The following is a 72,089-nucleotide window of genomic DNA, read 5'->3' on the forward strand; positions in this document are numbered from 1 at the left end:
TAGGCAGAGTAAACATACAACCCACAGAGTGAGAGAAAATCTTCACAATCTATACATTCAACAAAGGACTAATATCCAGAATCTACAAGGAAGTCAAAAAAAAATCCCATCAAAAAGTGGACTATGGACACGAATAGACAATTCTCAAAAGAAAATATACAAATGACCAACAAACATGAAAACAATATACAACATCACCAATAATCAGGGAAATGCAAATCAAAACCACAAGGTGATGATATTACCTTACTCCTGCAAAAATGGCCATGATCAAAAAAATCAAGAAAGTAATAGATGTTGGTAGGGATATGGTAGAAAGAGAACACTTTTATGCTGCTGGTGGGAATGTAAACTAGTACAGCCACTTTGGTAAACAATGTGGAGATTCCTTAAAGAACTAAAAGTAGAACTACCATTTGATCCAGCAATCCCACTACTGGGTAGCTACCCAGAGAAAAAGAAGTCATTATACAAAAAAGATACTTGCACACGCATTTTCGTATTAGGGCAGAACAATTCACAATTGTAAAAATATGGAACCAGCCCAAATGGCCATCAATCAATGAGTAGATAAAGAAACTGTGGCATATAAAAAAAATATATATATATATACACACACACACACATATATGGCATATATATAAATATATATATACACACACATATATATATACACATATATATACACATATACCATGGAATACTACTCACCTATAAGAAGGAATGAAAGAATGGCATTTGCAGCAACCTGGATGAAATTGGAGACCATTATTCTAAGTGAAGTAACTCAGAAACGGAAAACCAAACATCATACGTTCTCTCACTCATAGGTAGGAACTGAGGTGTGAGGATGCAAAGGCATAAGAATGACGCAATGGACTTTGGGGACTCCAGAGAAAGGGTGGGAGGGGAGTGAAGGATAAAAGACTACATGTTGGGTACAGTGTACACTGCTCAGGTGATGGGTGCACAAAAACCTCAGAAATCACCGCTAAAAAACTTATTCATGCAACCAAACACCACTTGTTCCCAAAAAACTATTGAAATTTTAAAAAATATATTTAGAAAAGGAAGAAACAAGCTGTCGAACCATGACAAGGCATGGAGAACACTTAAATGCATACTACAAAGTAAAAAAAGACAATCTGAAAAAGCTACACACTCTGTGAATCCAACTATATGACATTATGAAAAAAGCAAAAATATGGAGACAGAAAAAATCAATAGTTGCCAGGAGACAGGGAAGAGGGAGAGATAAATGGGTGGAGCATAGAGGACTTTAAGCACAGTGAAACTATTCTGTGCCATAATATAATGGTTAAATGGTGGATACATATTATTATATGTTTGTCCAAACCCATAGAATGTACACTATGAAGAGTGAACCTAATGCCAACAGTGGACTTTGTGTGATAACAATGTGTGGGTTCATCTGTTGTAACAAATAGATGCTTTGATGGGAGATGTTGATAACTGGAGAGGCTATTTATGTATGGGGTGAAGGAATACTCAGGAAATCTCTGTGCCTTCCTCTCAATTTTGTTGTCAACCTAAAACTGCTTTTAAATTCTTAATTTAAAAAACAATAAAAAGAAGTAAGCCATTCAAGTGAGTGGCAAACTTGTAAGTGGCAGCCTCAGTTTTTTCTGACTTAAAAGTCATCGTACTTTATTCTCAACATTTTTTATAAAGTGATATTACTGTAACTTTTTTCCTAGTTTAAGCAAGTTTTTGAGAACCTAATAAACGATGATTAAATTCTTACAGAGCCTGAGTTACAGAAAGAACAGACCCCAAAACACCAAACTTATTGTAATTTTCAAATATCAACAATATATTTTTAAAAGGTTGAATATGTTTAAATAAATGAAATATGCAACCAAAAGTATACCATGGAATACTATGCAGCCATGAAAAGGAATGAGATCATGTCCTTTGCAGGGACATGAATGGAGCTGGAATCCATTATCCTCAGCAAACTAATGCAGAAATAGAAAATCAAACACCGCATGTTCTTACATGTGGGAACTGAACAATGAGAACACATGGACACAGGAACGGGAACAACACACAGTGGAACCTGTTAGGGGGGTAGGGCGGGGGAAGGGAGAGCATTAGAAAAAATAGCTAATGCATGCTGGGTTTAATACCTAGGTGATGGGTTGATAGGTGCAGCAAACCACCATGGGACACATTTACAAATGCAACAAACCTGAACATCCTGCACATGTACCCTGGAACACAAAAATAAAATTTTTTTAAAAATACAAACCAGTAATAGAAAGCTAAAAGTATAAAAACTTATGTTTGTTTTTTATTTTTCCACTCTGGTCTACAGTGGTTTTATTTTTATCTCTGTTGAAAGCCTGACAGCAAGAAAAACTATTTTCCCCTTCTCGGCTTCACTTTATTAAAAATAAAAATCTTCGAATATATGAGTAAAAGATAAATATATAATAAATATATATATATTTCATTTACCAATCAACAACATTCAGCAGTGGTCAACTTATAGCTACTCTTGCTTATCAATATCCACTCTTCCCACTTCTTCACTTTCCCTACAGGATGACTTTTATGTAAATTACAGACATCATTTTAGTTCATCTGCAAATATTTCTGAATTTACCTCTAAAAGACATTCTTTAACAATGTATAACCACAATACCATTACCACACTAGCAAACTATTTCTATTTTCTTCAAATGTCTCATACTTTACAATTTGTTTTCATAAGGATCCAAATATGATCCATACATTAAAGTTGTTTTTATGTCCCTTAAGTCTGTTTGTTTTTTATGTTTATTACTTTTTTATGTATACTTTAAGTTCTGGGGTACATGTGCAGATCATGTAGGATTGTTACACAGGAATATACATGTCATGGTGGTTTGCTGCATCCATCCCCCTGTCACCTACATTAGGTATTTCTCCTAATTTTATCCCTCCCTGATCCCCCTACCCCCAGTTTTCCCTCCCGTAGCCCCCCACTTCCAATGGGCCCCAGTGTGTGATATTACCCTCCCTGTGTCCATGTGTTCTTATTGTTCAACACCCACTTATGAGTGAGAACATGCAGTGTTTGATTTTCTGTTCTTGTGTGAGTTTGCTGAGAATGATGGTTTTCAGCTTTATTCATGTCCCTGCAAAGGACATGAACTCATCTTTTTTATGGCTGCATAGTATTCCATGGTGTATATGTGCCACATTTTCTTTATCCAGTCTATCACTGATGGGCATTTGGGTTGGTTCCAAGTCTTTGCTATTGTAAACAGTGCCACAATGAACATACTTGTGCATGTGTCTTTATAATAGAACAATTTATAATTCTTTGTGTATATACTCAATAATGGGATTGCTGGGTCAAATGGTATTTCTATTTCTTAGATCCTTGAGGAATTGCCACACTGTCTTCCACAATGGTTGAACTAATTTACACTCCCACCAACAGTGTAAAAGCATTTCTGTTTCTCCACATCCTCTCCAGATTTTTTAATGATCGCCATTGTAACTGGCGTGAGATGGTATCTCATTGTAGTTTTGATTTGCATTTCTCTAACGACCAGTGATGAGCATTTTTTCATATGTTTCTTGGCCGCATAAATTTCTTCTTTTGAAAAGTGTCTGTGCATATCCTTTGCCCACTTTTTGATATGGTTGGTTGGTTGGTTGGTTGTCTTTTTGTAAATTTGTTTTAGTTCTTTGTAGATTGTGGATATTCGCCCTTTGTCAGATGGGTGGATTGCAAAAATGTTTTCCAATTCTGTTGGTTGCCAGTTCACTCTAATGATTGTTTCTTTTGCTGTGCAGAAGCTTTAAGTTTAATTAGATCTCATTTGTCTATTTTAGCTTTTGTTGCCATTGCTTTTGGCGTAATCTATAGATTTCTCCTTGATCTCCCATCTGCCCCTCACCTGCAACACACACCTTTTATAATCTATTTATTGAAGCAACTGGACCATTTATCCTACATAGTTTACAATAAACTAAATTTTACTGATTGCCTTTTTGTGGTGTCATTTAACATGCTCCTGTATTTCCTGTAAATATTGCAAATTGGTGGTTAGATCTAAAGGTTGATCTAATTGGTAGTTAGATCCAAAGTTTGATTTTCTTTTCTGGCAGTAATATTTTATGAGTGGTATCATATACTTCCATGAAGAGGGGTGTCTGTCTCTCATTTTTTACATTAGCAACAATGACTCCCTAGATTCACTATTTCATTAGGGGTTGCAAAATGGTAACTTTTCAATTCTATCATTCTTTCTTCATTCTTTGGCTAAAGATATCTCTAAAAAGAGTTTTATCTCATCAACATTTGGTAATCTTTAGACATAATCCATAGAGGAAAAACAGGATAAATGCTTAGTTCTTCTCTTTAATTCAAAACAGTATATTGGATCCCTAACATTTTTCAAAGGTGTTCAATGACAACATTATTTTTAAATTAATGTTATTAGGAACTGATAGACTTAAGCATATTTGAGGTATTTTAATTTACTGCCTTTGTTTTTCTTATTGATTCTCAAGTTTTTACCTTTGGCCAGTGGTAACCTCTTCAGGGTGACTCCTCTGAGTCTCTTTGATGCACCCTAATAGACTTTCAAATCTGTCTTGCTTTTTAGTAAGAGGAGTTGATATTCCAGGCTTATCTTGTGAAATATTCAACCCCCAAGCTGGAATCAGACACTTTTTGCAATGAGCTTCAACTCCTTTTAGGGGAAATGTCTACAGAGCACAATCTGAGTGTTACGTTTGCTCTTGATATTGGGTTTTATGTTGTTTCTATATACTTTTAAATGATTAGAATTAGGAAACTATTTTTTTCTTTTTGTTGGGAAAATGCTTCAAGACTTCATACTGATACTTTCACTTCAAACACGTTATTGGGTTTTCATTTATTTTCTTCTACTATACTATTATCTCTTCTTTACCCCATGGGACAAATCCTATTTTCAATGATGTCAACAAGCTTACTAACTTGCTTGATCTTAAAACATGTACATAACTGTCTCACAATAACAATTCAATTGCTAACAATATAATTTTAAGCAGTTTAATGTGTGTTTTTGCACGGTGTTTTTGTCCTTAGGATATCTCACAAGGCTTATATAGTCAAATATCTGTGTTTGAATAACTGATATAATTCATCTCTGTGTGATTATAATACCAACTTAGTATACTTATATTTATATTTCACCTATTTTATCAAACTTTTCCATTATGGGTATTGATATTTTAAAATTAAATTTTCTAATATAATTATGTAAAATATTAAATGTTATCGGGGTTAAACTTAAAATAGGTATATTCAAATAAAATATAGCTTCTGTTTCTCTAACCTTTTCCCTATTCCATCCCTTCTCCAGAAGCAATTGTTTTCTATTATAGTTTTGTTTTGCTTTTGGTTTTTGGTTTCTCTTTTCATTTTTTAAAGATAGCCAATACATATGGTATATTAAAAATTATCACAAATTATATTATTTGCAGTTACTCCCATTGAAGGTGATACATTTGTAACTTTACCCCTTTAAATGAAGTTGACATTGTGGGATTTTTGATCATCAGAATGCAGCAGAAGTAACATTATGATATTTCTAAGTCTTGCCTCAGAAGACCTCACAGTTTCTGCTTTTATTGGAACCTGAGACTACAATGAAAAACCATGTGGAGAGAGATCCAGCTGTCCCACGTCTTCTAGCCATTCCAGCTGGGGCTCATCCATGTGAGTGAAGCCAAGATGCTGGCTATCAATAGCCATAGGATGCTGCACAGACAAGAACAGTAGACAAACAATGCAGTCAACCCACATCACCTTAAATTAATAAATAACTGTTTTAAGACACTAAATTTAGAAGCATTTATGTTTTATGAAGCAATGTATAATCCTCAACATATTATATTCTTAACTTCATAATTTTTTTGAAAATTCCACTATTGTTCAAATATTACTTCATAACAATATATATAAATATGCATTATTCTTTTATAAAGCTGCACAATACATCATCATGGGCTTCCCACACTAGGAAACTATTCCTCTACTGATGGCACTTGGTCTGTTTCCATTCTTTCACCATTACAGGAATGCTTCAGAGAAAAGACTTGTGCATATGTCTTTTTTACATTTTTTAACATGGCTGCTTTGATAAAGAATAAAATAGAATGTGTAGAAATAAGACACAAACCAATTAAAATTAAAAATCAATATGACTTAAGTAAACATTTTTGAAGACAGATTGGTAAATTGAGATATAAATCTGTAAAATTATTCAGAATGCAGCAGACAGCCAAAAAAAAGAAAGTATAAAACACATAAAAAATAGATTAAAAAGTGACATTGGTGATGGGAGTTGTAGAAGGAGATAAGAATTGGGGGAAAAACGATATTTGAAGAGTTTATGCCTAAAAATATTTAAAACTGATGGAAGATAGGAATTATAGGAGTTAGTACACAAATATTTAGTTAAATTAAAAGAAGTCCTTGCTAGGTACATTATAATAAAATTGTAGACACTGAAAACAAAGAAAATCTTTTAAAAGGCTGAAAGAAAAGAAAGATTACCTACAAAAGAACCAAATTTATCCTGACATCTGCTTTCCCAATAGCAATAGTGGAAACGAGAAGCAAAATGAATAATGTATTCAAAGAGATGGCAAAAAAATAACTGTCAAGCTAAAACTGTACACCCAGAAAAAAACTGTCCTTCCAAAGAGAAGGCAAAATAAAAATATTTTCAAGTAAAAAAGAAATCCTGAGAAATTTTACCACCAACAGACTCTCATGAATAAAGCCTAAAGAAATGTACTTTGAGAAAAGAGAAAATGATCCTGAGAAAAGGTCTAATGTGAAAGGAGCAATGGCAAGCAAAAAATAAGTGTAAACATTTAAGTAAATGTCAATATGAATGTGTGTAAAAATAACAGTAACAAAATTTGTAGGATTATCAAAACAAAATCATACTAAAATAGCAGATAAAAATACAATGATGTTTATGAAACTGCTTATTTGAATTAAAGCCTTCTAAGCTACTTGTTTTGATAAAAAGAAGGGTAAAGACATTGATTAGTTATAGAATTAACTGTGCATATTAAGAATAGTAGTAACTAAAAGCAAAATAAAATGCATAGCATGAAAATATAATACATAATTTTCAAATAGCTAGAAAAATAGGAATCAAAGCAATTATTTAATCTCAAACAATAAAAGGAAAAACGAAACAGAAAATGTAGTACAAATAGAGTCTAAAAAACAAGATAAAATTAAGAAAACGGCCAGGCACGGTGGCTCACGCCTGTAATCCCAGCACTTTGGGAGGCCGAGGCGGGTGGATCACAAGGTCAAGAGATTGAGACCATCCTGGTTAACATTGTGAAACCCCGTCTCTACTAAAAATACAAAACAATTAGCCAGGCCTGGTGGCACGCACCTGTGGTCCTAGCTACTAGGGAGGCTGAGGTGGAAGAATTGCTTGAACCCAGCAGGCGGAGGTTGCAGGGAGCCAAGACCGCACCACTGCACTCCAGCCTGGTGACAGAGCAAGACTCCATCTAAAAATAAATAAATAAATAAATAAGAAAACTAAATAATTCAAATGAATTAAGCTTGCTAATTAAAAGAAAAACGTATTTCAAAAAAATAAATTTCTGTCTCTATGCTGCTTTAAAAAGACGCATATACATTATAAAAACAGAAAAAGCTAAAAACTAAAGACTAAGAAATTATATAAGAGGAAGATACTAAACAAAGTGAAGCTATTGTCACTTCTAGATAAATGAAAAATAAGGAAAAAGGCATTAATGAAGAATGGAATTTACTGAAATGATATATTAAAATCTTTTGGCACAAAATAATATTGCTTCAAAATCTATAATGTGAAAGTTGAAGGAAGTACGGAGCAAAACTGATAAATTCACCACCATAATGAATCAATCTCACTAATTAGAACATCAATCAATTAAAAGAGATCAGCTAAGATAGAAAAGATTTGAACCACAAAATTAACAAGCATAATCAATGGACTTACGTAGAATCATGTACACAACATTAAAGAATATTTTCTTCTGCAAAAAGGGAAAATTTTTAATATACGTTAATTTCTGGTATACATGTGCAGAACATACAGGCTTGTTACATAGGTATGCATGTGCCATGGTGGTTTGCTGCACCCATCAACCCATCATCTACATTAAGTACTTCTCCTAATGCTATCCTTCCCCTAGATCCCTACCCACTGACAGGCCCTGGTGTGTGATATTGACCTCCCTATGTCCATGTGTTCTTACTGTTTTAACTTCCACTTATGAGTGAGAACATGTGGTGTTTGGTTTTATGTTCCTGTGTTCATTTGCTGAAAATGATGGTTTCCAAATTCATCCATGTCTCTACAAAGACATGAACTCATCCTTTTTATGGCTGCATAGTATTCCATGGGTCTATGTGCCACATTTTCTTTATCAAGTCTGTCATCAATGGGCATTTGGGTGGCTTCCAAATTTTTGCTACTGTGAATGGTGCTGCAAAAAACATACATGTGCATGTATCTTTATAGTAGAATGATTTATAATCCTTTGGGTATATATCCAATAATGGGATTGCTGGGTCAAACGGTATTCTGGTTATAGATCCTTATGGAATCGCCACACTGTCCTCCACTATGGTGGAACTAATTTATACTCTCAGCAAGTGTAAAAGCATTCCTATTTTTCCACATCCGCTCCAGCAACTGTTGTTTCCTGACTTTTTAATGATTGCCATTCTAACTGGTATGAGATGATATCTCATTGTGGTTTTGATTTGCATTTATCTAATGACCAGTGATGAGCTTTTTTTCATATGTTTCTTGGCCACATAAGGTCTTCTTTTGAGAAGTGTCTTTTCATATCCTTTGCCTACATTTGATGGGTTTTTTTCTTGTAAATTTGTTTAAGTTACTTGTAGATTGTGGATATTAGCCCTTTGTCACATGAATAGATTGCAAAAATTTTCTCCCATTCTGTAGGTTGCCCGTTCACTCTGATGATAGTTTCTTTTGCCATGCAGAAGCTCTTCAGTTTAATTAGATCCCATTTGTCAATTTTGGCTTTTGTTGCTATTGCTTTTGCTGTTTTAGTCATGAACTCTTTGCCCATGCCTATGCCCTGAATGGTATCATCAAGGTTTTCTTCCAGGGTTTTTATGGCTTTAGGTCTTATGTTTAAGTCTTTAATCCATCTTGAGTTAATTTTTGTTTAAGGTGTAAGCAAAGGGTCCAGTTTCTGTTCTCTGCATATGGCTAGCCAGTTTTCCCAGCACCATTTATTAAATAGGGACTCCATTCCCCATTGCTTGTTTTGTCATGTTTGTTAAAGATCAGATGATGGTAGATGTGTGGTGTTATTTCTGAGGCCTCTGTTCTGTTCCATTGGTCTATATATCTGTTTTGGTATCAGTACCATGCTGTTTTGATTATTATAGCCTTATAGTATAGTTTGAAGTCAGGTAGCATGATGCCTCCAGATTTGCTCTTTTGGTTTAGTATTGTCTTGGTTATACAGGCTCTTTTTTGCTTTCATATGAAATTTAAGGTAGTTTTTCTAATTCCGTGAAGAAAGTCAATCAATGGTAGCTTGATGGGGATAGCATTGAATCTATAGATTACTTTGGGCAGAATGGGCATTTTCACAATATTGATTCTTCCTATCCATGAGCATGGAATATTTTTCTATTTGTGTTCTGTCTTATTTTCTTGAGCAGTGGTTTGTAATTCTCCTTGAAGAGGAGAATCACATCCCTTGTAAGTTGTATTCCTAGGTATTTTATTCTCTTTGTAGCAATTGTGAATGGGAGTTCACTCATGATTTGGCTCCGTTTGTCCTTTCTGGTGTATAGGAATGCTTGTGACTTTTGTGTATTGATTTTGTATCCTGAGATTTTGCTGAAGTTGCTTATCAGCTTAAGGAGATTTTGGGCTGAGACGATCAGGTTTTCTAAATGTACAATCATGTCATCTGCAAACAGAGACAATTTGACTTCCTCTCTTTCTGTTTGAATATGCTTTATTTCTTTCTCTTGCCTGATTGTCCTGGCTAGAACTTCCAATACTATATTGAACAGGAGTGGCGAGAGAGGGAACCCTTGTCTTGTGCCAGTTTTCAAAGGGAATGTTTCCAGCTTTTGCCCATTCAGTATGATATTGGCTGTGGGTTTGTCATAAATAGCTTTTATTATTTTGAGATACATTCCACCTGTACCTAGTTTATTGAGTGCTTTTAGCATGAAGGGGTGTTTAATTTTATCAAAGGCCTTTTCTGCATCTATTGAGATAATCATGCGTTTTTTGTCATTGGTTCTGTTTATGTGATGGATTATGTTTATTGATTTGCATATGTTGAACCAGCCTTGCAACCCAGGGATAAAGCCAAGTTGATTGTGGTGGATAAGCTTTTTGATGTGCTGCTGGATTTGGAATACCAGTATTTTATTGAGGATTTTCGTATCTATGTTCTTCAGGGATATTGGCCTGAAATTTTCTTTTTTGGTTGTGTCTCTGCCAGGTTTTGGTATCAGGATGAGGCTGGCCTCATAAAATGAGTTAGGAAGGAATCCCTCTTTTTGTATTATTTGGAATAGTTTCAGAAGGAATGGTACCAGCTCCTCTTTGTACCTCAGATAAAATTCAGTTGTGAATCCATCTGGTCCTGGGCTTTTTTTGATTGATAGGCTATTAATTACTGCCTCAATTTCAGAATGTGTTATTGGTCTATTCAGGGATTTGACTTCTTCCTGGTTTAGTCTTGGGAGGGTGTTTGTGTCCAAGAATGTATCCATTTCTTCTAGATTTTCTGGTTTGTTTGCATAGAGGTGTTTATAGCATTCTCTGATGGTAGTTTGTATTTCTGTGAGCTCAGTGGTGATATCCCCTTTATCATTTTTTATTGAGTCTATTTGATTCTTCTCTCTTTTCCTTCTTTACTGATCTGGCTAGTGGTCTATCTATTTTGTTAATCTTTTCCAAAAAGTAGCTCCTGGATTCACTGATTTTTTTAATGGGTTTTTTGTGTCTCTATCTCCTTCAGTTCTGCTCTGATCTTAGTTATTTCTTGTCTTATGCTAGCTTTTGAATTTCTTTGCTCTTGCTTCTCTAGTTTTTTTAATTGTGATGTTAGGGTATCAATTTTAGATCTTTCCCACTTTCTGATGTAGGCATTTAGTCCTATACATTTTCCTGTAAACACTGCTTTAGCTGTGTCCCAGAGTTCTGATACCATGTATCTTTGTTTTAATTGATGTCAAAGAACTTATTTATTTCTGCCTTAATTTCATTATTTACCCAGTAGTCATTCAGGAGCAGATTGTTTAGTTTTCACATAGTTATACAGTTTTGAGTGAGTTTCTTAATCATGAGTTCTAATTTTGTTGCAGTGTGTTCTGAGAGACTGTTATAATTTCCATTCTTTTACATTTGCTGAGAAGTTTTTTTTTTACTTCCAATTACATGGTCAGTTTTAGAATAAGTGTGATGTGGTACTGAGAAAAATGTCTATTCTGTGGATTTGGGGTGGAGAGTTCTGCAGATGTCTATTATGTCTGTTTGGTCCAGAGCTGAGTTCAAGTCCTGAATATCTTTGTAAATTTTCTGTCTTGTTGATCTGTCTAAACTTGACAATGGGGTGTTAAAGTCTCCCACTATTATCATGTGGGACTCTAAGTCTCTTTGTAGGTCTTTAAGAACTTGCTTTATGAATCTGGGTGCTCCTGTATTGGGTGCATATATATTTAGGATAGTTAGCTCTTCTTGTTGCATTGATCTCTTTACCATTATGTAATACCCTTCTTTGTCTTTTTTATCTTTGTTGATTTAAAGTCTGCTTCATCAGAGACTAGAATTATAACCCCTGCTTTTTTTTTTCTTTTGCTTTCCATATGCTTGGTAAATGTTCCTCCATCCTTTTATTTTGAACCTATGTGTATCCTTGCACATGAAATGGGTCTCCTGAATACAGCACACTGATGGGTCTTGACTCTTTATCCAATTTGCCAGTCTGTATCTTTTAATTGAGTATTTAGCCTATTTACATTTAAGGTTAATATTGTTATGTGTGAATTTGATCCTGTCATTATGATGCTACCTGGCTATTTTGCCCATTAGTTGATGCAGTTTCTTCATAGTGTCAGTGATCTTTACATTATGGGATGTTTTTGCAGTGGCTGGTAATGGTTTTTTATTTACATATTTAGTGCTTCCTTTAGGAGCTTTTGCAAGGCAGGCTTGGTGGTGACAAAAATCTCTCAGCATTTGCTTGTCTGTAAAGGATTTTATTTCTCCTTCACTTATGAAGCTTAGTTTGGCTGAATATGAAATTCTGGGTTGAAAATTCTTTTCTTTAAGAATGTTCAATATTGGCCCCTACTCTCTTCTGGCTTATAGGTTTTCTGGAGTGAAATCTGCTGTTAGTCTGATGGGTTCCCTTTGTGGGTAACACAACCTTTCTTTCTGGCTGCCCTTAACATTTTTTCCTTCATTTCAACCTTGGTGAATGTGACAATTATGTGTCTTGGGGTTGCTTTTCTCAGGAAGTATTTTATAATATTCTCTGTATTTCCTGAATTTGAATGTTGGCCCATCTTGCTAGGTTGGGGAAGTTTCCCTGGATAATATCCTGAAGTATGTTTTCCAACTTGGCTCCATTCTCCCCGTCACTTTCAGATATACCATCAAACATAGGTTTGGTCTTTTCACTAGTTCCATATTTCTTGGAGGCTTCACTTTATTTTATTAAGTTGATCTTCAATCTCTGATATCCTTTCTTCCACTTGATGGATGCGGCTATTGATAGTTGTGTATGCTTCACAAAGTTCTCGTGCTGTGTTTTTCAGCTCCATAAGGTCATCTATGTTCTTCTCTAAACTGGTTATTCTATTTATCAGTTCCTTTAACTTTTATCAAGGTTCTTAGCATCCTTTCATTGGGTTAGAACATGCTCCTTTAGCTCTGAGAAGTTTGTTATTACCCACCTTCTGAAGCATACTTTTGTCAGTTTGTCAAACTCATTCTCTGTCCAGTTTTGTTCCCTTGCTGAGAAGGAGTTGTGATCCTTTGGAGGAATAGAAGCATTCTGATTTTTGGAATTCTCAGCCTTTTTTGCTGGTTTTTTCCTCATTTTCATGGATTTATCAATGAAGGATGGGATATTTACATGGACATCTTTTTTGTTGATGTTATTCCTGTCTGTTAGTTAGTTTTCCTTCTAACAGTCAGGCCCCTCTTCTGCAGGTCTGCTGGAATTTGCTGAGGTTCCACTCCAGACCCCATTTTGCCTGCATATCACCAGCAGAGGCTATGGTACAGCAAAGATTCCTGCCTGCCCCTTCCTCTGGAAGCTTCATCCCAGAGGGGCATCGACCAGATGCCAACCAGAGCTCTTCTGTATGAGATGTCTGTCAACCCCTGCTAGGAGGCATTTTCCTTTCAGTAAGCATGGGGGTCAGGGACCTACTTGAGGAGGCAGTCTGTCCCTTAGCAGAGCTTGAGTGCTGTGCTGGGAGATCTGATGCTCTCTTCAGAGCTGGAAAGCAGGAACATTTAAGTCTGCTGAAGCTGCACCCACAGCCACCCCTTCCCCAAGGTGCTCTGTCCCAGGGAGATGGGAGTTTTATCTATAAGCCCCTGACTGGAGCTGCTGCATTTCTTTCAGAGATGCCCTCCCAGAGAGAAGGAATCTGGAGAAGCAGTCTGGCTTGCTTCTGCATAAAGGGAAATTTATGGAAATTGCCCATATACTAAGCCATGAAACAAATGATACACATACCCACAGCAACAGAACAGAAAAAAAAATAGGACATGTTTTCTAAGCATGATGCAACCAATTTCAAATATAACCAAAAAAAAAAAAACCCTAGGTTTCCTAAATTACACTTTTAAAAAAACACTTAAAGGAAGAAACTAAAATAAAAACTGGATAGTAAACTAGATAGTACTTAAAAGCAAATAACAATAAAAATACTATATACAAAAAATTGATTAACACAGTTAAGGTTGTCTTCTCAGCCTTTTGGATCAAGTGTAAAATAAATATTTAGTCATTCAGTCTTCAAGCTTACATTTGAAAAATTTAAAAACTGAAAAATAATTAGCTAGTGAAATAGATAAAAATACAAAGGTATAACAGAAAGGCTCAATAAAGTGAAAAGTTTGTTCTTTGAAACAAATTATCTCTGGCAAGATAAACTGGGTGAAAAAATTTTTAAAAGCACAAATAAACAATACTAGAAATGAACAATAAATTAACTAGAGATACACACATCAGTGATTATAGATGTGTGTGTGTTTGTGTGTGTGTGTGTATATGAAATAACCAAGTACTTTTGCCAAAAATTTGTAAATGTTAGATAAAATGGGAAAATTCCTAGAAAAAAATATAACTTAACCAAAACTGAAGAGAAACTGCAAATCAAAATGGTCCATAAACATCAAAGATATGAATCAGGAATTAATGTTTTCACAAATAAAAGATCAGGTCCAGAGAATTTTATAGAATTATCAAGAAAGAATTATAATTGTATATAAATCTTTCCAGAAAACAGAAGTGGAGAAGATGCACTCAAAGGAATTTTAGGAAGCAAATGTAAAATTGATCCCAAACTTAAATAAGGAAAATAGAATGTTTACTTATAAATGTAGATATAGTATTGTGTGTGTATGTGTGTGTGCACATGTGTGTGTGTGTGTGTGACCAACTATTTATTTCAGGAATGAAATGTTAATGTGAGAAAAACAGATTAATTTAAATCACCACTTTAGCAAGTTAAAGATGACAAAGTTGTACAGCATAAAGAGTATAGTTAATAACATTGTATACTGAAAGTTTGCTAAGAGAATAGACTTTAGGTGCTCTTACCACACACACACACACAAAGTAACTATGCAAGGTGATAAGTTAATTTTGCTTGACTGTAGTATAATAATTTCACCATATATATGTATATGAAAACATCATGTTGTATAACCTAAATATACATAATAAACATACATAAAATAAAGATGACAAGATAATTCATTGAAAAGATGCAGAAAGTGGCCAGGTGTAGTGGCTCTTGCCTGTAATTCCAGCACTTTGGGAGGCCAAGATGGGCAGATCACTTGAGGTCCAGAGTTTGAGACCAGCCTGGTCAACATAGCGAAACCCTGTCTCTACTAAAAATACAAAAAAAAAAAAGCTGGGCATGATGGCAGGTACCTGTAATCTCAGCTAATAATGAGGCTGAGGCAAGTAAATCACTTGAACCTGGGAGAGAGAGGTTGCAGTGAGCCGAGATCATGCCACTGCACTCCAGCCTGGGCAAAAGAGTCAGACTCCGTTTAAAAGAAAATGCAGAAAGAGGGTTCAGAGGGTTCAACACTAACACTATTTCACACCTATTTTCTAATTAAATTATAATATAATTAAATATAATTTCACACCTATTTACACTTTTAAAAAAAACCTCTTGGTAAACTAAGAATAAGAAGAAATTTATTTTCCCTTTTGCAGGTAATCTACCACAGCTTTACAGTGGTCATCAAACTTTCTCTGAATCAGGAAGAAGTAAGGACTCCAGCTGTTATAGCCACTTTTCAACACTGTACCTGAGGTCATAGCCAGAATGGTCAGAACTAAAATAAAAGAGGATCAAAAGCAACTAATGGTCCTAGAAGTCCACTTAGAAAGCAAACAGAATCTGTGTCCAAGTTATTGGAGTTAGTAGTAGAGTTTACCAGAGTTATAAGATTAAAAAATCAATATACAAATACTGATTGCATTTGTCATAGTTATCCTCATCCATTAGTGCTGCTATAATAGAATACCTTAGACTGGGTAATTTACAAATAACAGAACTTTATTGCTCACAGTTCTGGAGGCCGGAAAGTCTACTATCAAGTTTTTGGCTGATTTTGTGTCTGGTAAGGGCTTTCTTTCTGGTGCCTTCTTGATGAGTGCTCACATGGAAGAACAGAGGAATGAGGCAGCTAGCTTTCTGAAACCTTTTATAAGGGCATAAATCTCATTCATAAGAATGGTGTCCTCATGGCCTAATCACCCCCCAGAAGTCCCACTTTCTAATACCATCACTTTGATGATTAGGTTTCAACATATGAATTTTGAAGGGATGCATACATTCAAACCATAGCAATAGGAATACAGAGTTAGAAAATATTCAAACTAGTAACAAAATATAACATTTGTAGTATGTAGCTAACAAAAAATAACCTTTCTGGAGAAAATTATAAATGTTTTTAAAATGTCAAATAAGAAAAGGAGATACTATGTTCATAGATAGGAAGATTAGGATTGTAATCTTAAATTTTTCAAATAAATTTTAAAAATCAATGTAATTCTAGTTTAAATTACACAAGAGTATGACATCGACAAGAACAATATTGAAAGTATGTAAAGAAACAGAACTGAGAACCTAAAAACATGTTGGGAAACCTGATATACAACAGAGGTGACATATAACAGAGGTGACATTGTAAGAGAACTTAGAGATAATTCAACAAATGATACTGAAGCAATTGGTTATCCTCACGGAAAAACAAATTGGATCAAATCTTTCGTGACACAAAAGTCAATTCCAGGTGGAGTAAAAATTTAAATTTGAGATGGCATTTAATATGTTTCATATGGTTGATTAAAAATGATTATCTGGAAATTTGAAAATGTGTAAATTTAACAATTATACTTCTGATGTTACGCTCTGCAGTAATTGTTGCATATGTGTACCAGGAAATACATAAGATAATGTTTATACCAGTATTGTCTATAATTACAAAAAAAGAAAAACACATCCTAAATGTTCTTTACGAAGAGAATGAATAAATAATACATTAATATATTTTGCAATATAGCCTCAAAAAATAAAAGGAATGTACAAGACCTTTGTGCATCAACATGAAAGAACTCCACAACTCAGGATAGTGGCGACCTGTGTGAGAAGAACTCAGTCAGATAGATGCTGCATGGAGCTTTGAAGGCTAGTTGTGATGCTCTGTTTCTCATGTTTAGTACACAAATGGGCTTTGAAAAGTAATTGTGTACCTTCTGTACATGTATATTCACTTTTATGTATGAGATAGTTTACAAGTCTAAAACTATAATAATTTTTTAAAAAGAAAAGGATATTTACATTATATTTTGTATATAATTGGAAGTGGCTTACCAAACCCTCTGGTTTGTTTGTTTGTTTTGTTTTGTTTTGTTTGAGACAGAGTCTCACTCTGTCACCCAGACTGGAGTACAGTGGTGCAATCTCAGCTCACTGCAACCTCTGCCTCCCGGGTTCAAGCAATTCACCCTGCTGCAGCCTCCTGAGAGCTGGGATTACAGGCACCCACCACCACGCCCGGCTAATTTTTATATTTTTAGTATAGATGGGGTTTCACTGTGTTGACCAGGCTGGCCTCAAACTCCTGACCTCAGGTGATCCTCCCACCTTTGCCTCCCAAAGTGCTGGGATTACAGGCATGAGTCACTGCACCCAGCCACCAAATCCTCTTAAATTCTGTTAGGAGATGCTGCTAGAAAAAGTTTAACCTCTCACATTTTTAGAGCCAGAGATGTAAGCAAGCCCTCATAAACCAAAAGTTAGGTCAGCCCCAATCCCAGAGAAAGAATCAACTTATGCAATCACTGAATCAAGTTCAAGAAAAACCAAGAAAAATAAAAACTGAAAGCAATTAGCTCATTTATTTAGCACTGTATAAACCAGAGTTCTCAGACATTGGTGATGATAAGCCAGTTTTCATTTTCTAGAATTCTTGAGCTCACTGGAGGTGCAAATGCACATTGAGGGTACAGAGGAACATTCAGGAGTGATGTCTCAGTGATCTGCCTAGGGTTAAGGAGTTGTTACCAGCATTACAGTTTGCTGGAACTCACAGTTCCTTTTGGCACTAGGTACTTTGACATATTTAAAGATGAAGCCGGGGTAGTCAGAGATAAGGTCTCTGAGTTATCATTAAGATTAAAGTATGAAAGAGCTAAAGATATGAAATTATACTAGTAGGTTCAGATCGGCTTTTTGAACAATGACCTTCACTTTCTCATACCCTAAGTATGAGAAAATATTTTCTAATAATATTAGCTTTAGACTATTTTAATATTGTATATCTATACCAAAAGTGTCAAACCAGCATACACATGGAGACAGCCTAGGGTTTTACATATGGGACATGATGAAAAGAATCAAAAAGAGAATAATTGGCTCATATTTAAAATATCAATGGAAATAGATTCCCTCAGAAGCTGAGCTTATTATATATTTTAATGAATTTGAAGCCTACTGAAAGAGGGCCTGGTATTTATCTCCTTACTCTTAAATCTGCAAATGTGGTCATTTAGGACAGAATCATGGATAAGATACCTCTGGATATAAATCCCATTTTTTGTAGGAACCCTAGATATCCAAGGGGAAATATTAAGACAAAATATTCCCAGGCAAGTAGTCGGGCTCCAGCTGAAGGGATAAAAGCCACAGAAGGCAACACGTGAAAGGCAGACCTTCTGCAAACCCCACATTGTGCAGTCATGGTCATGTTGCACACAGTGGGCAGATTTCTATGCTGTGAATTAATGCTTTTAGATGTAGGGTGTAATGCTGTAACTTTTATCTGGTTAACCATTTTCCTCACTCCTCACTCTCCTTTTCTTTCTTCTATGCTCTGATATTGCAAATCCCAAGAGAAATATTTGGCAAGTTGTTCCAAGTAATAAAACAAATCTCTAAGAAACTGAAACTTTCTAATATGATCAAATAAAATGTTGAATATGGCCTACTGTCAAGATGAGTTACAGCCTTTAGAAACTAAAAGAATTCAGGAAGAAATGCTGAAAATTTTCTACACAGAACATTGCATTTTATTAACACGTTCAAAACATAAGCCTAGCAAACCACAGGAGAAATTGTTTTTCTTAATTCAACTTTATTAACTTCCTTTGATTCAAAGCATCAATATTTATGGGGCAGAAATTTCCAATTGTGTCTTAAAAATTGATTTTTTGTTATGTAAGAGAAATTATGCCATGAAGATAGTTTAGTGAAGAACCATTTCTCACACATTTTCATGCAGCATTTCTTTTTTCTCAGTAGCTAATATAGTCACCCAGTAGCATCCGGGCATGGAGTTACTGTTTGGGAAAACAACGGGGACTGTTTTCATACTCTGAGAAGATGTTTTGGAGCAGATACGTGCTGAGATGCTTGCAAATTAGAAGGGGGACACCTTGGATGAACTACAAGGAGAAATCATTCTAATCAAATAAAATAGGACTTGAGAGAAGGATGAGGGAACAGAAATTTGGTAAAAGAGAGAAAAGGAGAAAGGGAGTGAATGAATGCCTGAAAAAAGACACTTTACCAAAGAAGATACAAGATGAAAAAAATGAGAGATGCTCACCATTATTAGTCGGGGAAATACGAATATAAACCACAATGAGTTACTACAATGTATCCATAGAATGGCTAAAAAAAAAAAAAAAAAACTAAAAACTAAATGTCGGTAAGGATGTGGAGGAACTAGATTTTTTATACACTGCTGGTAGGAATATAAAATGATGCAGTCACTTGGAAAAATACTCTCAAGGTTATTGTGGAATTAGACACATAGACTCAGTAATTTCACTCATAGGTATTCACTTAAGGGAAATGAAAACAGACATCCATAGAAGGAATTGTACACTTGGAATTGTACAGTTTCAGAAATGTTCACAGCAACTTTATTCATCATAGCTTAGAATGGGAAACAACCCAAATGGCCACGAGAAAGTGAATGAAAAGCCAGATTCAGACAGTGAACATGACTAATTAATGAAAAGAAATGAACTACTGATACATGGAAAATCATGGCTATATCTCAAAATATTCTGGAAGCCAGATACCAAAGAGTAGATACTACATGATTCCATTTATATGAAACTCTAGAAAATGCAAACTACTCTATAGAGACATAAAGGAGAACAGTGATTGCCTAGGGTTGGGGAAAGCGGTGTTGACTGAAAAGGGTATTAGGAAATTTTTAGGGTGATGAAAATACTATGAATCTTGATTGTAGCTGCAGTTACATAAATGTTTCACTTGTTCAAAATCATCCAATGTTATATTTAAAATAAGTGAATTATAGTGAATGTTAATTTTACCTCAGGAAAAAAAAATTTTTAAACACGCACACACAGACAGGGTACCTGAGAAGAATGAAAAACATGGTGAAGGAATTAGAAGACAGCAAGCTTTTTTAGTCTTAGAAAATATGTCAGAGTTAGTACTAGATATAAAAATTGTCATACTGAGCCGGTTGTGATGGCTCATGCCTTAGTCCCAGCACCTTGGGAGGCCAAGACAGGTGCATCATTTGAGGTCAGCAGTTCAAAACTATCCTGGCCAACATGGTGAAACCCCATCTCTACTAAAAATACAAAAAATTTGACTGGGCGTGGTGGTGTATGCCTATAATCCCAGCTTCTCGGGAGGCTGAGGCAGGAGAATTGCTTGAGCCCAGGAGGCAGAGGTTGCAGTAAGATCATGCCATTTCACTCCAGCCTGGACAACAGAGTAAGACTCTGTCTCAAAACAAACAAAAAAAAAAATTGTCATGCTGAAAAAATACCTGCTCTTGGGTCCTATGCTCACTACGTGATCCTCAGCATCACCCAACATACTTTTGTAACTGACCTACACGTGTAGCCCCCAATTTTAAAACAAAAGTTGAAAAAGAATAAACAAAACAGAATCAGGGAAACTGTTACAAGTTCAAAAAATTAAGAGAAATATTAACCAAATCACTTTTTGGACTTATTTAAATCTTTTAACGTATGAAAATGGCATCACAGTAATTTTAAAATAAGCTAAATTTTTTAAAAGCTACAACATATTTTTTAAAATGCTGTAGCATTTTAGGGAAGGTGGGAAGGAAAGGAGGAAGCCAGGCCCTTAGCTGTGAATCAACCTGATAGGTCACTGACCATGCAGATTTTTATCTGTGGTTGTTCTGATCAACAATTTTATCCATGACTTTGGTTCTTTCTGGTCTAATATTTTATAATTCTGTTTTTAATGATAATGTTTTAAAATGTGTTTATCAAACCTACAGAAAGCATATAGCTAAAAATGATAGCTAGCTAATACTTCAGATGACAGGTTCAGGATTCAAAATCATTTTGACATACATGAACAGTGAGCTGAAGCCAACCAGATAAAATTGTAAAGGACAAATCTCTTGAATTTTGGTTTAAAAATTCAGCTGGGCAGATATTGTTGTGGAATAATCTGGTTTTCTTTTCAAAAAACACCTATTTTCAGAAGGAGAAAAGTTCTGTATAATGGACTATATATGTGTATATAATTACATTTATATAAAATTCTAGAAGATGCAAACCAATCTACAGTGATATAAAGAAGATCAGTGGTTTCCTGGGGTCAGGGGTAGAAGAACTATTGACTGAAATGGGGTATTAGAGAACTTTTGCAGTGACATATGCATCTATCCACCACACACAGACAACTTATAGCAAAGTAAATGAGCCAACTATCAAATGATTACTAAAAATCCTATGCAACATTAGACTACATGAAGAGAAGCAGACATCCAGAACATTTTGAAGAATAGCCTCACTTTGTTCCATACTAGTCAGGCCACATGTGAAATATTTTGTTCAATTATGAATGTCAGGTTATAAGGAGAATACTTAAAAAGGAGACAGATCTATCGGAACATTTTCTAAAGCACGTCAGAGATTAGAATACCAAAGTAAAGAAAGTCATAGTCGTTCCGAAATTTTGAAAGCACTGCAACATACAAGAGAAACAGAGTGCACTGTGTTAAAGATTGAGATTAATATACATAAATTAAAAAGAGTTAGAAATGAAAAAATGAATACATCTATTAGTTCATATTGGTATGAACTATCTCTTGATGTACAAGGTAGCCTTTCTCTGAAAATAGCTGAGCAAAGGATGCATGATCCAATTACAGAGATGTCATACAGGAATCCTACCATTAGATGAGAAGTGGGAATAGATGTCACTAATTAGAGAATTGTAAAGGTTGAATTTGACCCAAACTTAAGAGTGGGAAATATTTGGAAAGGCAAAGAAACAGAACAGGGATGAGGTTGATAGGTTAAGGAAAGAAACAACCTACATAATAACGTAATGATGTGAAAATTAGGGGAAAAAAGTCAAGTGTGCCTAGCACATAAGAAACCAATCTGCCCAAAATGCAGTGCTGTTGTTAAGGAAGAGCACCCAAATTAGCCTGGGAATATCAGAAAAGCCTTGTGGCTGGGCACAGTGGCTTATGCCTGTAATCCCAACACTTTGAGGTGAGGAGTTCAAGATCAGCCTGGCCAACATAGTGAAACCCCGTCTCTCCTAAAAAATACAAAAATTAGCCAGGCATGGTGGCATACACCTGTAATTTCAGCTACTCAGGAGATTGAGGTGGGAGAATTGCTTGAACCAGAGAGGCAGAGGTTGAAGTGAGCTGAAATCGTGCCACTGCACTCCAGCCTAGGAGACAGAGCAAGACTCTGTTTCAGAAAAAAAGGGGGGGTAAAAAGTCTTGATATTAGGACAGAAGGTGTAGTGCCTGACTACATTGAGCCAAAAGCTAGTAGCTGATACTTCCAAATACATTTTAGAGTAGAATGCCTTGCTGCCTTGTTCACACCATTAATAAAGGGAGGCAATTAAGGGAAGATATTCTCAGAGTTTGCCCATGAGATTAAGAGAATGAGACAGTTCTTTGAAGAAGAAAGAAAGGTAAAGCGGTGAGAGTGTTGTGGGAGAAAGAAAAGAATCCTAACTGGTTTTGTATGTGTCAGAGAAAATTAAGAGGTGCAGGTCAGTGACAGCCTACTAAGAAAAAGAACAATAGATAATCAACACTGAGCAGTAACTGGAAGGGAATAACAAAGGGAAATGATCTCAGTAAAGGCTGATCTTTTGATCCTATGCACCCAATTGGCTCATAAAATGACCTCCACACTTGAGAAACTCCAAGCTGGTATTTGTTCTGAGAAAGTCAGTATACAAACGTGTCTGAGGTTCTTTTATTTGCTGTATTTGTGTTTCTCCATATTTGTTAAGATGGATGGATTCTCTGCTTGACCGAACACAGTAGTCAAAGCAAGTGAAAATTAAATGTTGACTTGGCCTGATTAAAGTATAAATCTAAATGCAGCTTTGAGAGACAGAATCAGAAAGTGAGAAGAGAGATTCATTACACATTTATATAGAGAGAAATTTGGCTTCTAAATATCCTTATAATGGGTTGGAAGTCATAGAGACAATAGATAATGACAGTTTTACCTTAACCTGAAGATTACATCCTTAATCGTTAAAGTTCTAGAAGCTGAAATTACTTATCAAAGCAAATTAAATCCTGAAAGTCTAACACAAGAGGCCAAAAAATCCAGGCTCTTTCTTTTGTCTTTTATATTAAAAAAAATAAGAGTTTTAGTTAAACATCTGTATATTTAAATGGCCAATGCATGTTTGAAAATACATAAAATTTCAGTACTGGTCAATTAAATCTAAAGTAAAGACATATGTCTATCTAATGAATTGGTAAAAATTAAGAAGATGAATAATATTTATTGGTAATAGGGAGTGAAAAATTGAACATATTGTAGGAGAATAAAGTTTTCAACTTGACAAAGTACAATCAAATATACTGTGCATATTTTTTTATCCAGTAATTTTACTTCTAGGAAAATATTCTAAGCTAAATGAGGAATGACTATAAAGAAGAAAAGACAAATTTTCAAATGAGGCATTGTCTATTACAATACTGCAGACAATTTAAATGCCTACTAAGAGGGAATTGGATTGAATAAATTATAATGTATTAATAAAGTAAAATACTAGAGAGATACTTAAAAGGAAGAATTAATCATTATGTATAATTATGTCACTATATGTTAGGTAAAAATGAGATTGACATATATATACAAAATGCTATGCTATACTATATATTTAGTATGTTTCAATTATGGTCGATAATTAATCTTTTTATGAAAAAGTCTGGAATGCTTTGTTTCTCATTGTTATATCTGGCTAGGATTATGTGGACGTTTTTACTTTCTATTCCATAAAGGTAGGCTTTAAGTTTGGAATTACAAGATTTTATTATTTTGTGATCAGCAGAATCAATTGAATGATTTGATCTAATAGACTTCAATATTCCCTAAGTGAAGTTGTGGCTGTTCACACAGGTGGCCTGAATGAGAACATAGGAGAAGTTGTTGGAGTTGAAGAGTTTAATTATCTTTGAGGCTGGATAATTGGATGTGTGTCATCCTCATACATAACGATGACAAGAGACTGAATAGAAAAAAAAGATCAAATCCTATTATAACTTTAACAATCTATAAAGTGATACACAACAAGAAAAGACATAAGTGGTACTGAGTGGCAGGGATCTCAAATGACAAAGACTTCAGCATGACTTTGGAAAAGTGATAGTCAGGAAGGAAAAATAGGGAGCTGGGAGAATATCCACACCACTCTAGACCCTGTGGTTCAGGGAACCAGTAGCCTCCAAAATCAGGGTTACTAGAGAGGTCTTACTCTCAGGGGAGACCCAGTGTTCAGCAAAAGCTAGTGGAAGGGCCATGCAGGGAAGATGCTTCAATTTATATAAATATTTATTGTGAATCCATCACATGCCAGTTGCTGCACCAACTCTTGAATAACAATTTAATGCTTACAGAGATCACAAGAGAAAAGGTATGGACTAGATGAAAAAATAAGGAGAGAAGAGAGTAAAATGAGGGTAAAAGTTCATGACAAGACAGCTTGTCCATCCTTTCTTCTGGATAGTGACTAAGGATGGGGATGATAACAAGGTTTCTGTCAGAAGTGCAGTCCAGCAGGTTACAGGGACAAGTGCAATAATAAATGACCGTTTTGAAAACACACAATATTGAATATAGAGAGATGGAAAGGTCAAGGTGTAAATATATCTTAAGAGCTATAGAGGCCAGGTCGTGAGTCTGGCTAGACACATCACCATTGAGAGCCTTGCGCTCAGAGTGTGGTTCACGGACTATCAGCGTTGGCATTACCTGAGCTTGCTGAAAGTGCAAAATCTTTTAAACCCCATCTCTGACCTACTGAATCATGATCTCCATCTTAACAAGTCCAGCTGATTCATAATCCTGTTAAAGTTTAAGAAATATTTCTCTAAAACATATATTCCTAACTATTAAACCACATTCAACTGAATTAGAGGTTGAGTTACAACCAGAATGCTGCCAGGAATTATGCATGAACCTGTATCCTATTGTATCTATGAAGCAGTCTATTGCTTCATAATGCCTGTTTATGCATAATTTCTGCTTCCCCAGCCTTATTACTGGGGAAAACACATACTTGTGGGAGTATATAAGGCTGGGGATAATAATTTCCTCTATCTTTAGGGGGGAAAACAGTGTTTGAAAATAGAATTGTAGAAAAACTGACCTGCAAAACTATGACTATGTACCTGCCACAGGGGATATTTGTGCCTAGGAGTGGTGAGCGGTTCTTGAGACAACCCTGAGAACTTATATTCCGTTTAAGAGAGAATTTTAATTCATAGAGAACCATTAATGGATACTTAGACTATCGTGCATGAGTTTAATTGGGCAGGATCTTCCATAGCCAGAACTTTTAGAAAACAGGAGACCTGAAGCCATGGAAGCAGGGGGCATGCCATTCCTGAGAAAGCACTAGAAAAGAAGGACTGCTGGCCCTGTGATGGGCATTATGGCTCTAGCAATCAAAGTCCACTTGAGACTCCCTGGGTGGACTTACAACACACAATTTGTAAGTATAGTACTAAGTAGGCTATCAGCCTTGGCAATGAGGGCAGTGAGATTGGTGGTCAACAGGGAGCGTGTGGGGCTCCAACCCACCTCAGTTTCCAGGAGACCCATGAAAGTCTGAAGAGATTCAACCTCAGCCCACAAGAAACCACCCCAAATTCAGGGTGGGCAGGTGGAAACAGAGAAGCCTGTCCTAGGAAGAGCCAGCATATGACTAAGCCGCACCACCATGTGTTGGGAGGAGTGGCTGATAAGCCTGTAGGGGAGAAATGGGGCCGCAATCACTTGAAAGCAAACTCTCCTTCTTCTCACCTCCTACTAAGCATGCCCCACATAGAAATGTGCAAGAGAAACTAACTTCTGGGGCAGTAGTCATGTTGAACTGGGAGAAAACACGTAACACCTTTATCCCCTTTTATATAACCCCTTGAAGACACCGTGTAGACTGTCATCAGTGAACTTGCCCTACATCTTCTCCTTCACTATACCTTCCCCCTTCCAGTCCTTACTTCCGGCTAGTTTAGACATAAAATTCATGTGAGCATTCCTTCCTTGGAGATAGTTGTGAAAAAGAACTTAGCCTAGGGTGGTAGTTTAACTGGGAGTCAGGTAGGAGTACCACCCCAATTAGAGGTACAGTTTTTCTTATAGTATTTACCTCTTTTTTTGTGAACCCTATCCCAGAGAGACACAGCCTATATATGTGGACTTATTACTTTAAATTAGTCTATTGAAGATAGCACTTGTCATTCTTCAATCAGTATCTATCTCAGGTCAGCACAATTAGAAATTAAAAAGATAGAAAAAAATATACTTAGATTTCAGTTTCTCGTTACATATTCAAAAGGGCAAAGGCAACTCAATAATTTTAGATCAGTTGTCTGTACAATCAAATTGCTCACAAGCATAAGCTTGGCTGCAGAGCACCGAACTGCTTGAAATCCTGAGTCAGGGACATGAATGAGACAGTCTTGCAAAGAATTCTCATTCTGCTCCTCCTTTGCATTCACTTGGTTCTGTCCCTTAATTTGGACAGATGTCCCTAACATTCCCAGAATCCTCAGAGAAGCAAGTCAAACTCACTACCCACTGTGTCCATCAGGGATCCAAGTAGCATCAATATGATCCAAGGTAATTGAACCAGCAGTGAACTGTTTTTGCAAATATTCTGCATTTAATCTTAATCTTACATTTGTCTACTCTTTGATTTTGTGATAATCTGTAGAAATACAGTTATGATAGAATAATGAGTAGAGAGTGACAATCTTGAATCATAGTCAATTCATTGTTTAACTGAAACAGTCACTGACTCCTACAACATCAATTTGATTGAAATATGGGAGGATTTAATTTGTTCTTGGGGGTTATTGAAATAGCCAAGTCATGACCTCTCTGAGAGAATTATTTCTGTCAGTGTAAAAATAGATTCCAATAAACTGAGCAGTGATCTGCTTGATTATTTGGCCATTGTCTCCTCTTATATCTGAATTAAAATGTAATAACAGGAAAGTTGTTTAGGTGCACACATAGACAAAGCCTGAATGTACCTGCTACAGACGTGTATTTTTTTCAGTTTTTATAAATCATCAATCAATTAACTGGTAAATGTCTCTACAGACCTACCATTTCACCAGCTTACCAACCATTTACCATGAGAGACACAGGAGGAGACAGAGGCAGACAGAAACAGAGATTTTACCCAAGCAGTGAGGCCTCACATGCGTGCAAAGAAAGAAAGAAAGAAATGTTTCATTTAGCAAGGCCCATTTAAAATTATGAAGTGTGCATTATACTGTTTTTTATAGAAAGTATTGAGAAGCGTCCAGACATTTAATTTTTTAAAACTATTTTTGCAATGCACTTTAGCTCTATCTGGCATTTTGTGCCATGTGACTAGGATAGCAGTAGTCAAAGGCAAAAGGATATCCACTCAATAAATGAATGAATTGGCAAGTTGTAACCTGCAGTCTTCCCTCCCCCATGTTTCCACCCTGAAGAATGTGTGTCATCATGGCTACCTATGGGGCAATGACCAATTGTTGGCTCCCAACAAAAGGCAAAATAAGAATTATCAAATATAAACATTTATAATGATTTAAAATTCTCATTAAGTCTACTTTATGCATTCTATTACCTTCATTGCTTAAATGTTAATTCTTCAAATGTCGAACACACATTTTATAGTTTTGTTACTAAAAGATTGTCAAATCTGCAAAAGATTATGAGGGTACAAATAATCAAATAATAAAAAGGGAATTCAGAGACATTTAAAGTTTCAATTAGACAGTCACGTTTATACTTTTTCATGTTATTTTACAATACCCTCCAAACTTTATTGTTTACATAATTATCTTTATTTCTTCTACTGCCTTTTTGGTAACTTTATTTTTCATTTTATTTACTTTTATATTATCATTATTTACTTTTGAGTTCAGTGGTACAGGTGCAGGTTTGTTACATAGGTAAACTTGTGTCATGGGGGTTTGTTGTACAGATTATTTGTTTAAGACTATAGTTTTTAAACTGCTTTAAACACTCTTAAACTTCTGACATTTTAAACCTGTCTAGAAGAAACATCAATATAATGTTGTGTGTTAAGCAAAAGATAAGAAACTAGCTAAAAATAATTAAAACTCATGCAGACCTAACCCTAATTGTCGATGGCCAATATACATAATAAGTAGAAACAGATGGAAAGAAATATGAGTGGCTACCAACATTTGGAAAAACAATGGAAATCTTGCAAGCCAATTCACATATTAACTCACAAAACTGTATGATAGATATAGATAGATGATAGATAGATAGATAATAGGTAGAAACAAGAATCAGCATAAGACATTTTAGAACCAATGAAATAATCTGATACTGACATTTGAAAAATAAAAAAACCTCATTATAAAATTACTCATGGTTCTAAGGCAAGGGTCTAGCATAGATATTAGGAATCTGTAGGAATTCAAGATTGGACTGGCAGAAATGCAAATATGGCAATAGATAAAGGCCCATGTTTCTCAGAGCAGGATGCATTTGCCCCAAGCTTCTCAAAATGGTTTCGAACAGCATATGGACAATAAATAGCCTTGATTTACATAGCAATAGTTACTTCCTCTTCAATCAATATGATTAAGTCAAGAATCAAGTCTCATTTAGTGCTATTGGGCCATCAAAAATTCTCTAGAGGCCGGGTACGGTGGCTCACACCTATAATCCCAGCACTTTGAGAGGCTGAGGAAGGCGGATCACGAGGTCAGGAATGAAAGACCAACCTGACGAGCATGGTGAAACCCCATCTCGACTAAAAATGCAAAAATTAGCCTGGCATGGTGGTGGGCGCCTGTAATCCAGCTACTCAGGAGGCTGAGGAGGAAAATCACCTGAACCCGGGAGGTGGAGGTTGTAGTGAGCCGAGATCACGCCATTGCACTCCAGCCTGGGTGACAGAGTGAGACCCCATATCAAAAAAAAAAAAAAAAAAAAAAATTCTCTAGCATGTAGTAAACTCCCTTTAGTAAACAACCAACCAAAAATAAACAAACAAAACACATAAGAAGACTTCTACTTGACTAGAATCCAACTACACTTCTAATTCTTCCTGGGTTGCAAGTTATAAACCGAGGTTTAGGTCATAGTATTTCACCAAGGATTATCCAGAAGCACATGTCTTCCTCTGCTCAGACATGAATAAACAAGCTTTGGGGAGTTTCAACATTGAAATGCTTTCCGAATTGACTGACTTAAGGAGGTTTCTTTGGTTTTTTGGCTTCACACTTTTATGCTCAAGATCCTTATCACAGACAAACATTAGTTTTGGTGTTCTGTCATCACTGAGGATGAAAATAAATTTATGGGATATTTAAGTTTCACTACGCTTTGTTTCCTTTCATATTTCTAACTTTGACCAGAAGTTATACAAGGCAGCTATCCAGCATCCATACCATTAAGATAGACTTCCCCTCATAACATTAAGGTAGGTTTTCTCTCACTTCTGTCAACTGGAAATTGGTCTGGATGTCATACCATGAATACAATTACAATGATATATTTAATCAGCTAGAGTAATATCTCCTGCCACTTTATACTTATTTAGAATCAAAATAAAACAATAATATTTTAATTAAAAGAGGCTAACAAATATTTTGCCAAAGGGCATATGAAGAAGGTAACGATAAAGAAATTGTTTGTATAACTGTTCAGTCAACTTCCTAAAGTGCATAAGGGATTCTTGGCTAAAAATCCCCCCTTAAGAAACTACAGTCCATTAGACCACACTAGTATGATCCACAGTACTGCATATGCCAGAACAAAGTAAACCCAGTACTTTTGCTCATGCTGGCCCTTCCTGAGTGATATCTCTTTCATATTTGAGTCTCTGCCAGTACTAGTGTCATCTTTTCCAGGTGATACTGGCTCTTTCCCTTGCTCTACTCACCTAGTATTTGGCAAGCATTTCTATTATAGCATACAGCAAGCCATGTGCATATTTGTTTACAGGTCAGTTTCCCTGCAAAAGCCCCTCCCTTCAATATGAGGGGATGGAGGACAAGACTCCATCATCTGGTATCTCTAACTGTAAGAGCTAGCAAGGTTCTTGATCTCTGGGAGCTATGGAAAGAATACATGCTGAGTGAATGTGTTACTGAATAACCTCCCAAACATGCTGCAGACTCCTGCTCTTGTGGAAAGATAAAAAAAAAAAAAAAAAGCCTTCATCTTCTTTTATATATGTTGGTGGAGGGGTGTGCCTCTGGGTGTGAGTTTAAAAATATAACTAAATGAATCCCCAAGGTGTATTCATGAGGAATCTGAGATGAAATGAAGCCCCAGTTTTCCCTACTTTAAAAAAACCACCTGCTTTAAATTTCTAGCTGAGAAAGCTATACTATTTACAGAGACTGTGCTTCTACTAACAGCCTTGCATTTGTTGTTAAAATAGGACCCTCTATCATTTTCCCTTAGTTAATAGCTGTCATGTATAAAATTACCACAAATAAAAGGAGGTGGAATATAAATGTTCAGAGGCAACACAGCATGGTAGGCAGAGGTGAGAAAGGAGGTTGCAAAACACTTGTGTGGTTCCCCAGAGGGCGAGGAATGTAGAGCAAGTCACATCAGGAGCCTAGTGGCTGCACCGTCCAGAAACATTTGTATATACATGTGTGTATATTATTTTTTTCTTGGAGGTATAATATTTTAGAATCTTTCTCATTATGTACAGGCTTCTGCTACTCGTAACTTAAAACACCATGCATCTTTTTGCTGCATGTAGCTATGGCTGGACAATTACTGCAAAACCTTCCTCAGCTTCCAGGCTCTTCTATCATAAAGAAATTTGATTTCAATAAGGAAGAAAGGACAAGCTAGACTGGGAGTTTCCCAGGTGAGGAAGCAAATTAGTGGGAAAGGAAAAGGACATATTCCGGATCCAAAAATGGAATTATTCCCCTCCAAAAGTGCAATCAAACAGCTATCAGTATGGACAGTGGGGAGCTAATAAAAAATTTTAATCAGAAAAGATGCATGATTGTATTTGCTTTTTGGTGAAGGTCCAGAGAACTACGATGTTGGGGATACATTAGAGATGCTGGGCATATTTTCCTATCACACAAAAGTGATAGGGAAGAGTTGAGGAGAATATATTGAGGGGCTATTTAGACAATACCTAGGGAGGGATTAGAGAGAGATTTGAAGAAAGGTGTCTAGGTTACTCTCAGATTTGAGCAGCCCCTTGTATCATGGAGTCAGTACTTATCATATTTGTCTACTAGTCTAATGAGCCTTCTATCACATTATATAATGCCTATTCTGACATCTCATTTAAGAATCTCAGATGAATCACCCAGTCCTTTTGTACTTCTTCATCATCAGGTAAGAAAGGACAGCAATCTTAAATCATTCTCCCTACTTCCTACACCCAATCCCATTTCCCAAACTCTTCTCTCTCCCTTAACTAAAGTAAGGTGGGAATCTTAATCAACGTTACACAATCAATAGAATTAGGTAACCTCATAACTGTGAGCACTCCAACTCAGCAAATCTAGGAATGAGGAGGCATAGATCTCTAGGTTGCTCACAGGAATTGTGTGCAAGGAGACCTGACAGGCATAAGGATGCAAGACACCCCCATTATTATTCTAGCTGTAGACTGGCTGATGTGGTACAACAATAGTATTTCCTAATGGAAATGGAAATGTATGTGAAAAACATACTTTATCAAGAATCTCTGATCAGGCTTTATTAACATGACAGAGTCAGACCATCAAAGGATTCTGTGGACCAATGTCATCAAAACACTTCTCTGCAGGTTCGTGGGTAGGATGGGACCACGGGTTCTGGGTCAGCCTCTGATTTAGGTGAGTTGGGTAATTAAGGGAAAGTCATCCCCTGCTCTAAAACTTGGTTTTATTGTCTATAAAATAAGGAATTTGGATTCTCAAGTCTTTCCCAGGTTTGATGTTCTGTGCCTCAGAGAATTTCTATAAAATGTTGTTTCATGCTTTCATTTTCAATGAACTCTAGCAAATGGGAACTAATGACTCATTCAAGGTGTATTAATCTACCTGGAGTCTGTTAGGGCAACAGAAATACTATGGTTGAAAAATAGAACTGATATTTTTCTTCCTGCCAACCCAGCAAGCATCAGAGACAGGAAAAGTCTTAGCTTAATAGTGAAACACCATGCTTTATGGGGTGCCACGGTTTACAACAGACTTCACAGGGAAGGCATCGACAAGCAGGGAAAAGTACAACTTTTATTTTTTCCACTTAGAATTAAAAGTGTTTTTCACTGCACTGTATGCCTAGGGCTTTAGCGTTTGAATCGAATGCTACAAAGCTGATCTAAGAGAGCCTGGAGCATTTGTTGGCGTGGTCTACTTGGGCTCTACAGCAGAACGGCGAATTTGGAGTTCAGCCCTCTAGTGGAGACTCACTCTGAATGCAAGTTTCTTTCACCAGGAAGGAGAATTACAACTACAACTGCACGGGGATCAATGGGTGAGAGAGAGGGACTCCACTTCACATGATTTATGTCTGTAATAGTCTGATTCTTATCTGTGACACATATAAAGACCACAAGACGTGGATCTAATTGATTGATTCCCGGACTCACAAAGTGGGTCCTAGGTTGGCCATTAGGGAGCTTTGTGAGTCCGGGAATCAATCTCAGAGCTCCAGTGTTTCTATTATGTGAGTGTCTTCCCACGACGGGTTTTGTCCTTTAAATGGAGTAATAAATCCACATATGCTTGTGAAATGTAAGTGCTTGCTACCTACTAATGTCTATTATTAGTAACATTTTAAAAATATCTAGTTTTTTGAATGCCTAAACCATTTTTTCTTTCTCTCTCTCTTTTTTTAAAAAACTTTTAGTTCAGGGGTGCATGTGCAGGTTTGTTATATAGGTAAACTTGTGTCATGGGGGTTTGTTGTACAAATTATTTCATCACCCAGGTATTAAACCTAGTACCCTTAAGTTATTTTCTGTGATCCCTCCCCCTGGATAGCAGACTTTTGTTGGATGCATAGTTTGCAAATATTTTCTCCCATTCTATAAGTTGTCTGTTTACTCTGTTGGTAGTTTCTTTTGCTGTATGGAAGCTCTTTAGTTTAATTAGATCCCATTTGCTAATTATGCTTTTGTTGTAATTGCTTTTGGTGTCTTCATCATAAAATCTTTGCCCATTTCTATGTCCAGAATAGTAGTATCTAGATTGTCTTCCAGGATTTTTATAATTTTGGGGCCTAATTAATAAGAAAATACTCTCGAACGTTCTTACCACAAAAAGATGATAAGCACATGAAGTGGTGGATATGCTAACTACCCTTATTTGATCATCATACAACATATACATATATCAAGATATCAAGTTGTACCCCATAACTATGTACAATTACAATGTTACCATTAAAATATTAATTAAAAATTTTAAAAAATTGCAGAAAATAAACTAAAAAAACTCTAAATAGATAAAATGTTACATATTTGAATAGAAAAAAATATTCTTCCACATTTCTTCCCTTTATCAATCACCTCTCATCCGTGTCTAATGTCTTCTCTGAACTTACAACTGCACTATCAAGTGAAAATATCTTAGATGAAATTTGAGTATTTACTTGAGACTTACTTCATATCAACTGAAGAGTTAATAAGAGATCTGCAAAGTTCCTGAACTTAAATAAAAACAAATAATCATTAATAGTTAAATAACTTAATAAGAAGATAATGCCACCTACCTATAAGAAATCCACATTAAATACAAAGATAAAAGTAGGATATATGTTAAAGAATGAAAAGATATGCTATTTTGACAGTAGACTGATTTAAGATGAAATTATTTTCCAAAGAGCTTCTCTACAAGCTGCTTAACCTCTCTTTGGTAGAAGTACCTAAAATTTATAACTATTTATGGGCAATGGGATTATCTAGCCTTTTATCTTTTTATTTTTATTGTCCTATATGTTAACAGTAAATCACCAGAATTATCCTTATTGAGATAAAAACATTATCTCAAACTAATTCAAAAGCAATGAATAATATGTGTGAAATTGACAAGATTAACTGCCTCATTCAAAATAAGCATGCACACCTTCTTGCTTCCCAATACGTTCTCCAAGAAACACACAAACCTTGCTGCTCACAGAGAGCAGCTGACTATTCTTGCAAAGCGTTCTTCCTGTTTCCCCAGATGTGTTTGTGTATCATCCTAGTCTACTCAATACATCCACCCCTTTTTTCTCTTATCACATGTTTTTGAGAACATCTTTTAAATTAAAAAGCATCTTCAGTATTTATGAAATAGAGTATTTTTTTTTTCTGTTTGGAACTAAGCAATTAAAATTTCAGTATAACCAAACAAAGTAGGTGAGCCTTCTGGGTCAGGATCTATGGCAACAGTCAGAAAGAAAAGTCATGCTAACACTTCAGCAAGGAAAAAGGATGAGGAGGGAGGACCAGGAGCAGGCAGTGATGGTGGAATGGGAAGGAGGGTGTAATAATGGGCTGATTTGAGAGTCCAAAACACAGGGCAGAAGAAAGTGCATTTGGGTGGGAGTAGGAGGAAGAAGTGGTCAGTTCTCCCCCTCTAGGAGCTCCATGTCCTCACTTACATGTTCTGATGTTACCCTGAACCTCCAGGAGACACTAGAGACTGAGAACTTCTCTGCTCTGAGCCACAGAAAAGTTCTAGCTTCCCAGAAACATTGGAATGCCTTCCTGAAACGCCTATCAGCCAAATCAAGACCTCTTCTACTCTTGCATAACACCCCAAACTTTCCTTCATGAGACTTATAATATTTTAGGTATAAATTTATTTCTTTATTTCTTTAATATTTGTGTTTTGTAATAGATGATAAGCTTTGTTGCAGGTAAAGTTTTTGCTACTGTATAACCAGTGCCTGGCATTAATGCTCAGTTAGTGTTTGCTGAATGAGTAAATGAATGATGTGGATGAGAAGGCCACTCTGCACTCCTCCAAGAGAACTCTTCAGAAAGACTTGGCTCTTTCTTTCCTGCCCTGCTGGCCTCTTATGTGAATAGTAAACTTAGTACGGTCATGTATCACTTAAAAATGGTGATGTGTTCTGAGAAATGCATTGCTATGTGAAATTCACAGAGTATACGTAACACAAACCGAGATGGTACAGCCTGCTCATGCCTAGGCCATTTGGTACAGCCTATTGCTCCTAGCACCTGTACAGCATTAGAGTATACTAAGTATTGTATATGTATACTGAGTACTCTAGTCAATTGTAACACATGAAAATTGTTTATGTATCTAAACTTAGAAAAAGTAAATTAAAAACACAATATAAAAGAAAAATGGTATATTTGTACAGGGCACTTACCATGAATACAGCTTACAGGACTGGAAGTTGCCCTGGGTGAGTCAGTGAGTGAGTGGTGAGTGAGTATGAAGGCCTAGGACATTACTGTACATTACTGCAGATTTTATAAATACTGTAAAGTAGGCTGTGATAAATTTATATAAAATATTTTTATTTCTATAATAATAAATTAACCATAGGTTACTGTAATGTTTTTACTTTACAATTTTTTTTAATGTAGCATTTCGACTCTGTTTTAGTAACACTTAGTTTAAAACACATACACATTGTTCAGGTAGAGAAAAATATTTTTTTCTTTATATTTGTATTCTATAAGCTTTTTTTCTATTTTTAAAATTGTCTTCTTTATTCTCCTGCCTTAGCTTCCTGAGTAGCTGGGATTACAGGCATACAGAAACCAAGACACAAACACACACATTAGCCTAGATCTGCACAGGGTCAGAATCATCAATATCACCATCTTCCACCTCCACATCTTGTCCCACTGGAAGGTCTCCAAGGGCAATAACACACGTGGAGCTGTCACCTCCTATGATAACAATGCCTTCCGAAATCCCTCTTGAAGGACCCAGCTGAGGCTGTTTTACAGTTAACACTTTTTAAATATAAATAGAAGAAGTACACTATAGAATCACATTTTAAAATGCAGTATAGAAAATAAAGCAGTAAAAACTGTTTATCTAGTATTATGTATTGCTGTACGTAATTGTATTGCTAGACTTTTAGATGACTGGCAGCAGAGTAGGTTTGTTTCTTTACACCAGCATCACCACAAACACATGAGTAATGTGTTGCACTATGATGTTAGGACGGCTATAACATCACTACGTGGTAGGAATTTCTCAGCTTCCTTATAATCTCAGGGCACCTTGCCATCTATGTGCCCTATCACTTACTTCAACAGCATTATGCAGTGCAGGACCATAATTAAGCTAATATAGGGGTAAAATGGTCCCAATTTACACATGATTACACGAAACTCAGAAGCTCTATGGACAGATGCCCAAAACTGTTAGCCTGGTTAGCATTTCCAAACCTTTCCATAAGGCAGTCCCCACCAGGCAAGTATGCACAAAACCTCGCCAGTTTGAGTTATAATCATTCTGGCTGAAAATCACAATAAATTGTTTCCACTGACTGCTTAGAATCTCCTAGGAATTTTTTAAAGCTCCCAATGCTAAGACAGCACCTATGTGAAGTTAAATGAGAATGTCTTTGGGTGTGAACCAGATATCAGCAAATACGTAGTGAAGGTTAAGAACCACTGTTCCATCAACTCTTCTAGCGACCTTCACACCATTGCTTTTTTTTTTTTCCTTTTGACAACAGGGATCTCCTGATAAACTAATGAGCACAGAGCCCAAGAAAAAACAAAGTAGAAGCAAGAGAATGGTGAGAGAGAAAACCCCTGGGCTGATGGGCAGCAAACACAAATCTTGTGCACAATAATTTTTTATAAAATAGAAGAACAGACTGCTTTGATTTGAATTGTATTGGTCTTAATAGACAAAAGTTAACAGGAAAAAAGCATAGTTCTGTAATTTGGTGAAAAAAAATCAACTTACACATATAGGATGAGGGAAAGGTGACTAAACATGAACCAATGTGGTGAAAATAAAGGAGTGTATTAGCTCAGGCTATAGAATGGGGACTGTAGTACTATAGAATGGGTGACTTAAACAACAGAAATGTATTTTCAGAGTTCTGGGGACCAAAAATTTAAGATCTAGGTGCCCTCATGGTCAATTTTTGATGAAGGCTCTCTTCCTAGCTTGTAGATGGCTACCTTTTTGCTGTGTGCTCACATAGTCTTTCTCAGCATCCTTAAAGAGAAGGATCTTTGGTGTCTCTTCTTGTTCTTATAAAGGTACCTGCTTTCTCTAATTAGGGACACACTCTTAATCTTTATCATATCCTCATAGGCCCTGTCTCCATATATAGTCCCATTAAGGATTAAGGCTTCAACATATGAATTTGGTGCGGAGAGGAGCAAATCAGCGCATAACAAGGTGATTTTGTTGAGTCTAGACAACTTATAAGTCAACGATGACTGACAAAATTTGTTTTTATGTCACTATAAATAAAAATAATAGTGATTATTTATGGAAGTCTACCATGGGGCAGGTACTGTAACACATTATAACACATAGTACATGGCCCTTTAGATGTATAATCTCATTTAAGGTATGGGGAAAGACTCAGGATTGTCCAAAGAAAACCTCTGGAAGGTCATGTAGACTGAGAAAGGGAGTTTCTCATTTCCAGTAAGAGCTGATTAGAACCAAATTAACCCATTATGTTAACAGCATCCCATGTCCTCCAGTAAGTGCCATTTCTCAGAAAGTCACCAGGTACCATGAGCTAGGACTCAGACAACTTTTTGCAGCTGGTGTCTAAATCCTGGTGGTTAATTTCCTGAGCTCTAGCTCGTATTTGCATTATTTATTTATTTATTTTTTTGAAACAGAGTCTTGCTCTAGTCACCCAGGCTGGAGTGCAATGGCACCATCTTGGCTCACTGCATCCTCTATCTCCTGCCTCAGCCTCTCAAGTAGGTAGGATTATAAGCATGCACCACCACACCCAGCTAATTTTTGTATTTTTAGTAGAGACGGGGTTTTGCCATGCTGGCCAGGTTGGTCTCAAACTCCCAACCTCAGGTGGTCTGCCTGCCTTGGCCTCCCAAAGTGCTGGGATTATAGGCATGAACCAACACACCTGGCTGTATTTGCACTTTAAGAAGGTAGATGAGTAGGCAGGATCTCTCCTTGGAAACACAAACCTGCCTATATCCTACAACATTTTCCAAATCCCTGCAGGTGTCCCATGATATAGGACAGTGTGTCACTTCTTGATGAACTTTAGCTGGTCCATTTCCTCAAAAAATCTTCTTTTCCAAGCAAACCTATTTTTCAATCCTATGCTTCTCAAATTTTTACAGACACATAAAATACCTGGAGGGTTTCTGTAAAATGCAGAGTCTAGTTCAATCTGTTTGCAGGGTGCCTAAGCTTCTGCAATTTCTGAAAGCTCTAGGCAATGCCACTGCTGCTGAAACAAGGGCCATGCTTTGAGTAATAAGTATGTTCTAAGTAACATACATTGGGATATAGTGGTGTACTTCTCTACCTTCCTATCACTCCTTTGATACTGACAGCAATCTTCTGAGGATTCTGCTTTCTAATCATAGTCATCATTTTGTGTATTAGAAAAATTAAGGCTCAAAGAGACTATGGAATCATAGAATAAGAGGCAGATACGGAAGTTTCAGTTACGTCTTTTGGAAAAGAGACAATGTACATCTTCTCTCTTCTTTCTCTTTACAATTTCAGTGTTATTATTTTGAAGAATTATAACTCATTTTATGATCATGCAAGCTATTTACTTTTGCATCAACCTGTTAGCTCTGGGAAAACATGGAGAAGGATTCTGGATTTTGATATAAGTCATAACTCACCAATCAATTAACTGTCTTTCTTAGACCTAATTAGCTACAATTTAGCGGGTGGCAGCTAGAATTCACTTCAGAAACAGTTAAGAAGCCACCAGTTGGGTAATGTTGGAAAATTTTGGTTTTCTTCATTTTGGTTTTTCTTAAACCCATGACACCTAGTACATAGAAGAATGAATAAAAGAATGAATAAATGTATTAATAAGTAAATGAGATTCTTGTGTCAGGCCCAAAAGTTGAATAGGTTATTATTCTCTAGGAAAACCAGGAGATGATTAATCAGATAGATAGATTAGATAGATAGATAGAATGTATATATACATATATGAGTGTTTTTTTACTCTTCAGTATCATATATTTTAAATTTATGTAAAATGTATATAAAAGACATACGTATGTATCATGCAAGATAAGCATAAAGAAGCAAATACTGTTATGCTTCATGCATGTCCTTAGAATGAACTAATCAGCATCACTTCAAAATGATACCAAACCACTTGATTTAAAAAAAGAGATAAACTCACGAGCTGGTCTGTATTCTGCCCATTTAAAATAATTTACATGAGTTTCAAAGTGCTATTGTAACCAGATTCGCTTCACTGAATCCATTTGCATATCTATCTGAATGCAAAGCACAGAAAGAAAGTGAATTGCTGTTTAGCTTTCTTCCCTGGAGTTCTCTGCATGATTCACCTCTTGTTGATGGGCAAACCAAAGCCCCTAGGGAAGCATTTACAAAATGGGCTTACAAATTTGTTTATGTGTCATACCCTCTTCACTAAAACAGCAAAAATCACCATGATCGTGCAACTAAAGCAACTCCTTCCATTAATCTGCTGTTCCTACTCATTTTTCACTCTATTACTATTTTGTACAGTTTTTATTTGAAATTATTATGCTATTTAACCCTTTAAAAGTTATTTTACACGTGTAACAAGACATCGACTATTCATTAAGTACCTCTTCTGATCTTAGCTCTATGTTAGGCACTGGATAGACCCAGATACAAGTTTTAATGAGTCATTTTCTCATTATTATAAGAATAAAATATATAAATATTAAAATTCTAAATAATATTAGAGGATATTAAATTGAATCAGTTCACCCTTATTTCCAACTCCAATGCTTCTAAGGGTTTTAGCCATTTTTAATTATTTCTTCTATATCCCCCAAGAAAGGATACATTTATATGCATGTGGCTGAGCATCTGTAGCTTACCCTGGGGCTATATGCATCTGTCTATCTTCCAAGTAAGCTTAATCTTCCAAAACAAAGTATATAACTTATATACTTTTGGTGTTATCCTCAAAATAGTCAATAACATAGATTCTTGAATATCAGTGCCTGGCAATGTATTTGCTAACTCACCAGTCCTTCATATCCTATTCCCATTAATCCATTCTGGTTTAGGTATTTAACTCTCTGTATGACTTTTTATCTCAACTCCTACTACATTAATCAAATTATAATTTAAACATCTGAATCAACTTACTTATTTCTGAAATATTGGGCTCCTTTTGAAAAGGATTACTCTGCAATTTCTCTGTATTATAATTCTACTACATTTCACTGGCTTTACTTGAAAGAAAAACAATTGATACACAGGTCTATTTGATATTTCACCAATCACCCAGTCAGTTACTGTAGGCTTATATAGGAAGTCTTGAATTCAGTTAATATGAGCTTTCCACTTTGTTGCTGTTTCCTAATACTGTTTTAGCTATTTGAAGACCTTTCATTTTCATAAACATTTAAAGCCATCTTATCAATTTCTGTGAAAAATCCTCCTAGGATTCATTAAATTATATTTTAATTTCTCCAAATTTATAGATTTTTTTGCAGTCTCAGGAAAAATCCAGGATTTTTCCTGAGACTGCAAAAAAATCTATAAATTTGGAGAAATTAAAATAAAAACAATATTGAGTTTCCTGACTCATTAACATCATTTTATATCTCCATTTATGTAGGTCTTTAATTTCCATCAGTAACACTTTTTAGTTAAAATGTAGAGGTTATACACATATTTTTGATATTTTATCTCCCAGTTTTTCATATTTCTATGTTACTGTAAGTGGCACTGAATTTTTAATACTATTTTCCAATTATTCATCAGTAGTATATAAAATGCAGCTGGCTTTTGACTTTGTTTTGCTGTTTTGCTATATTGCTAAACTAACTTATTGGTTCTAGCAGATGTTGGACAATCTTTAGGATTTTCTACATAAATAATTATGCTTCCTATGAATAAAGACAGTTTCATTTCCTTTCCAATACGTATAATTCTTTTTTACCCTACTTTATTATACTGGTAGAATCTCTGTAACAATGTTGAATAGAAGTGGTAAGAGCAAACCTCCTTCCCTTTTTCCTGATCTTAGGAGTAAAACAGTCAATTCTTCATTAAGTGTAACATTAGCTGTAGGTTTTTTCATAGATGTTCTTTAACAGTTTGAGGAAATTCTCTCCTATTTGTTTTTGCTCGTTTGTTTGTTATTTTGAAATGGAGTCTCCCTCTGTCTCCCAGGCTGGAGTGTAGTGGTGTTATCTTGGCTCACTGCAACCTCCATCTCCCGGGTTCAAGCAATTCTCCTGCCCCAGCCTCATAAGTAGCTGGGACTACAGGCGTGTACCACCATGCCTGACTAATTTTTTTGTATTTTTAGTAGAAATGGGGTTTCGCTATGTTGGCCAGGGTGGTCTCAAATTACTGACCTCATGATCCACCCACCTTGGCCTCCCAAAGAGCTGGGATTACAGGTGTGAGCCACCGTACCCGGCCTGGTATTTCTGTTTTTTTGCAGAGTTTTATTATGACTGAATGTTGAATTTTGTTGCATGCTATTTCTGTACCTATTTAGATAGTAATATTTTTTCTTTTTTAAGTATGATATTATGATGAATTATATGAGGTGATTCTTACATGTTCATACAAGCCTGCATTCCTTGTAATTATTTTCTTATTATTTTCATCTTTCTCTTTGTCTCAGTTTAATTTGTTCTGTTTATTCAAGCTCCTGCACAGTGAATCTTAAGTTATTTATTTTACTTTTATTCTTTCCTAATATAAACATTTAGTACTATAAATTTCTCTCTAAACACTTCAGCTTTATCCTATAAATGTTGATGTATTCGGTTTTCATTTTCATCTGGTCAAAACATCTTTTTATTTTTTTCCTGATACCTTGTGTGGTCCATGGGTTATTTAAAAGTGTATGGTTGTACTGCAATCACCTAGGAATTTTCTATTTATCTGTCTGTTGATTTTCAATCTTATTTCATTGTGTTCAGAAAACTTTGTCTGACTTCAATTATTTCAAATGTACTGAGTCTCAATTTTTGGCACAGTTTATGATCTTATCTTGATAAATTCTCCAAGTATACTTTCGAATAATATGATTGTCTACTGTTAAGTGAAGTTTTCTGTAAATATCCATTAGATCAGCTTGGCTTTTGTCTACTGTTCTATCAAATATTAAAAGGATAAAAGTTGAAATCTGTAATTCTAATTACAGACTTTTCTATTTCTTTTTTCAGTTCCACTTCTGACTTACTGATTTTTGAAGCTAGTTTATTAAATGTATGCACCTTATCTCTGTTTATATTCTTCTGATGAATTTACCCTTTGATCATCATTAAATAATCCTTTTTGATTCTTTCATATTGCTTGGTTTGGATCTACTTAGTCTAATATTAATAGAGTTACTCCAGCTTCCTCTCACAATTTTTAAAATATATATTTTCCATTCTTCTAACTTTTTTGAGCCTTTAATATTTAGAATGTTCTTTTAAAGAAAATAAATTATGTCCTGCTTTTTTATGGAATCTGAAAATTTCTGCCTTTTATTCTGTGTTTAGTTCATTTGCTTCTTGTTTAACAACTTTATTAAATATAATTTAGATACAATAAATTAACCAATTTTAAATGTACAATTCAATGAGTTTTAGGAAACTCACTAGGTTCCATAATCCAGTTTTCAAATGTTTTCATCACATAAAATCCTTTATGCCATTTGACAATTAATCCTTATTTCTATGCCCAGACCAAGATAACCACTAATATACTTAGGTCCTTATAGATTCTCCTTTTCTAAGCATTTCAAATAAATGGAAACCTAGGTGGATTTTGTGTGTTTTTCTCTTCTTTTTTTTTTTTTTTTTTTAACTTAGCTTAATGGTTTTGAAGTTCATCCATGATAAAGTGTGTAACAAAATTCATTTTTTCCCTTTTTTACTAGTATCCTGCTTTATTGATATGCCACATTTGTTTAACCGTTTACCAGTTAATTGATGTGTTGGGTCATTTAGATGTAACTATAGCAATATAAACATTCAATTTCAAGTTTCTATGTAGATATAGATTTTCATTTATCTGGGACAGACTTAAGAGTGGCATTGCTTTGTCCTCTTCTAATGTATTAATTAAAAAAAAAAAAACTGCTAAATTGTTTTCCAAAGTGGCTGTTTTATTTTACATTCACAGCAATTTAGAGTCACATTTTCTCTAAATTCTCGTCAATATTTGGTATTGTTTGTCTTTTTAATGAAAATCATTCCAGTGGGTATGAAACTGTGATTTATTTATTTATTTCCTAGAGACAGGGTCTTGCTGTGTCATTCAGACTGGAGTGCAGTGGCATGATCATATCTTGAGCCTTGAACTCCTGGGCTCAAGCAAGCCTCCCACCTCAGCCTCCCAAGTAGCTGGGACTACAGGAACGGGATACCACACTCAGCTAATTAAAAAAAAAAAATTGGTAGAGACAGGGTCTTGCCCTCTTGTCCAGTTTGTTCTGGAATTCCTGGGCTCAAGCAATCCTCCAGCCTCAGCCTCCCAAAGTTTTAGGATTACAGGCACGAGCCACCTTCCCAGCCTCCTTGTGATTTTAATTTGCATTTCCCTAACTAATGATGTCAGGGATCTTCTCGTATGCTTATTAGCCGTATCTTGTTTGGTAAAGTGTCTATTTAAATCTTTGTCCACTTTGTGAGTTGGGTTGTCGTCTTCTTATTGCATTGTAGGAGTTTCCATTTACTTCTAACAACATTACTAATGTAATTGAGTCTGAATCTTTCTTGGGATGTTTGCCTCATTTGGTCTTTGTTACTTTTTTCTATTCTTTTTTTTTTTTTTTTTTTTTTTTTTTGAGGCAGTCTCGCTCTGTCACCCAGGCTGGAGTACAATGGCTCCATCTTAGGGCAAGCTCCACCTCTCGAGTTCAAGCAATTATCCTGCCTCCTGAGTAGCTGGGATTACATGCACCCGCCATCATGCCCAGGTAATTTTTTTATTTTTAGTAGAGACGGGGGTTTCACAATTTTGGCCAGGCTGGTCTCGAACTCCTGACCTCAGGTGATTCACCTGCTTCAGCTTTCCAAAGCGCTGGGATTACAGGGTGAGCCCCACGCCCCGCTGCGTTTTCGTAAATTCTATCCTATCTCCGCCACTGGTATATTATCTATAACTGTTTTATTTGTGTGTGGTTGTTCCAGAGTTTACATTCTATCTGATTACATTTGAACTTCAAGTAATCTTAGACCGCTTCATAAATAGCAGAAGAACACTACACCAGTCTACTTCCGTTTTCCCCTCCCAGCCTTTGTGCTATTGTTGTCATACATTTTGCATCTTATAGATGCAAAGCATCTAATATATAGCTATTTAATTTTTCTTTTAGAAGTCAATTACCTTTTAAATGAATTAAAAATGAAATAAAATCTCTTCTATGTTTGCCTACTTATCATTTTTAGTGACTGCTATCCCTTTACGTAAATTCATATTTCCATTCCGTATCATTTTGTTTTCTACCTGAAAACAAAAAGAAGAGCTTTCTTTAACATTTCTTGATGTTAAAGGAAGCTCTACTAGTGATTAATTCTCTCAGCTTTGTGTACCTGAAACAGTCTTTTGCTTTTTAATTAGAAAAAAGACCTTTAGTGTTACAATGAAGAAAAGGAAAATAAATGAATTATACAAGAAATAAAATATTGAATTGAGATAGAATTCTAGGTTGACAACTTTTTACAATTTTAGAACTTTAAGAATGTCACTCTTTTGTCTTATAGCTTACATCATTTTTAGTAATTCTATTGTTATTGTTATCTTTGTTTTCTAAATATAATGTGTCTTTTATATCTAGTAACTTTTAAGATGTTCTCTTTATACTTAATTATTAACAATTTGTTCACAGTGTAACTTAATACAGCTTTCTATATTTCCTCTACTTGAGATTCACTGACTTTCTTGAATTTGTGGGTTTATTGTTTTCAACAAATTTATAATATTTTTAAATGATTATTTATTAATTTTTTTCTGATTCCTCTCTCCACTTTCTTATCTCCTTCTGGGACAATAATTGTACTATATTATACTGGATGCTTATTATTTTCCCACAGCTCATTGAGACAATGTTCTTTTTTTTTTTTTTTTTTTTTTTACCATTTTTTATTTGTGCTACACTTTGAGCTGTATTATTTGCTATGCCATCAAGTTCACTGATACTTTTGTAGAATCTAATCTGCTATTAATCCCATCTGATAGTTTTTCTTCACTTCATATACTATATATTTTATTTCTCAAAATCCTATTTCATCTTTTGTAAAATATCCTAATACTATTCTCAAGATGTTCAATTTTTCTCTATTACATACCATATTTAAAATCACTGTTTTATTATCCTTGTTGAATAACACTATCATCTCTGGCATTTGGGGTCTGTTTTTATTGATTTTTTCCTGGTTATTTGTCATATTATCATTCATTTTTGCATGCCTAGTAATTTTTTATTGTTTACCAAACATTGCAAATATTATGTTTTATGGATGCTGCTGGATTTTTCTGTATTTAAAACAATACAGTTTGACTTTATTCTGGCCATGCAGTTAACTTACTTGTGAGTCAATTTGATCCTAAAACCCTTCTAAAAATTCTGCTAGAAGTCTTATATTTTGGAAGACCTTTCCACTCTGACTACTGGGGACATGAATTATTCCCAATCTTATAGTAGCTCCAGGAATTGTCCAGCTTACAGATTTCTGATGGTGATGTCCCTGGGCTTGAATAATTTCCTCATCTGCATGTACAGCTCTGTACTCAGCCAGAAGGGAACCTTTCTAGAGATATCCAAAGGACCCACTCTCTCTCTCTCTCTTCAGCCTTTTATCTCTAGTATTCTGGCCCAAAATTTTAGCCATTGTGGTTTCCTTGAACTTTGTTCTCTAGTTCACTGACTTACAATACAAAGTTGTTTAAATTCCCTTTCCATGTACTCTGGCCTACAAACTGCTTCGAAGATAGTAGTTACCAAACTCACCTGGTTTGTTTTTCTTCTCTCAAGGATCCCAGTCCTATGCTGACTTCTGTCCAATAGCTAATCTGTGATTTTTGGGCTATTTTGTCTGGTTCCTTGTTTAAAGATGTAGAGTAAATCTAGTCCCTAGCTAGAAACAGAAATCTCCTGTTTTATCTCTTTTTTATTTTTCTTTGCTGATAGATTTTTAAATTAATGCCAGACCTCAATGCATTTTATTTTAACATCTTTCCTGTTAAAATGATACATATGAAACACTTATAAATATACCTTATCTAATCAAACCTCTAGAGCTTATCTTCTTTTAAAATGTCTACATTTTCTTACATAATTAAAATTTTATTTTTATGCTACAGAAATTAACAATAATTGTTTGGTTTATCTACTACTTAGCCATAAGCAAATTACTCCAATTTTGTTCAAAATGTCTATTTATAATTGGGTTGTTTGAATCAGGACCCAAACAAGATGTACACAATTTACTTTGTCATTAATATAAAAATTTTTTATATTAAAAAATTTTCTTTCTTGTGATAGCACTTAATTTGTTTATCTAAATGAAAGTTAGCTCTAGAGATTTGATTAGATAAGGTATATTTATAAGTGTTTCATATGTATCCTTTTATTTTTCTGAAGTATATGTATTTCACATTGTATCACATCACAAGGCACATAATATATGATTGTCTTGTCTTATTTTTATTAGACTAACATTAATCAATTGTTTTAGGTTGTGAAAGCATAATTCTACCATTATATACTTTCCCATCTACCAATTTTTTCATGGATTCATCCATTGATAACCATTGTATGAATTAATTCTTCCATTATGGGTTACACAGTGACAATTTTCTAGTTCTATTATTTCTTTCACATTTATTAGCTGTAATTCTGCAGATAACTTTCTTTTATTAGCTAGGTAGATTTGGTGTCTCTTACATACAGTTCATAGAGGAAGTTCTAACTACATTTTCATTTTTTCTCTTTAATTGCCAATTTTCAGAGTAAGGATTTACTACTTAGTCACTTTCAATGATGTTCAATAAAATGAGTAGGCAAAAAAAGTGTTAACAAAGCAGATCTGAGACTGCTTATCTTCACAAAGTTCTGTTAAAAGATTGGCTTTTGGCTGGCATGTGGGAACTTAGAAGTCGGAAGAACTCCTAACAATGCCAGAACTGATAAGGGTGACTCATATAACCTAAATTTGTTTGTAGAAACAGTATGGTTTGTGCTGAATACCAGCCTTCCTATGACTGGAATTTAGGTGCATACTAGGCAGATGGTTCCTACATGACCAGCCTCCAGTTAAAACCTTGGGCACTGAGTCTCTAACAAGGTTCCCTGATAGACAACGCTTGAGGTTCTGTTATAACTCATTGTGGGGAGCACTAAATGTACTGTATGTGACTCCACTGAGAAAGAGCTCCTGGAAACTTGAGCTTGGTTTCCTCTGGACTTTACTGCATATGCCTTTTCCTGCTTATTTTGCTTTGTGTTCTTTGACTGTAATAAATTTTAGTCATGAGTACTCTGTATGCTGAATCTTGTAAGTCCTCCTAGTGAATCATTTAACATAGGAATGGTCTTGGGGAGTCCTCGTATGGCGAGCTTGTTTGCATTTGGGGCTTTTTTGGTCCTTTTTTCTTCTTAGTATTGTTATAATTAATAGGCTTTAATATAATAAACATGTGTCAATAAATTTCATTCATTATTCTTTTTGAAGCAGAACTGTCTCAATTTTGGCAAATGGTAGCTCTTTCATTGTTTCTCTTGGTGCAACACAGTCATCTTTCATAGCTATCTTACTTTCTGACACAATATGGCTCAGGCTCATCTTAAAAACTATCCCAGATTTGGAATAAGCCATTCCTGCAAGTAAATAACATTTAAAATAATATTTAAGCCACAACCTGAGCAAAAGTATGCCCCTGTTAATTAATTGTTATTAACATTTTCAGCCTTTTAAGTGAACAGAGCTAGGAAATATACAATTTTGTGAAATGAAAATAAACAGAGTTCAGCTGAAAACGTCAATTAAACTTGTATACGATGAGATTTTTACTTAACTTATGGATTTTCTACTTCTGTCTCTCTTCTATTACATTGAAAATTGTGATTACTGATGTTAAAATAACTACATGTTTACATCTAACAATAGATAAGAGTTTTGAAATAATACCAATGTTGTTACTAACAACCAAAAAACTGAATAAATTTGAAAATGTGTTTGCAACTATCTTCATCCTTAGAATATATCACACTAAATATATATAGTCAAAATATTGTTTCTAAGGCAACCAGACAGAATTTTTTCTCTCTGTGGTAATGTCATCAACCTGATATATAGTTAAGTTCATTTATTTTAATTTTGAATTTGTAGGCATTACTCTACTATCTTTTTTATTTAATTTTTAAAATGTAATGCATTCATTAGTTTCAAATGTCAACGTTATTTAACAAGATATTTTCACAGAAATATTTCTTTTATATCTGTTTTGTTTGCTGAATGTTTTATTATATAAATATGCATGCATATACATAAGTGGCTGTATTTTATATATGCCCTTCTGAATCTTACTTTTTTCACTTGCCAATACCTCCTGAAAGTTACTCTATATCAGCTTGTAATAGAGAGCTTCCTCATTCTTTTTTACAATGACACAGCATTCCATTGTGTGAATGGATTATTTTGTATTCAACCAGACCCTATTAATGGGCATCTGGAATGTTTCTAAGCTTTTTGCTTAAAACACCATTTTTAATGTGTAAGTTATATGGATGTAATATAACTGATTTAGCTGACCTCATACTTGCAAACATTTATTTCCCATATTTTATCATTACAATAAAAAATAGTCTAGAGGGAATTTTTTAGCAAAAATCTATAAATAAATCTTGAATTATTTTCTTAGAACCAATTTCTAGATGTGGAATTTCTGGGTTAAAATCTTTGAACTTATTTAATGTTTTATTCCCATTGGTTTGAGGTCTGTTTCGACAGTCTCTGATGTGCAGTAATTCTGATAATAATTCCCAATTTGATCATTCAGTAACATAATTCTATCATCCTAAATATAGAGTTTATTTCAAATCTAAAACTTACAGACATCAAAAAGTTGAATTTAAAATAGTAATAAAACCTATTTTAATATATGAATATATTCTCCACTGCGGGACTACCTGTGACATGAAGGTAAGTTTGATCTGTCAAACCTACTGAACAAGGCTTTCATTGAAGGTGACATACAATAAATTTTATCCACATAGATTGCTCTAATTTAAGTTGTTAGTGGAGTGTAATTTGAATATTTGCTTTGAGTTTTAAGGACAAGTTTTTTTCTATTGCTTTATTTTTAAATATGTCCTTTTGCACATAGTATGCAAATGTAGAAAATTTTGAAGCCATTGCCAAGTTCTTTAGAAACCTACAAAATTTGACATTGCTGAAAAGATAATGTGCTCTATAGTGTTCTCATTGAGAAGCTGCCAATAGGCACTAGGTTATCAACTCTGAGCCAAGAGAAGAAACTCAAGAAGGAAAGGAGTTGGGATCTTCATCCTTCCTCTAGACAACCATAAAGACCTTGAATAATTTTTCTTGAAGAACTACCTCCTGAGAAACATACAACATTGAGGAATTAACTCTGAAGATTCCACAGAAAGCCACTTCTACAAGAATCCCTAGGGAAAATTTATTTGACCAGTTTATGTTTTGATTCTGATCAAGGAAGCAAATGATGAATCTAGTGCATACCTAGGGATGTACCTACCACGTAACAGATTGTCATGTAAGGACTGCTTGTATAAAGGTAAAATTCCTGCTAATTACCAAATACAGATTCAACAGAATAGAAATCCTCAGCCAACAGAAAGCATTAATGCCCAAGATTCCAGAAAACTATCTGGATGGACAGAGAGAATAATTCTGTTAGGATGAAGATTCTGGAGATAAAAGTTCTAAGCCATAAGCAGTAAACTAAAATATCTTATAGTACCAGATATAAATTCAGTGACTGACATTATGCAATATCAATGACTGACACCAATCAGACTATAAGGAGTGATGAGTAAGATGACATACTAATGAGTGCTCTCTCATCTAAAGATACTAGTGGCTACTCAGGGGTAGCTAATAGTTGTCACTAAGGAACTGGGGCCCAGTATTGCCATATTGCCTAATTTTATTAAGAAAAGTCAGAATTTTTTTTTTTTTTTTTTTTTTTTTTTTTTTTGACACGGAGTTTCGCTCTTGTTACCCAGGCTGGAGTGCAATGGCGCGATCTCGGCTCACCGCAACCTCCGCCTCCTGGGTTCAGGCAATTCTCCTGCCTCAGCCTCCTGAGTAGGTGGGATTACAGGCATGCGCCACCATGCCCAGCTAATTTTTTGTATTTTTAGATAGAGATGGGGTTTCACCATGTTGACCAGGATGGTCTCGATCTCTTGACCTCGTGATCCACCCGTCTCGGCCTCCCAAAGTGCTGAGATTACAGACGTGAGCCACCGCGCCTGGCCCTAGAAAATTTTTATATTAAAAAATCAGTTATGTGTACACAAAATTTTTAATTAAAAAAATATTTATACAACAAATGACCATTTAGTCTATACTTAAATAGCTGGTGGATTTCATTTAGTCCCTAAGAATTCTAGCTATTATGGAGAACTGGAAACTGTCTTAGAATTCTCTCATCTCCCACCCCATCTCAAGCACACACATAATAAAATGAAACATACCTGCTATTAACTCTCACCTATCATATTCTGCTCTCTTGTTAGTAATCCTCAGCACCAACAAACACCCAACAGACTAGCGTCCCAAGCACCAGTCATGACTCAGAAGTATCTGATTATTTAAAGCAGTGAAATATCACATTTGGCACCTCTCCGGAGAGGCAGCTGCTGTGCTTAGCTGGTGTGTGAGCAGTTGGTGGGTCCTGCCCACTGGCAGGCCAAGTCAAAAATAGTGCCCACGTCAACAGTCAAAACCACACATTTCACTGAAATTCCAGAATTTGTGGGGCTAACTTGGCCAAAATGAGGAGACAGAAACCTGTATGAAAGTCAAGGCAAATAACCTTCCTAGATTGCTGGTCCATCTGCCCTCAAAGGAGAGTACAATTGACCGACTTAGTGGAATTGGTCTGAATTGCTTGAGTTTGTGATCAAATGCATTATTATTAGAAATCAGATGAGTTAATTATGGATAATTTCAAAATAAAAACAACAAATTATTTTAATTCTTTAAAGAAAAATATATTTTGTTGTGGAATATGGGTGCATTTTGAAATTTGATTTAATGTGGTACAAGATCTCTAATAGCACAGATGAATGGCTAGGGCTTCTAGAGCTCAGTATTCTTGAAGCTGTTTGTCTTCATTTCTCCTATTTGTGCTCATGGCCCAGTTACTACTTTGGTCAGTTATATATTTTGAAAATAGCTTCCAGTTAACATCTTTCTACCTTTTTTTTTTTTTCAGTGAATTTACATGAGAAAGAAGTACTTCATTTAATGCACTTGGTTTTATTAATCTTTTCTTATGCATTTTGTTTCTGTGTATTTTAAGAAATATTTCCCATCATAAAATTTTTTTAATTTGATTTTATTATAAGTTCTGGGATACATGTGCAGGCTTTGCAGGTTTGTTATATAGGTAAACGTGTGCCATGGTGGTTTGCTGCAACTACCAATCCATCTCCTAGGTATTAAGCCCTGCAGGCATTAGCTATGTTTTCTTCTAAAAGGTTTACAGCTTTGCCTTTCAGAAATAAGACTTTAACATAGCCAAAATTATTGTCTATATACATGGTGTGAGGTAAGAATTTATTAGCTTTTTTTTTCTAGCATGACAACAAATGGCTGGCATTTATCTTCTCACTTATCGGTAATACTAAGTCTTGCAAATCAAGAGTTCACAAATGTAGATTCTGTTTCAAGGCTCTTGACCCATCTTCATGAGTCAATTTGTCTACCAAGCATAAATATCACTGTATTAAATACTGTAACTGTAAAGTAAGTCCTGATATCTTTGTAAAGCAAGTTTCTACCTTAGATTCTTCTTCAGCAATGTTTTGGCCATATTTTCCACTTAAATTTTTAGAATCAACTTGTCAAGTTTCTCAAAACTCTCCTAGCTTAATTTGTAGATAACAGGCATCTTTATGATATTGAGTTTTCCAATCCACTAGCATGTTACATCTCTTCATTTATTTAATTCTCTCCTCAGGACTTTCAGTTTTGTAATTTTTTCTATAAAAGTCTTATGCAGTTTTGTTAGTTTTATTCCCAGTTACCCTTATGCTTTGTGCTATTGTGAATATTATCACTTTAAAATTATATTTGTTTATTGATGATATATAAAAATTCAGTTAACTTCTTTTATATCTCATAGCCAGCCACATTGATAAAATCTCTTATTAATTCTAATAATAGGTATGAAGACATTTTAGTTTTTTAATTTGGGCAATCGCTATCTGCATATAATGACAATTTGCTTCTTTTCTTTGTGTATTTTGTTATTTTGCTTTTCTAGTATCTGGTCTCACTTAATACACTAAAACAGAAAATAATGTTGAATAGAGGCTGTTATGGTTGGTCTTACTTATATTGTTCCCAATTTTATGGATAATTTTTCAATAATAGCAATACACTTTTAAAACATTTCCATAGATACATACATTATTTCAGGTTAAGAAGGTTTTCTTCTATTCCTACTTCGAAAGTATTTATAATAAATGGTAGGATTGAATTTTATCAAATTTCTTTCCATCTTTTGAAAAAAATCGTATAGTAGTCTCCCTTTTAATTTGTAAATATAGCACATCTAATTTATAGACAGCTTACGACATAAAATACTCTTGAATTTCTTGGGCAACAATACAATTTATAAAAGATATATGATCTTTCTATGCATGGCTATTTGGTTTGCTAATGTTTTACTCAGGATTTACACATCCATGGTTTTGAGTAAGATGGCCTTTGATTTTCCTTCCTAGATGCCCTTGCGTGGTTTTGTCAATAGGGTTATACTAGCTTCCTAAAGTATATTGAAGAAATACCATTTTATTTTCTATTTTTAAGAAGATATGTAATATTAAAACTATCCCTCAAAAGTTTAGTAACTTTTTTTGTGAAACACTCACTTGTTTTTCTCTGTGTGGAAATAATTTACATTACTCAATTTCTTTAATGATTACAGAAGTAGTCACACTTTCTATTTTCTCTGTAGTCAGATTGAATAAATTATGTTTTCCTAAACATTTGTATATTTCATTGACGCTTTCAACTCTATTGACACAAACCTATTCGGGGTGTTTTCTTACTTCCTTTTGAATCTCTTCTGTATGTGTAATTATAAATTTTTTTCTGTTCCTGTTATTGGATATATATGCCTTCTGCTTAGTTTTTGATCAGTCTCACCAGATGTCTGTTTTATTAATATTTTCAAAGAACAAGTTTTGGTTTTGTTATTCCTACTACTTTATCTTTGATTTATTTTTTATTAATTTCTATTTCTAATACAATCTTTCTTGTACATTCTCTTGAGTATATTCTGCTGTTCTTTAACTCTCTTCTTAAGATGAATACTTAGCTCATTTAATTTTAAGACTGTCTTTAACAGTAGTAAAAGAAGTCAAACTAAAATTTGACTAATAAGAATTACATATATTTCCATGTGATGTTTCTATAGTTGCAGAAGTCTTAAAATATTACATACATTTATATCTACTTTAAAATCATATTTATTAGATATTATTTAACATATTAATAAAGAACATATATTACAATTTTTAACAAATGCTCTGATAACTCTATTCCTATGTAATTGGTTTTATTGTACTTTCATTTCTTGTATGCATCAAGGATCACTATTATAGGAAGGAACCAATATGATTCATCAGATTTCCATAAAAGAAAAAAAAGTTTAAAAACTCTTAGTAAAAGCTTAATGCAGAATTCTCAGATTTAGCTTCCTCACTTTGTCAGAGGCCAAAATCTCTAGACACTAGTGTCTAGCTAGTCTTCTTCCATGTAATCATCATACCTTACCATTCCCTGGTTTGCTTTCTTTTTTACAACTTACTTCTCTCTACTGTATTCAACTCACTGTGTTTTATTTTTTGTTTTGTTTTGTTTATTTTTGCACTTTGGTATTTTTCTTACTTTCTAGCAAATCCAGTAAGGAATTAAATATTATATTTGTGGTAATTTTCAAATGTCTCATTGTATTTCAGCAACAGGATATATCAGACTATGTAGACCATTAACCTGCTGGAAACAGAACTCTTGTCTAGGATTTTCCAACTTTTGCTTAAGCTAGGTTGGGAAAAAGATCTATCAAAATTATTTATAATTCTGACCTTCGGATTGATATTCAGGAAAGGTTTTATTCCTTGAAGAGCAGTCTTCCCCAGTGTGAGCTTATATATCTTACATATCTAGCTCCAAACCATTCTTTCCTAGTGGCAAAATTCAAAAATTTAAATCTGGAAAACTAGTTCTCAGGTTTTAAGCATGTATTGCTTCTACCTTTTTTGATAGGGACATATATACAACATTCTCTCTTGTGAAGTAGGATTTCAATGACTATCACAGACCATTCATGAAGCACATTGCCTTGATCCTCCCTCAGGGCCTTGTCACCCTCATTCTTTCTCTGCTCCCTCAGCCCTCACAGCCCAGGCCTTAATATGACTCCTAAACTGATGTTGTCATCACCCAGTCAATGCCATACCTTCAAATTTTCTCTTAGAATGTCACGCAATGACCAGCAATCAAAATAATTTTGATTGATATAATATTCATAATATATATAATATATATAATATATAACAATATAATATATATTATATATAATATATAACAATATAATATATATTATATATAATATATAACAATATAATATATATTATATATAATATATAACAATATAATATATATTATATATTATATATAACAATATAATATATATTATATATAATATATAACAATATAATATATATTATATATTATATATAACAATATAATAGATATTATATATTATATATATTAATATTATATAATATATAATAATATTATATAATATATAATAATATATAATATATATTAATATATAATATATATTAATATATATAATAAAATAATATATAATATATAATATTCATAATATATATATTATATATTTATGTGTATGAAGGGTGCCACCTGTTCTACTGATTTATATTAAAGTTATTTCCTGAATACTACCAAGGCTATACCCTGCATTCTATCAAGGCTAATGAGAGGGGCAATATTAGAACCACACTTTTCTTCTACTTTTCTTTCAAATTATTCTGTACTTCGTTGCTCTTAAAATTTCTCTAGCTATACATGAGCAAGTTTATCTCAAACACCTTTATCAACATTAGTTATTGTTCAGTTTAGGCTTTTGCAATCCAATAGGCAAAACAATTCTTGTTTTAACTTATGACTAGTGATGTCAAATTTTTATGTGTGTTTTTACAAGAGCTGACTGAGTTATTCTAAAATGAATTCATTGTCCTTTCAAAATGGACCTGATCTTTCAAACATAGGCCGGATTGTGCTTACTGCAATAATTAACTGTTTGTTTTCATATAATCTTTTTTCTTATGAACTTTAGGAAGTAATTAATTTCAAAGGTAATTAGATCCAAACCTTCTTGCCTTACTGCTCCAATTAATATATTATTTCTAATTAGTTTACCTCAGTTATCCAGGGATTAAATTATATAAACAAACTGAATGATTTTGAAGTACCTGAATAATGGCATCAACTCTTTTTTTGGGTAAATATACAGCCTGAGGATATTTTTATAAGATTTCAAAAAGCCATTTGATTTAGTCACACCAAACATTCACAGATTTTAGGAGAAGAAGTGCCCTTAGGGTCAAATCCAGCCCTCTTATTTTGTAACTCTGAGAATTAAGATCCAGAAAGGAAGGCTGAGTCATCAATATCACACTAGAAGACTAGCAGTTACTGGTAAATCTAGGATTAGAACCCAAGTGTCCTGATACCTTTTCTACTGATTTATAGCCATTTTGCAACCCTACAAATGTTTCCACTTTGGGAAAAGGATCTATGACAAATAACACATTTTATATATTCAGACAGACATTTGTATGTAGACTCTAGAGACTACCAAATGTTCTCCAACCAAGGATATCAATCCATTGGGATAGAAAGAATATTGAAACCCACATGGAATATGGGGTGTTTTTTTTAATAGTTTCAAACCAAAAAACAATCAGGCTATATCCCACTGAGGAAATGTATTAGATAACCAGCAATAGGTGATATTCCTGGAACTGTTCTTTAAAGATATTTCAGTGACACTTCAACAAAATAGAGCATGGCTGGAGTTAGGCTTAGTAAGTTACTTTTTTCTATACAGCATTAAGCTGAACATGGAATTTAGCCCCCATATCAATTTCTACTTGAAGACCCAACCTACACAAAGAATTTTACTTAGGTAAAATTTTAACCAAAGGCTGTTCTCTCTATAAGAACAATTCTAATGCCAGCTGTTTAGATAACAACATTTTCTAGCATATTATACAATAATCAGAGGGTGCTATGAGGATTTAGTGTACACACAGAGTTTACACAGCACTTATTTCACAGTCTCTCAACTCTAGTTATCTTCCTCTATTTCTCTAAGTTTATCCCATTCCTGAACAGGTATTTTTCTCCTTATGAAAGTGACATTCTCATGCTAGTTCTACTGATATCGCATCTTGCACTTAGCCAAAGGATATTTTTTAGCCTTTTTCTCCTCCTTTCCTTCAATTTCCTATCTAGCCCAAAATGGCCACCAGCCCTTGCCTAGCTCTTCTAAACAAAAGAAGAATTAATCCAGTAGTCTTCCACTTTTACAGAATTCTAAGGGGAAAAAAATCTTTTTTTTTTTCTTCTTCAGACAGGGTCTTGCTCTGTCACTCAGGCTAGATAGCAGTGGTAGAGTACAGTGGTGCGATCTCAGCTCACTGTAGTCTCTGTCTCTCAGGCTCAAGCTATTCTCCCACCTCAGCCTCCTAATTAGCAGGGACCACAGACACGTGCCACCATGTCCAGCTAACTTTTGTGGTTTTTAAAGATGGTGTCTTGCTTTGTTGCCTGCGCTTGTCTTGAACTCCTTGACTCAAGCAATCTGCCTACCTCAGCCTCCCAAAGTGCTGAGATTACAGGCATGAGCCACTGTGCCCAGCAAAAAGTCGTGCTTCATTCAGTTTTCAATTTTCAAGCCAAGCACCCAAATATCTATTATTGTTCTGCTCTAGAGGTTTTGAGTGAAAACGTTACAGCCTCCCATTTAGCGTATAAGGGCAGTAATTTTAAACTCCTACATTGAAAACAATCCCAGTAAAATTTCTGTTTTTGCACTGAAAAGATGCCAGCCAAACAATGAGGGTTATGTCTTAGTTCATTTGATCTGCTATAGCAAATGACTAGAGACTGAGTGGCTTACAAACAACAGAAATTCATCTCTCACAGTTCTGGAGGTGGGATATTCTAAGATCAAGGCACTGTCAGATTCATCATCTGGGGATTACAGGCTTCCTCATAGAAGACTGTCTTCTCAGGGTAACCCCAAATGGCTGAAAGGTTGAAAAAACTCTTTGGGGTCACTTTTCTAAGAGCCCTAATCCTTATAATCTAACCACCCCCAAAGCCCCAACTCCTAATACCATAGACATGGGAATAGAATGTCAACATATTAATTTTGAGGAGACACAAACATTTGGACCATAGCATGATAGTAAGAATTTTCTTCCAAAATTCCATATTTTATAATGATTTCATGTTTCTCCCAAAATCAAGATGGCAGATTTCATTATCTTAGTAGATCTTTGTTTTAAAAAGAAATACTTAGTATTCATTCCATCTATGGAGTTAGATCCCAGTCTCATTTCCCCCTGATTTTCAGTCTCTGAGAGAAGTTCTCATTCAATTCATATGTAAAACCATTTTGTAATAAGGGAATTTAGTGGCACTGAACAAAAGTTTCTGTTGTACTCCATTAAGTCGCATGGTGAGTTAAGCAGCATTTGTGTAGCACTTTCAAGGGTCTCTGCTTCAATACTTCCAAATGCATTGCTTAAGGAGTCTTCAGACCCATCACTTATTTAGTTATAACCCTCGGTTGTAAAAATCATTTTCGTTTATGGATGTGTTAAACCTGGCACTGTTCTCATCACATTTTTTTTTTCCTCTGTGGTTCAAGTTTCTTCCTTCTACCTTTTAACATAGCTATTTATCTAGACCAAGAAAGAATTTAATTCAGAAGGAGGAAGTAGGAAGGCTGGAAGGAGAGAGGAGGGATAAAAACTCAGAAGGGCATAAACATAGTCAGGTGCAACACAACCTAGTGTCAGTACAGGAAGAAAATAGGAAACAGCATTGTGCTTGTACATAGGTATTTTACATGAAATACCACTTATGTTTTGAGATTGCTGTACGAACTCTGTCAGCTAAGGCAGGCCTGATGTGGATGAATAGTGCTCCATAAGGTAAGATTGGGTGCAACAGAGCTTCATGTATCTACCACCTCATGGTATTCTCCAGTTTCATATTTTCTTGTTGTACTATCTCAAATTACTAAAAATAACATGTTCCTCTCTTTATAAAGAAGAGATAAACTCTTTACTAAGAAAATACTGGACATAGTTTCTGGTCATTGATTTGTTTTTCCATAGATGACCCCAATTCCGTCAGAATAAATCTATATTGTCAAATTGCCACACAAACACCTCACATTCAGTCCTTGTAAGTTGGCACATTTCTCAATACATGCTTAATATAACTAAGCTCGCTGCTACACATAATTTTGGTTGTTTTTCAATTTTGTGATCATCTGTTAGCCAGAGGCTAAAAAAAAAAAACAGATGTATTATCTTAAAAACACAAAAACATGATTGACAAGCAAGAACTGGCCCCAAGCTACTTCCAGCCAATTTCCTGAACAAAAGATTCATTCAGTCTATCTTCCCACATGAAGCAGGCCTAACTGAGGCAGCCTTATATAATCCAAAATCTTCAGGGTCATTGTAAGCTAAAATTGAGATGTTTACTCCATCAGGTAAAGGATGAGGCTAAAAATCCTCCCCTTATGTCATAAAGAAAACTAGAGATTTGAAAGAAAATCTTCAACCTATCTTTCTTAATTAATTAGTATTTTATAAGGTTTTTATGGTTCTTCAAGTTCCAGGAATTCTCATCTTTTTTTTTTTTTTTGCCTTTATTATCAGTACTCTTTCCCCACCAAAGCAGAAAGGTATATATGATCCTAACTACCACGAACACTTTAATGTGTATGACATTTCAATCCAATCACATAACTATAAACAACCAAATCTGTTTTCAGACATTACGAAATTTTCCATTTATTTTGTGTAGGTTAAATAATCCCTATTCAAATAGCTTCTCCATACCGAATGTGATTTCCTAAATGAAACATTTTGGTTGCTCTCATGGAAAATCTTCAAAATGTCCACATATATCTAATCTAGTAGAATCCAAAAGAAGAGTCTAGCAAATCTCTGACTAGTGAATATTAAGGTAAATCATACAACTCATCCTTCTGAACATTTGAATGTAGAATCGTGCTGTCAGAAGAGTCATCTTCTAGCGATTCTCTTTCTATTGCACAGGTATAAAAGTGGACTGTGAGCAATCTTTCTATGTATTTCAGCCATGTGGAGAAGAAACTAGAAACTCCTACAACTACTGTCCTCTATCTCTGTGGGAACAGGTTCACGTTACTTCTTGCTCCCAATTCCGTGAGTTACCAAGGAAACTGCATGTCATATAAATATACCGGGTATTTGAGAAGTATTGCCTGGAGACCTACTCTTCCATTTATTTTTAACTAGGTCTCTTTACTAGTGCATGACTAAGTAATAGAGCACTCCCATCAATGATTCCCTGACTTCATAGAAGATCCTTATAGTTGAGGTATGTACAATGCTGACAACATGGGGAAATTTAGTTCAAAGACAGTATATTAGTGTTGCAATGGTTGATCCTAGCAGGTAACCTGCTATTCAGAAATGCCTGAGATTATCCAGGAGTCAGACGATGTTATATGCCAAAGGTCTTAGAATTCTTCTGAAAGATTAGTAGTCCTGAGGAAGATGGGGTCAGGGAAATAGTTATTCTCCAGCACTCTTCGTCCTCACAGACCCTTCCCTTGCCCTCCTCTTCCTCTTATGCCAAAGTCCCAGTTTAATTTCACAGGATGAGGAGGAGTTTTAGATGCTAAAATCACAGTAGGAAGAGGACAAAATAGCAATTGAGCTCTTCAAAATTGTCTGGGTGCCAAATTGAATATCAGACTATATGTACAGCAAAGGTGAAAGTACTACCAACATATCACCTATATCTCATAAGACCAAAAGAGTGCCTTTATCCTGGCTAGCTTAAAGCTCATCATAAAACATATGTATTATAGCCGGGCTTCTAGAAGGGAAAAGAAGTAGAGGTGATACTAAGAAAAATCATCCATGTATAAGTTTAAAAGGTAATTATAATATTCATTTATCCATATCCAAAACTTTTTATCATAATTTTTAAAATATACAAAAGTTAATTAAAGAGTATAATAATTGCTATCTACTGATCACCCAGCTCCAGCAATTATCAAGCTCAAGTTGTTCTGAAGCAAATCCCAGTTGCTATATAATTTTATTCATAACTATTTTATAGATAACTCTAAAATCATCATGACTCTTTTTGAAAACATAACCACAGTAACTGTATACAAATTAGCAGTAATTCTTTAGCACCAGAAGTATCCAGCTAGTCTTCAAATTTCTCTAATTTTCTAATAATTTTTGTAATGTATTTGTTCAAATCAGAATCAAAATATATTATGATTGGTTGATATGTATGTCTCTTAAGTCTTGAATCTACCTGAGTTCTCCTCTCCATATTTGTTCTTATAATTTATTTGTTGAAGAAATTAGACTATTTGCCCTCGGTATTTGGCCCAGTCCGTATTTTGCTGGTTCCCTCCCAGAGGTCACTTACCATGTTCTTCTGTCCCCATGTATATTGATAGTTCTACCTAGAAGTTTCATTAGACTCAAGTTTCTTTTTTTAATGCAAGGATACCTTAGGAATGGAGTGTGTACCTTCATCAGAAGGCATTTTAATGGCTGAATGTCTCTATTTTGTGAGGTTAGAATCCTTTGTTATAATTGCCTATATTGTTTAATTCACTGAGGGGAATTTTAAAAGATTTAGGTAAGTCACAATATATATGTCCTGGAAATAGGAACTGGAGACTCAAAGATTAATAAGACATGGTCTTGCTCAGAAAAATCTTATAGCTTGAGGTGTGGGAAACAAACAGGCACAGAAAGAAATTTTTATAATGCAAGGCAGACTCTGGTCAATACCAGGTAAATACATAGGGTGAGACTAAGTGTTACAGAACAAAGGAGACAGGCTAAGCAGCAAAGGGAGGCATCCCAGGCAAAGTCAGCAGTTGTACAAAAGACTACTAGGAGGATACGGGGGAAAGCCAGTCTCTCTGACTATTGATTTTCATTATTCAGATACAAAATAAGACTGATCTAAATGTTCTGTAAATCCCTTCCACCACTAAAATTCTAGCAGCTTGTATATTTAACCTGTAAGGCAGCCAAAATACTCACATATGTAACAAAAATAATAATCAGAAAAGCAAAGCAAATGATAAAACTCATATCAAATAATTTGTTTACTCTTGGATTCGGCTTCTTCCATAAAAGTTTCAATTGGAGGAAGATAAATCAGTAATTAGGATATTTGAGACACTTCTGCAAAGAATCTTTTTACTAATTTCAGAGCACTTTAAAATGTGATCACTCCAGTTCTTAATTGAGTTAAGCTCACTATCAAATCACCATTTTTTAAGCACTTAATATATCATGGGAAGAAGTATAAATTAGGATAATAACATTTTGAGGAATAAATCTAGAAATATTTGTTAATAAAATTAATTTGCATACATTCTGACAGCGATATGCTTTAAGTAATAAGTTCTATAGAAGTACTAACACATCTATGCAAAGATGTTGATTTTCGCCTTGTTTGTAATAGCAGTAAACTGAAAAAAATGCATATGTACTCATCAACAGAGGACTGATTAAACAAATCATGCTTCATCAAAAATGAGTTACCAGGCATCCACAAAATAAATGAGCTAGATCTCTAATACTAATAGGGACATCAGTCCCCAATTTCAAGACAAATATTAAGCTAATATATTGGATATCAAGTTGAAATACTGTTTTAAAAACTATATGCATATCTATTTGTATTTAGAATTGAAGAAACGTCTAAAAGTAAAAATCCAAATAAACATTTTAGTACTTACTTTTAGAAAGTATAGTTATAGGAGATTTCTACATATTGTGTTCTTTCTACATTGTTTCATGGTCATGGTATCTCCCCTGCCAGGTAAGTATTTTCTACATTATTTCAATGCTTTCCTTGTTCATATTGCTTTCAAATTTGAAAAGGGGCAAAATTTTCTTTTACCCAAAACTTTTTTTTAAATAATACATTTCTCTGGTCCCCTCACTCCCTTTCTTCTGATCAGTGTCCCTGACTACATAAGTGTGCTCCATCTTGGCACACACTTCATTTAACTAAGCAAAGAATAAAATCCTCACTTAACCCTATGTGTTCCCCTGGCTTCTGGTCTGTCGCCCTCACAAGCACATCTTACTTTTAGGCCACGCTCACTGATGTACTTTTCACCTCCTGTTCAAATTTCAACCCAATGTCATCAGGTTTCCATCCCCACGACTCTACTGAAACTTCCTTGATGAAAGTCAGCAATTGTCTTCTAATTGTGATCTAGTGTGCAAGATGTGAGTCTCCATCTTCCTCCCAGCCACACTAAGCACACCCTTCTGGTAACTGTATTCACAGACTTTTATAAATGTCCTCCCTGAGATTCTACAACACCATTCTTTTGACATTTTCACTATATCTGTGGTTGCACATTCAGGGACTCCTGTGAATCCTCTTATTCATGTCACCCCTGAGTGTTCTCTCTGTCTTCTTTTCCTCTTAACTCTATCATCTCCCATGCCCTCAGAAACTCCACTTTACCTTTTATGCTCTCTTTTGTGTAACCCTATCCATCACCTCAAATCATGTCACCAGCCTGCTCACATCACTTCATAAACACACACATACACACACACACTCCTTTTATGCCCTCTGCGTTCTACCTCCACACACAGTGATTTTTCAATGTTTCTTCTTTTTTTCAAAGACAATCTTCTTGAAGGAGGAAACAACACCTGCTATTTCATCACCACCCATTCATTCTTCAGCTCAAAGATGGATTTAAAAGCAAATAAATGAAGCTGTACGTCAGGGTCCCTCATTGCATGAACCCTTTCCAAGACCTTGCATGTGGTTCTGAATTCATAACTGTGTATTCTTTGCCTTATAAAGGACCTCCGCAGACTGTACAGCTGCAGGCCCCCATAATTTAGATCCATTCATGGCTCTGCACACTGAAAACTGGCTTCTATTCTAACCATTCCTCTGAAGCTACTCCAACAAAGATCACAATTTAATTTCCAAATGATAAATCTATAGGTAATTCTCAGTCTACTTGAAACAGTTGCTTTTATCACAGTTAACCTTCTCATTCTTAAAACTGTCCCTTCATTTTCATTTCCATTCTTCTCTGAATCTCTTTAGACATCACTTGCACCTTCTAATTCTTCTCTCTTTACTTTCCCAGCCCAACATTTAATCAATCATCAATGCTATTTTGTCTACCTCTAAAATCTCTCTCCTGTGTTCACTGCCACCTTCATTCAGGCCTTACTCTCAGCCTCTACTCTCATATTCTCCAATCCCTATGGCCATGTCATCTGTCTGCCTTCACCCACCCCCACCATTGTTAAAAATCTTAAAGATGGCCCACAGCTTAATAATGAAAATAATATCCTACAGTGATGTGCACAGCCTTCCATGTCTTCTCTCCTTTTCTAGCCTCATTTCAAAATATGGCTCAACAACTAATCTATGCTCCAGCCAAAGTAACTTTTTCTCAAGAGGCATGGCTACGTTTTGCCTCTCCTACTTCGAATGTCTGAATAACATCTTCATATTTTCTCCAATGTCCCCACTCACTATTCTATTGAAGTCCTAAGGTGAGCTTAAGAATCACCTCTCTGATCATCCTATTTTAAACTGAGCTGGTACTCCTTGTCTAGCTACTATAATATCCTATGTATATCCCCATTAAGTATCTATCATTCTATGTTGTAATTGTTGATTTCATTGTCTGCTTCCCCAACTAGGTGGAAGACTTTAAGAAAAGTGAATGTACTTAACCCATTTTGTACACTTAGCACCAAAAATAATATTTAAGACACAACAGGCTTTCAACAAGTGTTTCTGAATAAATAAGTAAGTGAATTAGTGAAAGTCCAAAATGCCTCCTTAGAATTAGTTTGGGAGTCTCTTTCCCTCTAGTTTTCCTGCCTTAAGCTTCCTTTATAATTTAAAAATAAGTTGAACACTCTGTTCTCTGCCTGAAATGCAGCTACTAGTTTGATTCTTTTTAGGCATTTTGTGTTTATTAAATATCTCTTTTCATCAGTCTAATCAATATAAGTGCCATATGACACCTGTACTATAGAGTTTTTGGGGTTCCCGTACTACGAAGAACCAGTCAATGAGAGACATCCTTACTAAGCAGGTTGATATGCTCTGTGATTTACCTATGTAACAAACCTGCACATCTTACACATGTATCCCAGAGCTTAAAAATAAAAATAAAAATTAAAAGGAAAAAGAACTAGAAGGTCCAGATTGGAATCCAGAAAAAAGGCAAATAGGCAAGTAACAATCTATTAAGACTTACCCAACATTCTCCTGAACCCCAGGCTCAGAGGATAAAATTAAGGGCTCTTGCAGATTTTCTTGTAGGTTGGCCTGCTTATTTCAATTGAATAGAAAAATAGCCAACAATTCAGGGTCCAGAGCTAGAGTAAATATTATTTGTCATTTTTAATTCTACTAAAGAAATCTACACATGTTCATTCATACCTTAGCAGATTTTTACTGATTGCTGACTGTGAAGCAGGTATTGTTCTAGCCACTGAGAATACAGAAATGGACAAAATATACACAAGCCATCTTCATTGAGTTTACATTGTAATGCAAGGAGTCTGGTAATCAACTAAGTAAATGAAATTTGTCATGTGCCAGATAAGATAAATGCTATGGAGAAAAATTATGCAGAGAAAGGGAATGGAAAGTGCTGAGGAGAAATGGGCACTTAAAATAGGTTGGTTATAGAAAGCTCCACTGAGAAGGTGACATCTGACTAAGACCACAAGAAGACAAGGGAATAAGTCATGTGACTATTCCTGGGAAAACAGGAAATGAGTCAAGAGGGTGTTTGAGACATGAGCTTTCTAGGAAAGGTGACCCCCAACGTCAAGCCCCTAGGAAAGTAGAGTGACTAGGGTTTTAGAGGAACAACGTGTGAATCAGTTGGTGGGAGCCCAGTGAGTAATGAATGAAATAATAGAACAATGCTAAAAAACTAGTTTAAAGAAAAATCATGTAGACCAGAGGCAGGGCATAGCTTTTACACTAAATGAGATGGGAAACCACTGAAGGGTTTTCAGCAGAGGATTGGAATAAACATGATCTGACTTCAGTTTTGAAAAGTGTGTGTACGTTGGGTGTACACATGCTATGGAGCACATTTTAAAAAACACATATACTATCAAAAACTCTTACTTTTTTTGAATAAAGCATTATTTATATTAATTAGATGATCACTATTAAATATCTTTTACTACAAACATGTAATTGTAAAATCCAGAATAAGGGAAACTCTAAGGACTAAGGTCCAGTTTTATTAACAAAAAAATGGGGAATCTACATAATAATGTTGAAAATTTACAAAGCAATTGGGGACATTTGGACACTGACTGGGGATTTGCAATAACAAAGTAATTTTTTTTTAGTATAAGAATTATTTTAAAGTCCTCATGTTTTTAGAGATAAATTCGGAAATGTTTAAAGATTAAATAATGGAATAGTTGAAACCTGCTTCAAAATAATCTAGGGGGTGGGAATGAGTGACTGAGTTAGGGACTATAGATAAAATACGATAGTTCAGGTATTAATTGCTGCAGCTGGGTGGCAGGTACAAGAGTCCATTTTGCTATTATCTTTATTTTTATGCATATTTGAAAATTTTCATAATATAAAATTTTTAAATATAATGAAATTAGTTCATTCCTTGTAGAAGACAGTACGGCAATTCCTCAAAGACCTAAAAGTAGACCAAAATTTGACCCAATAATCCTATTACTAGGTATATACCCAAAGGAATACAAATTATTCTATCATGAAGACACATACACATGTATTTTCACCACTGCAGCACTATTCACAATAGAAAAGACATGAAATCAACCTATTTGCCCATCAAAGGTAGACTGAATAAATAAAATACCCCACGGAATCCTATGCAGCCATAAAAAAAAATGAGATCATGTCCTTGCAGGGAACATGGGTGGAGCTGGAGGCCATTAGCCTTAGCAAACTAACACAGAAACAGAAAACCAAATACCACATGTTCTCACTAATAAGTTGGAGCTAAATGATGAGAATACATGGACACATAGAGGGGAATGACACGCACTGAGGCCTATTAGAGGAAGGAGGTTGGAAGGAGGGAGAGGGTCAGGAAAAATAACTAGTGGGTACTAGGCTTAATACCTGGGTGATGAAATAATCTTTACAAGAAACCCTGATGACACAAGTTTACCTATATAACAAACCTGCACATGTACACCTGAACTTAAAACAAAAGTTAAATAAAATAAATAAATAAACTGGATCATTTTATACAATGAAAAAACCCTACAAACACTGAGCACCTTCAATTTTATGTAAAAAAAAAAACTTTTAAAGAAAATCCCCATCAATTCATATCTTTAATAACTAAGGCTTTCTACACCTATGTTTAAGCAGTTCAGTCTGGCATAGTGGAAAGAGCACTGAACTGTGAGCCCAGAAGCAGGCATATTAGGCTTCTCTTTGCCACTAACTTACTTTGTGGCCCAGAGCTAGTGACAGAAGAACAGTGGAGTTCAGTTTCCTAAAATATAAAGGAGTTAGTTCATTCACTGTAGAAGACAATATGGCAATTCCTCAAAGACCTAAAAATAGTCCAAAATTTGACCCAATAATCCTATTACTGATCACTAAAATTTTACCTAAACGTAAAACATAATCTTTGTAATGAATCATTTACATTAATTTTTATTTTAGTGACTGCCCTAAAGCAAACATATGCTACTAAAGGAAGAAAAAAAAAATGGTACCAAGCCAAAATCCTAAGAGCTCCAATAAGCTGGCTGAGAATTAGGTTTTTCCATTATTTCAATTCCAGATTTCTCCTTTAATAAGCTAAATAATAAAACATAGAAAGTAATTCCCTATAGCAGGAGTCTGCAAACTTTTCATATAAAGGGTTAGATAGCAAATATTTTAGTTTTTGTTGATCATAATATCTGTTTCAATGCCTCAACTCTGTGATTGTTATATAAAAGCAGCTATATGGAATACATAATGAATGAGAGTGTCTGTGTTTCACAAAACTTTATAAAATAGGCAACAGGCAGCATTTAGCCCACAGGCTATAGTTTGCTGATCCTAGTTCTTTAACATAATCAGATATTAATATAAGGATCTTAATATAATCAGATAACAATATAGATATATTAAGTCATATTCTTCTGCTTCACATTTTCTCCATGTGCTTATTCCTATAGACTAATGATAACGGTGATTAATAATGAGGTCTAATCCTAAATTCAGTCTCTTTTCATCATTTCCACTGCTTCCTCCAAACACCTTTTGCCTGGATTCTTGCAAAATGACCCCAGTTTTCACCCTGTTACAGAGATCCTCTCAACAAGAACGGATCATGTCAATGTCCTGCTTCAACCCTCAATGGTTCTGGAATTCCTCAGCATGACTTCTAAGGCCCTCTCCAGTCACTCACCTTCTCATTCTCAGTGCTCTAAGCATTCTTCCTGTGTCTTGAACACACAAAGCTCATTCCTATCTCAGGGAGCCTTCTTTTTACACATCCTCTGCCTGGAATGTCTGATTTACAGATCATCGTGTGACTGCTTCTCACTCAACGTATAAGTGTCAATTCAGAGGTCACCTTCTCAAACAAGCCTTCACTGGCAACCATCTCTTCCCCTCATTTTGAGCTATTGCCCTTTCATATTTCTTCCTAAGCTTATCACAATTTGGGAATAATGTTACTTCCTTGTGTTCTTGTACATTTATTGTCTGTTAATCCATTATATTGTGAGTTTTTTAAGGGTCCTATCCCCAGCCTTTGGAACAGTGCTTGGCATTCAATAGACACTCAATAAATATCTGTTGAATCAATTACTCTTCAATATTTTACATGTTTAAAAGCCCATATTTTGCCTTAAAATGAAATTATGTATTAATATCAGTATAGTCAATATGTTGTAACAAATAATCCCCAGAAGTTATCATGAATGGTTCTGACACAGTAAATGTGTATTTCTTGCTCACATAACAATACAAGGCAGATGGATATTTTAGGGACTGAACTTGGAGGTGACACATGTCGTCTCTGCCAATCTTTTATTGGCTAGAACTCAGTGACAGAACTACACCTAAATGCAAGGAATACCAGGGAGTGTACTCGTTGCCTGGGCCAACCCTTGTCAGTGACAAGTACTCTATTGCAGTGAGAGCCCAGATCATTGTTGTACAGCCCACCGTCTCTGCTAGGGCACTCTTTGCTGACTACAACATCTCTACATGCACTTGCCAGAACCTTTAAATGTGGTAGCTAGACAGCTAATGCCACAGAATAATTACATCCATACAAATGATTTTTACATGGTCTGTAGCAATTCAAGCAATGAAATATAATGGAAAATAATATAAATCCTTATCGTCATACTAATTCTTGCATTTTACCCAGGAGCTTTCTATGTCATATAAATCATGCCTCATCTGATGTTGCCTGAAATACCTTCATAGCTATACCCAGACCTCAAATTTTTCTCCTCCGTGTGTCATGCTTCTCGGATTAGCTAAGACGCTATCCACGCATGCTCTAGGTACCTTCTTCATCTTACACCTCTGCTAAGCTTTTCTCAAACTTACCTCAAAATCTAATCTGAAAAAGTCAGTTACAGTAAAAACCAATTTGTAGTTAAAATATTCATAGACATTTTATGTATATAAATTACCAAAATGTTAAAAATGTATCTGAGTGATAGAAAAATGTATAATTTTATGCTATTTTTTATTATCTGTATTTTTTAATATTCTACATATATTTCCTAAGCGTAAATAAAATACAAGTCCATTGACTTCCAACAAACTTTAGGGCACTGGCGCTGCCTCTGTCTGTTTTCTCTTACCCAGATTCCAATACCTCATTTAAAGGTCTCCTGCCTTGCCAAAGTTTTAAAGAAACTTTGCTTCTTAAAAGAGAGGAAAGTAGCTTCTGAAATTCTGGATATTACATCATTTTCTTTAATCACCTAATGCACTTGCCTGGTAAAGCACTTTACCATAAAGATAGATTTTTTTTAGTTACAAAATCCAACATAGAATAGGACACTGAATAAGGTTTTAGCTTATCTCTATAGGATTTTATCTATACATGAACAATTCAGGAACCCCATTTTAAGTAGCAGCTTCAATCTCTTTCTCTCATTGTCTCAAGATTGCTCAAAAGAAGCAAGACTGAAAAAGTTTAGTGATCTTTTTTCCTTTCCCTTCATTTAAGGGAGCATAGCTATTAACCAATATCAGGTAACAGAGGCAAAGAATAAAACAAAAGGATAAATCATCTTTAAAAATATGTAACATCTTCTGAATGATGGAGAATCTACACTGTGTGGAACTTAATGCCACACACGTCTTCAAGCTGAGTAACTAATTATTGAACCACTAAAAGCTGTTTCTCTCAGTCTCTTCTCAGGCCAAAAAAACAGTAGGTGAATCAGTATTCAACTTCAGAAATTCATTGATTTTATTCTCCTCTAAAAACAGCAGAACTAGGCCTTTGTTATTCTTCCTAAATTGATGAATCTCAATGAGTAAACACGTATGAAATGTCATTCTGAGGTCTCTGTAGAGGACCCCATATGTACTTTGATCTCTTTGAACAGCCCAAACCCCTGTAATGCAGGTCCCTTCCACAGGCTGGTCCCTTGGAGACAAAAGCACTGCTCCCACTCCTCAAGTCAGCCTATCCCATAGATAGCTGTCCAACCAATTCAAAGTCCTTCCACCAGAGGGTTTATGCATGAAAACGTGCGAACTCATGCATGCACGAACGTGCACACACATGCACACACACTTCCATTAACTTTATCACACAGCATGACATGGCTGGGGTTATTAAGGGGCACATAAATATTAAATCTAGATGTATTCCCAAGATTTTTATTCATCAAAATGGAGACATGGTGGTGTTAGATTGTTTGACCTACTTATGATCATAGATCCTTTGAGAGTCTAATGAAAGCTCTAGATCCTATTCCAATAAGATATCTGCAGTTATGCATACACACACAATGTGATACAGAATTTCAAGGCGTTTGTGAACCTCCCTCAGGCCCATAGACCCCTCAAGTTTAGAATTTTGAACACAAATTTATAAAGCAATACCTCTGCAAACGACAAAATCAGTATCAGGCCCAGGAGTGTGAAGAAATCAGTATCAGGCTGTAATCTGATTTCTTCCTGGAGGAACTAACCCTATCATTTTTTAACTTAAATTCCATTTTAGTCATCACACCACCCTCTTTATCTCATTCCTCCTCTTTCCTGTGTCTCTTAATCCCCACTATTCTCTCCTTCATTCTTCTCACTGACCCCTCTCTCTTTGTCTTTCTCTGATTTCAATGTCTTCATCACTTTCTCAGTGTCTGTTTTATCCATATCTCTCCTTTTGTCTTACTGTCCCTCAATCCCCATCCATCTCTCTCTCTGTCTGTCTTTCTCTCTCTCTCTCTCTCTCTCACACACACACACACAGACAGGTGTATGTTACTTGTTGCTTCTATTACGTCTGATTTAAGAATTTGATATCTGTTATAATACTACAGCTTGCAACTCCAGAATTGCTCTACTCTGTATGCATTCAATCAATTCTAATTTTTCCACATCATTTAAATACTTTCTATTGTCTTACTCTTGCTGAATAACAATCACTCCATCTGTACTGTCATGGTTTAATGTCTGAGTAAAAAAGTTCTTGGCTAATCAAAAATATTTTTCCTCTTAGTCTTCACATTGGAGCATGCTATGAAATGTGCCAGTGCGTTGACTGCTGTTTGAATCCCCAGGCATATTGAAACATGTCGACCTCAAAGTGCCATACACAGTAATATTGTCTAGACTGAACTGGATTCTCCACACTAATTTCTACATTTTCTTTCTCCATCAATGAAACATTGCTGTGTGGTTATGCAAATGGAACGGTATCTTGCACATTTCTATTTAAATTATAAAAATAATTTACTCATGTGCCCACATGCACAGACACATGCACACATTTGTAATGAGATATGTTTGTGGTAAAGAA

This window comes from Aotus nancymaae, unplaced genomic scaffold, assembly GCF_030222135.1.
Source record: "Aotus nancymaae isolate 86718 unplaced genomic scaffold, 86718_ANA_hifiasm-v0.15.2.pri h1tg000002l, whole genome shotgun sequence".
Classification (NCBI taxonomy): domain Eukaryota; kingdom Metazoa; phylum Chordata; class Mammalia; order Primates; family Aotidae; genus Aotus; species Aotus nancymaae.